Source organism: Zeus faber (genome assembly GCF_960531495.2).
Source record: "Zeus faber genome assembly, chromosome: 22".
Taxonomy (NCBI): Eukaryota; Metazoa; Chordata; class Actinopteri; order Zeiformes; family Zeidae; genus Zeus; species Zeus faber.
The window spans coordinates 17061907-17131887 of record NC_137209.1 but is presented as its reverse complement, the minus strand read 5'-3'; the positions used below and the strand labels follow the sequence as shown (position 1 = coordinate 17131887).

Below are 69981 nucleotides of genomic sequence, written 5' to 3'. Positions count from 1 at the left end.
TAAATCGTTTAAAAAGACAAAATACAAACAAGTGGACATGTGAAGTCAACCTTTCCGTGCTGCAAAACGCAGCTTTTCAGTGTCCGTTACAACAACGCTTCGATCCCCGGAACTAAATGTACATTTTTATTGAACGGTAACAAGTTGTCTTTGTGTCCGTTACACGTTATAGCCCCAGAACTCACTGGATCCGTGTATTTTATCCCCAAAACTCAGCAGAGAAAACACAAAGTGAGGAGACGTTTCTGCCGCAGCGCGAACAACTCCACGGGTTGAGTCTCTGCGGTTCTCATGGTGTGTTTAAGTCCAGCCCCCGCCTCGTTCCAGCCTCAATCTGCTCAGACTCCACAGTGAACTTTGTCAATCCGCCTGAAGAGAAGGAACAATGGCAGAAGTCGCTCCAGCCGCTCCGGTCAAAGCCCCCAAGAAGAAGGCTCCTGCTCCCAAGAAGACAGGACCCAGCGTGGGAGACATGGTCGTCAAAGCGGTGTCCGCCTCCAACGAGCGCAGCGGCGTCTCTCTGGCCGCCGTCAAGAAGGCTCTGGCTGCCGACGGCTACGATGTGGAGAAGAACAACTCCCGTGTCAAGATCGCCGTCAAGAGCCTGGTGCTTAAAGGAACCCTGGTCCAGGTCAAGGGGAGCGGAGCCTCCGGATCCTTCAAGATCAACAAGGCGGACACCAAGAAGCCCGCTAAGAAAGCCGTCGCTCCCAAAGCCAAGAAGCCCGCTGCAGCCAGGAAGCCCGCTGCGGCCAAGAAGCCCATCAAGAGTCCAGCTAAGAAGGCTACAGCCGCCAAGAAGTCGCCCAAGAAAGCCAAGAAGCCACCTGCCAAGAGCCCCAAGAAGGCGGCTAAAAGCCCCAAGAAGCTGCCAAAAAGCCCCAAGAAAGTAGCCAAGAAATCCGCTGCAGCCAAGAAGGCTCCAGCTAAGAAAGCTCCAGCTAAGAAGGCCGCTAAACCCAAAGCAGCCAAGAAGGCAGCTCCCAAGAAGAAGTAAATTCATTTCATCCTGTTCCACACACAAAGGCTCTTTTCAGAGCCACCCACACCCTCATAGAGAGCTCTCCTACAACGATTGTTGATGGACAAATTGACATGTTACAAAAATCACAATAAATCCATATTCAATAGAAAGTTACTCAATGTTTACACGACACTGATGTGCAGCCTGTACAGAGAACCATCGAAATAATTATAGTATGTAATATATATAAAAATACTTTACAATTATTATTCATAATAAACAGATATTAGAATGCTCATAAATAATAATACGAGTTATGCACTATATTTTAAAATAATACAATACACATTAATACACTACGATATATACATATATTATATGTTATAAATTATTTTTAAAAGTTTACATAATTTCTATTCATAAACTATAAAATAATTGTTAATTAATTTAGTTATTCATTTCACAGTTATTTAAGTTGATGCGAGCGTATCACCTTTCACTTCATATTTTTTTTTTATAATTACATTATAATAAATATTATTCTTTACTCCATGGCACATATTTTACATATATAACATCAGTGTTTCTAGAAAATAACTCGATAAACTCAAATAAAAAACTTCAACCATTCAATGTGTTTTGGCGCAACTTTCATGAATCACGGTCACGTTACAACCCATGGACCAATCAGCACACAGCACGAGCGCCGCAGGGACTATAAATATCTCAGCTTCACGACTGCGGCTCATTCTTGTCTCCAAACCATTTGAGAGAAACTTCAACCATGGCCAGGACCAAGCAGACCGCCCGTAAATCCACCGGAGGAAAGGCTCCCAGGAAGCAGCTTGCCACCAAAGCTGCCCGTAAGAGCGCCCCGGCCACCGGCGGCGTCAAGAAGCCTCACCGTTACAGGCCCGGTACCGTGGCTCTCAGAGAGATCCGTCGTTACCAGAAATCCACCGAGCTGCTCATCCGCAAGCTGCCCTTCCAGCGCCTGGTCAGAGAGATCGCTCAGGACTTCAAGACCGACCTGCGCTTCCAGAGCTCCGCCGTCATGGCTCTTCAGGAGGCCAGCGAGGCTTACCTGGTCGGTCTGTTCGAGGACACCAACCTGTGCGCCATCCACGCCAAGAGAGTCACCATCATGCCCAAGGACATCCAGCTGGCCCGCCGCATCCGCGGAGAGCGCGCCTAGACACAACCACCGCGCTCCAACGTAAACGGCTCTTTTAAGAGCCACCACACCGTCGTTCAAGAGCTGAAATCATTCTAAAGTTGACACATCGAACGAATGATAATCGCGTGCAGAAAGGCACATCCATGCGTGGGGCTGGGGATAATGACTTGATATCTGTTTTAATTCTGTCTACTATCTGATCCACAACCAGGCTTTTGGTGCCAATGCGCTCACACGCGCATATATATATACATATAAATAATAGGGTTTTACCAAAAATAATGTTGGGACATGGTTTCCACAATCCCATGGTGTTTAAATGGCATTTCATTGTCAGTAGCGTTAAATTTATTTTAAACTTGGGGAATAATAGCTTACATTGTGTTTAATGTATAAAACAGCAATGTACAATGATTCTCTGATCATATTGAGCATGCTCTGGATCCATGTCTCCTACACTTATGTGATTGTTTTTATTCATGTCTGATAACTTTTTTTTTTTTGTATATTCTGTAGATTTATGTCCGCTCATACTGGAGATATGTAAATAATTTCTCAAAGTATTTATTTTGTGATAGATATAAAACATGATAGTGTTGAGGAAAAAATAGCACAGTTTAGTAGAAGTCATTTAAAATCTAATACAAACAGTTTAATCAACAATAATGTGAAAAAATGTTTGACAAACACACATACTTTAATCATTTTCTGTAGATTTATGTGTCACCGCTATAAGCTCTCTGAGTTTTGGCGGAATTTTTAAATAATAATTTATCCAATCAGCAACGGGAGCGTGTCAACGTCCTCAGTTTAGACCAATCACATAACAGGAAATTTAACGGCGTAAGCGCCGAGGTCTCTGTTGAGATCTGACCAATAACAGCTTCCCTTGCAGGACACGTTATTATGTTTGTTGTCTCATTCAACATCTCATAATTCAGGTCGCTTGGAAGCTCAACAATTAAGTCTCTGACACCAATCACAATCATTATGTTGAAAATTATTTTGATATTGATGCTCCATTCATTCATTCATTCAGTGTTCAATTAATTTAATGTTATTGTCCGCCACTTATGCGGAGTTTTCAAATAACACGCCAGCTGCGAGGCACAGGACCAATCCGGACACAGCGCGAGATGCGTCGTTGACAATTTGAACTCTTAGTATTTTGAATGTTCTGAAATTCACGTCATTCTACCAAAAGCTTCCAAAATATCACATTTAAATGTTAACATTGCAATGCACCTGTTTCCCCGTTTGTTTGTTTGTTTAAAAATACACTGTATTTTGCCGTCCTATGCCCACAATCAGTATCTCCATACGAGTCATTTACAGTCATTACCTTGACTAATTTTAAATAATTTAACTTTATTTTAAAATAAAACACTTATGATAAAACATTTAGATAAGTAATATTAAATGTTAATATAATATGAACTATTATAATGATCCCATCTTTTTTCTCATCCTCATTTTCACCCAAAAACAGGATGTTATTCAAATTTCTCTCATTTGATAACCATGTACTGCATTCATCTTAATATAAGTATTTTTTTTAATAATCAGATAAAAGTAAATTTACAGATATTTGTTTTCAAACCTCAAGTATGTGTTCTAGTCGTCGAAACCAACTGGCGCATGGGCAGTGTGGCTTGCAGACTCTACCCAATCAATTTGAGGGAGTCACAGACTACATTTGCATCAGGATTCTATAAAAGCAGCAGTGCCGCCGCAATCGCGCCATCGGTACCGTGTGTCTCTGCACCGTTATCATGCCTGAACCCGCCAAGGCAGCGCCCAAGAAGGGCTCCAAGAAAGCCGTTTCGAAGACCCCCAGCAAGACCGGCAAGAAGCGCCGCAAGACCAGGAAGGAGAGCTACGCCATCTACGTGTACAAGGTGCTGAAGCAGGTCCACCCCGACACCGGGATCTCCTCCAAGGCCATGGGCATCATGAACTCGTTCGTCAACGACATCTTCGAGCGCATCGCCGGTGAGGCCTCTCGCCTGGCCCACTACAACAAGCGCTCCACCATCACGTCCAGGGAGATCCAGACCGCCGTCCGCCTGCTGCTCCCCGGAGAGCTGGCCAAGCACGCCGTGTCCGAGGGCACCAAGGCCGTCACCAAGTACACCAGCTCCAAGTAATCTGCGCTGTCGACCTCACAAAACAAAGGTCCTTTTCAGGACCACCCACCCTGTCCAACAAAGGCTTTTCCGTTACTCAGTAGTCACGTAATGAAAGTTGATTTTACATTATAAACGCATACATGTTACTTGGACACATATGCATAATGGAATGTTACTTATGTATTTGTTAAAATATAAATTCAAGCTCTAAAGTCACTAGTTTATTATCTAGTTTATTGTATAATTAGAAGTGCTACGTTGTGTATTAACTTTTATTTTTGCCATTTCTTAACTGAAAAACTGGTAAAGATGGAGAAATCTCCTAAATACTCAACCAATTGGTTCCCACAAATCTCTGCATCTTCATTGGCTTTCCAATTCATGGAAAAAAAAATTTCAAGCATTAATCTAAAGCTGCAGGTTCAACAAATAATGAATTGTTTAATCACCTATATCCATGTTTGACATTAAATGATATAATACGAATTAAATTCTGAGAATTACATCATTGATATTATAGATTTCTCATAATGCGGTCAAGTAGACATTATACAATTATAATGTAATTAAAGTGTACATAATTCATACAACACATGCAAACGTACAGCTAAAGAAACTGGATACTTCATTTGTTTTAATTCTGACGAGCATTGTCGTTGTCGTTCCAAGAATTTCATTGTACCGACTTACATTGTGTTGTACTAAATATTTTACAAATGATACTTTAAGCTATTTGTGTTGCCTTGGTGTATCGTTCCACACAACTTGAAAAGAAAAGCGCTTTCTAGTGAGTTTGGGGGCCCTGAAAAGGGCCTTTGTTTGGTGGAGCTGTTGCAGAGTTTAACCGCCGAAGCCGTACAGGGTGCGTCCCTGCCTCTTCAGGGCATAGACCACATCCATGGCGGTGACGGTCTTTCTCTTGGCGTGCTCGGTGTAGGTGACGGCGTCACGGATGACGTTCTCCAGGAACACCTTGAGAACACCGCGGGTCTCCTCGTAGATCAGACCGGAGATACGCTTGACGCCGCCGCGGCGAGCCAGGCGGCGGATAGCGGGCTTGGTGATTCCCTGGATGTTATCGCGGAGAACTTTGCGGTGACGCTTGGCGCCTCCTTTGCCGAGTCCCTTGCCTCCTTTACCGCGACCGCTCATGTTTGCAGAGAGAGTAGAACAAGCTGTAGTGACTCCCTGTTCGTCAGTCCGTGTTGTTAATGCTTCACAGCGGACGTAGAGGAGGCCACACTGGCCCTACGCTGCAAGTCTACAAACATGGTTTCGTCTTTCCGTTGGAAAATGATCAACGGGACAAGACTGTTCTGTTCCAACTGTCATCAGTACTTTATTTGAATATGAAATACAGTTATATCTGAAAAATACATAATATATAATAATGATAATATTACAGACAAAATGCAGTGCTACCTTTTTTCAATAGGTTTCTATTATTTTTCCTTATGTATTTAGCCACTTCACGATAAAATAACTCACAGTACAATTTGCATTTTTAATGTGTTCTTTGTTCCAAATGAATTACTTTCATTTTACACTTCATTAGTAACATTTCTATGTTGCAGAACAGACTCAATAGTTTCCAGTGTGATGTTTTTTGACAAAACAGATACGAGCCGATGGAAAAACGAAGTTTATGATTCTGATCCATCTACAATTCTACGAAAACATAACTTTATTGTATGAACCATACACATGTATAATAAATCCTCATGGTATTGTACAGTCAAAATCCTCCTTTTCCGCATCTACAATAACATGTTTGCCAAGCACTATCTGAACAGCATGCACCCTCGACAAGGACGCGTTATTCCCATAACAAGGAAGACCTGATTCCCGCTAGCAGAACACACGGACACATAGTCGAAGACAAATCCTTACAAGGACTTCAAGGTCATCAACAGACGGGGCAGTGCATCGCCTCAAGCCAACTGTCTCACACAGGACGGGTGAGCTCGACTACAGGCTGCGCCCTGCGATCCGCTCTCTCCCTCTCCTCTCTTTGCAACGACTAACTCTGTTCCTCTGAAATAAACATACACGCAACAAAGAATTTGTTCACGATCCTTTTTTACAGAAATTACCACGACAAACTTGGTGTCAGACGTGGGATCCCCGGAAGATCGTCGGACCGGCGGCAGACAGTGACTGGGTCGAGCACGGCGGGTTTCCCGCAAGAGGTAGTTTAGAAGCAAACATGAGGACAGATGCATGTCATGTATGGGGGACTGGGTCGCGTACGGGGAAGTTTAAGTATGACCCAGTTGGGGGAAGTGGGTGAGAGAATTTCGGAGGAAGAGGAGAGATTGAGAAAGGAAAGTATCAGTGAAAGATTTAGACAGAATGCACGTCCATAGACAATGTCTAGGGGTATGGACAAGAGAGGCGGAAGCACGAGCCAGAAGTCAGGAAACGGGGAAAAATATGGGTTTGAAATGTGTAAAGTCGGAAAAAGCTGAGCTTGCCACTGATACGCCGGTGTCTCCCCCTCCCTCTCTTTGTCCGAGTCTGACCCAGGGTGATCGTCAGAGACGAAGGGACGACTGGGTGCCACCATATCCACCACCTTATGTGCAGCCTCATGCCGCATCAACACTCCCCCCGCGGCCCCCGCAGAAAGCTTCGCGTCCGCGGCCTCTGCGTCCACAACTGACGACTCCACTCTGCGGACTTCCCCATCAACACCACCAACCCTACCGCGCCCCGTGGTGGTTCCAACATCACCAAAGGATGTCCTGTCAGCCCTAAATCCCCTTCCCTCCAGCCCACACACAACTCGGGGAGGCGCTGTATTCCACGCTTTGAGCTTGCCATCACAATTCCAAGGCCCGATGGTGGAGTTCCCCGGACCGGACGGCAATGCGGTCCTTGTCCAGTATTGTAGAAATTTCCACGACTATATAAAATATAAAGCATTATTCCACAGATTAATTTAATTTCACTAAATACATAATTACACCCGACATGCTGTGTGTGTGTGTGTGTGTGTCCCTCTCTACATTTTAAACAGTTTACCATTAAGATGTATTATAAACATGTTCAAACATATTGGAACTTTGTTTTCATGAGTTGAGTTTGATGACAAACGTTGATGTTTTTTCCCCAATAGTTTGAAGCCTCTGGGGCCCGTCCACGATGATTTACAGCCATCTAGTGGCGGAGACGTGAAACTACATTAAACTTACATAAAGAAAATCATTTATTTTAGAAAAGTAATGATTCTTGAAATGGAACTTCAAAATGGTAGGAGGGTGAGGGGGATAAATGAATAAAATAATGAATTTGTTTGTGGGGTATTTAATTTGTAATGGACCAGGACCTATTTGAGCAAAGTTCTGGTTTGTGACGTCCTGAGGAAGGTCCAGATCCACTTGACACGGTCCACTACTGCTTCTAAGAGTTCAACAAACTGTTTATTGTTGTTAGTCAACATCTGCGAATCCAAGGTTAGAATATTATTAAAACTATAAATTACAATTAGATACGGTACATACGCCACACACCCCATTTGATCTGATTTAGTCTTTGGGATCCAGAGGAATCATTTTAACTAGTAATCATTTTGCTGGGGACCCCCTGGAATTTCTTCTTGCAAAATATTTCCTGCAGCTCCTGAATCTCCATGAAGCTTGTGTATTGTGGAGAAACTCAACCTGATTTCACCAAAGTTTCCCGAGAGCAGCACAAGGTTTAGTTGAGAGTGATTTGCTGTCTACACAGTGAGCACTGGATCACGAACTTTGATCCCGACTTGACGCCTCCGACCGAACTTGTTGTTGTTGGAGAATGTTCCAAATCGGAGTCTAAAGGTCGTTGAGTGGTGTGATGTAGATGAGCAGAGCGCCAGCCTGCAGATGGGGATGTCATCTTTAATCGTAGCCTTATGTCAAGAGAAACAGCTTGAACCAGGAGGACACCGTAGTGTGACAGGTTCAGACGCTGCAGTCACAGGTTCCAGTCGCAGTTTTCCATCCGAGTCACCGCAGAGTTTCCCTTTGATTGGAGGAGACACCATCTTGTTTAGACTCAGTGGCTTGAAGAGTTAAGCACTTGATGGGGGTTTTCAGGTTTGTATATTTGAAGGTTTAATTCCCAAGTGAGCATTTGAATGGTGCCAGCACAAGGGTGTGTTTAAACGCACCTGGAGAGCTTCTGACATATATGAACCACCCACACATCCAAGTACAATTGTAAAGAATAAAAACAAATTTGTATCTTCTATACTGAGTTGTCATACAGCTGTTTATTCACAACGGTCTGTGTCACTCACATGAAAGGTAAACTACAATGTTAATAATGTTATATACAGTGTCTAATTCAAAATGTTCTTTAATCGAAACATTAGCAAGTTTGAATATACATTTTGAAAATAAATCATTTCAAGAGGTTTTTTCGTCATATACATATACATACTTTCATACATATATGCAGTGAAATGTCAAAAATCTGGATCATCATTTGAGATCTTGTTTGGCACATTTGTATGACGGAAGAAACATTTCAACCAGTTTTTGGCTGATTTTTAACACACTGCAAGCTTTTTTGCCCCTCGCTCTCCTGTGGGTGATCGACATAGACAGAGACATAGAGAGAGAGAGGAAAAGAGACACTTCTGACAAGAAGACTCCACCAGGGTTGCCAGGTCTGGGTGCAAAAACCAGCATAATTCCTCCAAAAACTTTGTGTCTGCTTCATTGTCACAAGTCTCTTTTCCTCTCTCTCTCTATGTCTCTGTCTATGTCGATCACCCACAGGAAAGCGAGGGGCAAAAAAGCTTGTACTGCGTTAAAAATCAGCCAAAAACTGGTTGAAATGTTTCCTACTTAACCCAAATGTGCCAAACATGATCTCAAATGATTTATTTTCAATATTTATATTGAAAATAGTTGTTTTGCGATGTTCTTTAGAGCAGTGGTTTTAAAACTATATGTGGTAGTGCACCCCTCCTAAGATATTTTTCCAGCTGAGTATATCTTCACTGGCATTAGGAGAAAAATGACAAAAATGTAAATAAATTATGTACTGTATGTGCAATATATGTGTTTTTTTAAACATTAAATATAACCAATATTTTTTATACATTTCTCTTAATTATCGGGGAAACCCCCTGCAGTACCACTGTGGGTACAACCCACTTGAGAACCTGTGTACTAGTGGCTCACCCAGCTCAGCACCTGCCATATAAACACAAGTCCTGTAGTGGTGTAGGTTTGAAACCATCGTGCAGTCATTTACTGCATGTCTCTACCCACATATCATATCAAAACTTTAAGAATATAAATTTACTGACAAATTGCAATTTAGCAGAGACTTTTGTAACGAGCAACTTGCATGGATGCAGCCATCAAGAACAGAGCACCTTGCTCAAGGACACAGTACCAGGAGGAGCCAGGTATCAAACCAGCAACCTTCAGATTAGTAAACAAACCCCTCTACCACCTGAGCTAGTGCCACACAGAGTGTTATTGTACTGAGTGAACTTCTGGAAGCTGAGGGCACATTTAAAAATGCCCAGAAAGCTTCTGACACATATTGTAATGAATAAAAACAAAATGTGTATTTTTTACACTGAGTCGTCATACAGCTGTTTTTTCATAACAGTCTGTCACTCACATGAAAGATAAACTACAATAATTACTAATGTTATTAATATACAGAGTCTAATTCATAATGTTTTTTAATCAAAACATCGGCAACATAAGCAAGTTTGAATATAAATATTGAAATTAAATCATTTGAGACCATAACCAGCACATTTAGCTTCAGGAGGAAACATTTCAACCAGTTTTTGGCTGATTTTTAACACACTGCAAGCTGTTTTGCCCCTCGCTCTCCTGTGGGTGATCGACATAGACAGAGACATAGAGAGAGAGAGGAAAAGAGACACTTCTGACAAGAAGACTCCACCAGGGTTGCCAGGTCTGGGTGCAAAAACCAGCATAATTCCTCCAAAAACTCTGTGTCTGCTTCATTGTCACAAGTTGCTTTTCCTCTCTCTCTCTATGTCTCTGTCTATGTCGATCACCCACAGGAAAGCGAGGGGCAAAAAAGCTTGTACTGCGTTAAAAATCAGCCAAAAACTGGTTGAAATGTTTCCTACTTAACCCAAATGTGCCATATATGATCTCAAATGATTTATTTTCAATATTTATATTGAAAATAGTTGTTTTGCGATGTTCTTTAGAGCAGTGGTTTTAAAACTATATGTGGTAGTGCACCCCTTCTGAGATATTTTTCCAGCTGAGTATATCTTCACTGGCATTAGGAGAAAAATAACAAAAATGTAAATAAATGATGTACTGTATGTGCAATATATGTGTTTTTTTAAACATTAAATATAACCAATATTTTTTTATACATTTCTCTTAATTATCGGAGTAACCCCCTGCAGTACCACTGTGGGTAGAACCCACTTGAGAGCCTGTGTACTAGTGGCTCACCCAGCTCAGCACCTACCATATAAACACAAGTCCTGTAGTGGTGTAGGTTTGAAACCATCGTGCAGTCATTTACTGCATGTCTCTACCCACACATCATATCCCCATTTAAAATTAAACTTTAAAAATATAAACTTACTGACAAATTGCAATTTAGCAGAGACTTTTGTAAGAAGCAACTTGCATGGATGCAGCCATCAAGAACAGAGCACCTTGCTCAAGGACACAGTACCAGGAGGAGCCAGGTATCAAACCAGCAACCTTCAGATTAGTAAACAAACCCCTCTACCACCTGAGCTAGTGCCACACAGAGAGTGTTATTGTACTGAGTGAACTTCTGGAAGCTGAGGGCACATTTAAAAATGCCCAGAAAGCTTCTGACACATATTGTAATGAATAAAAACAAAATGTGTATTTTTTACACTGAGTCATCATACAGCTGTTTTTTCATAACAGTCTGTGTCACTCACATGAAAGATAAACTACAACAATTACTAATGTTATTAATATTCAGTGTCTAATTCAAAATGTTTTTTAATCAAAACATCGGCAACATAAGCAAGTTTGAATATAAATATTGAAATTAAATCATTTGAGATCATAACCAGCACATTTGGCTTCAGGAGGAAACATTTCAACCAGTTTTTGGCTGATTTTTAACACACTGCAAGCTGTTTTGCCCCTCGCTTTCCTGTGGGTGATCGACATAGACAGAGACATAGAGAGAGAGAGGAAAAGAGACACTTCTGACAAGAAGACTCCACCTGGGTTGCCAGGTCTGGGTGCAAAAACCAGCATAATTCCTCCAAAAACTTTGTGTCTGCTTCATTGTCACAAGTTGCTTTTCCTCTCTCTCTCTATGTCTCTGTCTATGTCGATCACCCACAGGAAAGCGAGGGGCAAAAAAGCTTGTACTGCGTTAAAAATCAGCCAAAAACTGGTTGAAATGTTTCCTACTTAACCCAAATGTGCCATACATGATCTCAAATGATTTATTTTCAATATTTATATTGAAAATAGTTGTTTTGGGATGTTCTTTAGAGCAGTGGTTTTAAAACTATATGTGGTAGTGCACCCCTTCTGAGATATTTTTCCAGCTGAGTATATCTTCACTGGCATTAGGAGAAAAATAACACAAATGTAAATAAATGATGTACTGTATGTGCAATATATGTGTTTTTTTAAACATTAAATATAACCAATATTTTTTTATACATTTCTCTTAATTATCGGGGTAACCCCCTGAAGTACCACTGTGGGTACAACCCACTTGAGAACCTGTGTACTAGTGGCTCACCCAGCTCAGCACCTACCATATAAACATGAAGCCTGTAGTGGTGTAGGTTTGAAACCATCGTGCAGTCATTTACTGCATGTCTCTACCCACATATCATATCCCCATTTAAAATCAAAACTTTAAGAATATAAATTTACTGACAAATTGCAATTTAGCGGACATTTTTGTAAGAAGCAACTTGCATGGATGCAGCCATCAAGAACAGAGCACCTTGCTCAAGGACACAGTACCAGGAGGAGCCAGGTATCAAACCAGCAACCTTCAGATTACTAAACAAACCCCTCTACCACCTGAGCTAGTGCCACACAGAGAGTGTTATTGTACTGAGTGAACTTCTGGAAGCTGAGGGCACATTTAAAAATGCCCAGAAAGCTTCTGACACATATTGTAATGAATAAAAACAAAATGTGTATTTTTTACACTGGGTCGTCATACAGCTGTTTTTTCATAACAGTCTGTGTCACTCACATGAAAGATAAACTACAACAATTACTAATGTTATTAATATTCAGTGTCTAATTCAAAATGTTTTTTAATCAAAACATCGGCAACATAAGCAAGTTTGAATATAAACATTGAAATTAAATCATTTGAGATCATGTTTGGCACATTTAGCTTCAGGAGGAAACATTTCAACCAGTTTTTGGCTGATTTTTAACACACTGCAAGCTGTTTTGCCCCTCGCTTTCCTGTGGGTGATCGACATAGACAGAGACATAGAGAGAGAGAGGAAAAGAGACACTTCTGATAACAAGACTCCACCAGGGTTGCCAGGTCTGGGTGCAAAAACCAGCATAATTCCTCCAAAAACTTTGTGTCTGCTTCATTGTCACAAGTCGCTTTTCCTCTCTCTCTCTATGTCTCTGTCTATGTCGATCACCCACTGGAAAGCGAGGGGCAAAAAAGCTTGTACTGCATTAAAAATCAGCCAAAAACTGGTTGAAATGTTTCCTACTTAACCCAAATGTGCCACACATGATCTCCCAATGATTTATTTTCAATATTTATATTGAAAATAGTTGTTTTGGGATGTTCTTTAGAGCAGTGGTTTTAAAACTATATGTGGGAGTGCACCCCTTCTGAGATATTTTTCCAGCTGAGTATATCTTCACTGGCATTAGGAGAAAAATAACACAAATGTAAATAAATTATGTACTGTATGTGCAATATATGTGTTTTTTTAAACATTAAATATAACCAATATTTTTTTATACATTTCTCTTAATTATCGGAGTAACCCCCTGCAGTACCACTGTGGGTACAACCCACTTGAGAACCTGTGTACTAGTGGCTCACCCAGCTCAGCACCTACCATATAAACACAAGTCCCGTAGTGGTGTAGGTTTGAAACCATTGTGCGGTCATTTACTGCATGTCTCTACCCACACATCATATCCCCATTTAAAATCAAAACTTTAAGAATATAAATTTACTGACAAATTACAATTTAGCAAAGACTTTTGTAAGAAGCAACTTGCATGGATGCAGCCGTCAAGAACAGAGCACCTTGCTCAAGGACACAGTACCAGGAGGAGCCAGGTATCAAACCAGCAACCTTCAGATTACTAAACAAACCCCTCTACCACCTGAGCTAGTGCCACACAGAGAGTGTTATTGTACTGAGTGAACTTCTGGAAGCTGAGGGCACATTTAAAAATGCCCAGAAAGCTTCCGACACATATTGTAATGAATAAAAACAAAATGTGTATTTTATACACTGGGTCGTCATACAGCTGTTTTTTCATAACAGCCTGTGTCACTCACATGAAAGATAAACTACAACAATTACTAATGTTATTAATATACAGAGTCTAATTCAAAATGTTTTTTAATCAAAACATCGGCAACATAAGCAAGTTTGAATATAAATATTGAAAATAAATCATTTGAGATCATGTTTGGCACATTTGGCTTCAGGAGGAAACATTTCAACCGGTTTTTGGCTGATTTTTAACACACTGCAAGCTTTTTTGCCCCTCGCTCTCCTGTGGGTGATCGACATAGACAGAGACATAGAGAGAGAGAGGAAAAGAGACACTTCTGACAAGAAGACTCCACCTGGGTTGCCAGGTCTGGGTGCAAAAACCAGCATAATTCCTCCAAAAACTTTGTCTCTTGTTCATTGTCACAAGTCTCTTTTCCTCTCTCTCTCTATGTCTTTGTCTATGTCGATCACCCACTGGAGAGCGGGGGGCAAAAAAGCTTGTACGGTGTTAAAAATCAGCCAAAAACTGGTTGAAATGTTTCCTTCTGAAGCCAAACCTTCTTTATCCAATGACCTCAAATCATTTATTTTCACTGTTGACATTGAAAATATTTGTTTTGGATGTTTTTTCGTGCAGTGGTTTTAAAACTTTATTTAGAAGTGCGGCTCCTTTAAGATATTTTACAGTTGAGTACATCTTCACTGGCATTGGGAGAAAAATCACAAAAATTAAAATAAATGATCTCCTGTATGTGCATCGTTTGTGTTTTTTTTTAAACACTGTACATAACCAATCTTTTTAAACACATTCTTTCAAATTTTCAGAGTACCCCCTGCAGTACTTCTATAGGTACCAGGGCGCAACCGGCTAAACACATACCCCATCAACACAATGCCTGTAGTGACGCAGGGTTGAGTCCATCATGTGGTCATTTACTGCATGTCTCTACCCCCATTTCACATATATCGTAACCTGGTTTTAAATCTAAACGCGAAGGAAATACAGTTCCTGACACATCACCAATTAGCCAACGCTTTTGTGAAAAGCAACTTGCATGGATGCAGCCATACAGAGAAAAGTGTTCTGCTCAAGGACACTTCAGCACAATAACAGGAGGAGACAGGTATCAAACCAGCAACCTTAAGATTACTAGACAAGTCCCTCTACCGCCATAGCTACTGCGACACACATAAACTCATTGTACTGAGTGACCTCCTGGAAGCTGAGGGCACATTTAAAACTTCCCAGAAATCTTTTGACACATATTGTAAAGAATAAAAACAAAATGTGTATTTTTTACACTGACTTGTCATACAGCTGTTTTTTTCATAACAGTCTGTGCCACTCACATGAAAGGTAAACTACACTATTATAAATGTTATTAATATACGGTGTCTAATTCAAAATGTTCTAAGATCAACATTTTAGAAACAGTTTGAATATAAAAATTGAAAATACATTATTTGAGATCATGTTTGGCACATTTGGGTTGAGGAGGAAACATTTCAACCAGTTTTTGGCTGATTTCTAACACACTGCAAGCTTTTTTGCCCCTCGCTCTCCTGTGGGTGATCGACATAGACAGAGACATAGAGAGAGAGAGGAAAAGAGACACTTCTGACAAGAAGACTCCACCAGGGTTGCCATGTCTGTGTGCAAAAAAACTGCATAATTCCTCCAAAAGGTTTATCTCTGGTTCATCGTCAGAAGTGTCTTTTTCTCTCCCTCTCTATGTCTCTGTCTATGTCAATCATCCGCAGAAGCACATTAAAACTTCTTTCAATTGCTGAACTTAATCTGGGCAGCAGTGGTAGAAAGTTCAGTGCAGCAAATATTTGAACATAACCTAAAAGTAAATGTCTTTTGACAGATCTTTTGCCAAGAAGATGACTGCAACACTCTCTGTGACATAAATATTCATGCGTCTCTGGATGTCAGACCATAGTAGAAATGTATGGCATCTGTCTGGGGACACACTGGGTGCCATTGAAGTAAAGCATTAGATTGTGATTATAAACTTCAAAAATAAAAGCATAAATGCACCACAATGGACCCATAACTTCACAGTCTCAAAGAAATCATTAATTTGTGAACATTAAAGCGGACATGTTCCTTACCGTACAATGATTCTACATGGATTACAAACTTGTGTAAAGCAGGATCAGCCTTTTCCAAGCATTGCCGAGGAATGTTGGACATAAGGAGCATATACATGACATAAACCAGACGTACCCAGTAATATACTGTGAAGCCAATACACCTTTATGAACGATCATAGAATAGTACAGAAGCCAACTTTTGAATTTGGAAGATTTCCAAAATTGCATTGTGGGGGGTCTCTGCCCACAGGTAGGGGTTGAAGGAGGGAGACAGAGTCCTTTTTTCTGTGGTTTGCCAACATGGCGAGGGTTTCATTATCTTGTGAACAAAAGGCTTGCTTGCCACAAGTATAAATTATAACAGTAATGATGATGGTTTCAGGTGCAGGAGGAATGGCGTTCCGCTCTCTAGCTGACGAGCCTGTGCACCGATCCCATCTGTAAGACAGACACACCTTAAGAAAGCTCCCTGCCCCGAGTCCCTGCGGCTGAGTCGGCCGGTTGGAGGCACCTTGGCGGTCAGGGAAAAGGGAGCCGTGCTGTCGTCTGCAGCCGCTGCTTGACCACGACCTTTGTTCCGCCACATGCATCTTATCACGTGAAGAGGGTGTACGGGTTAGTTCTTTAGTGGGTTTCAGTGCAAGTATTCGCCTGTTAAAGATTTTTGTTTTGTACCAGCGTTGAGTATGATCTGAGCTGTCTATCCACAAGGTAAGAAATTGACACAACACCCCAGAGAACAGCATGCATGTCATCTGGTACAAAGGTAGTGATGATGTTAGAGAAGGGCAGGAAAAGAAGGGGTGACAGGCCGTTCACTCTCGAACGGCTCCACCCTCCTGTGAGGCCTTCATTGCATCGTCCTCCTACTGCTGGAGCTGTGTGCAACCTGCAGGTGGATGTAGGCAAGCGTCGGCATTAACACGCCCGTGACCTTCTGCCACACGCTCACCAGGATGAAGACACCGGTCACAGCCATGCTTACCATTAAATTGTGTATTGTGTTTCAACAATGGTCTGGTGACAGAATCACAAGCACTTACAATTGCCAAGACCCTACAGCTAAGAATCACATTACCATCTACAGGCCCTTATCCTTCCTACTTTCCATTTGATCTATGAACAGCTTCGGAAATGTTTTCATTCCTGGCTTCGACTTGCCAAACCAAAGTGAGGACAATAGGACATGTTCTTTCCTCAAACTAAAGGGTAATTCACTGATAGTGACTTGTATTGGCCACAAGGAACACTGTAATCACTCGAACACAGAAAATCCATCACAATTCCAAAGTAAGGAAAGATCCCATTTTCCAATGGTGCCATTTTGAATACAGCCCCTCATGATGTCCCCATCAAAAATGTCTTGAATGTCTCATCCCACACCCAGGAATCTTTGTTTATAATTGTTTGAAAATGTTTCCTGTGGTTCTCAAGTACATCTTTCAGTTGAGCAGCTAGTAATAAATGAATAAAATAGGACCTATTCCTAAGATTTAAGGTGTTTTTGAAAGGCTGTTCGCATTCTGGACACATATCAACCAAAGCAGTCCTTACAAATGTACTCATGGCAAGATTTACAGTAGAAGTGGATCTCAAAACCATTAACTAACTTCTTATCGTCTGAATTTTTGTATGGTTCTATTTTGAAATAAGCAGAAGTAACAAGGTTATTTCCTCATCACAATTTTTTGTAAAATAAAATGATTTTGATGTGATTCCTCTTGGAGCTTGTGGAGCCTGATCTCAGATAGCGGTCATTTGGTCTCCTCTACTGACCTAAATATGTTTTCTTAGAAATGGGAATGGTCTTAAATATATTTAGCCTTTATTTTACAAGAATGAAAATGTTATTTGATTTTATCAGAGATCAATAAAATCAAACACCTATTCCTCACAGACACAAGCAACAGATAACCAGACTGATTCATAACTTTAGTTGAGTTTGATGTGATTCCACAATAGCTTGATGGCGACGAAGCCAATTCTCAGTCATTTGCTTTCATCTCGTGGCTGAAAGATGTAACTCCACCCGATGGTGCCACGCACCAACCTTTACAAGACAAATTCCTTGTTTTGTCTCAACAAATGTGTTAAGACAATTCAACTTTTCAATACAAAGCCTTGTTATGTAGTTACATATTTCAGCCACGAGAGGAAAGGAGATGATCACTAATGGTTTAATGAGATAGCGCATGTATTTTCAAGTTCAAGTTCAAGAGATTATTTGTCACATACATATCCATACTGTCATACATATATGTAGTGAAATGTCATGACACCCGGTGATTACGCACTATAAGCTCTATAAGCTCTAAAAATACAAAAAAATACCAAAATGTGCGTAATCGACACAAGGTGCTCGCGCAGGCAGCTGCAAGGGGAGGCGCCACAATCGCGATTCTGGGTTCTATAATTATATAATAGAATGAAATGTCTGTGTTGTGTTAAATATACATTTAAGTCCATTTAAGTCCTCCAGCCCTTACCTCACAGAGTAGCAGTCCTATTGCCAACCTTGCATCAGTAATAACATGAAAAATTACAATAAAAGTAAAAAGTAAATAAATAAAAAGTAACAGTATGTACAGGGCAGGTTACAGCAGATTGAGATTGTCCCTCATATTATGACACTGTAAGAGGAAGCGTGCAGCGAGGGGGGCTGTGTGTCCCTCCCTGAGGAGCACACCCATCTTTTCTTCATCAGACAGTGTGAATGACACTAAAATAGAGTTGAATTTATCAAAAAAAATTGCCTCATGTGTTGGTATGGTCGACAGTGTAGTAGAAAGTGCATCTCTGTCTCTACCTCACCTGTCTTAGACTGGCCACATAATCTTCGCTCTTTAGGCAGCCAGGATTTTTTGTGTCTGCCTTTTTCAATGGCTAGACTGTGGTCACTGAGCCTGTACTTAGTCAGGGTCTGTCTCTGCTTCATATCTCTGACAGTAAAGAGATATTCTGCCAAAGTATATTCTCTTTTTAGGGTCAGATAGCAATGGAGTTTGTTTAGTGTTCTGGTTTGACTGTTCCAATGTTCCAGATAGGCCTTATTGGTTTCTTTAACAATTTGGTTAACTCTGATGTGTGATGGTAAGGCAGTGCTGGTCTGAGATGGAGCCATGTTGGGTGTTGGTTGCTCAGTATGTCTCATGACCAGCTGACTGAGGGGATTGTTTTTAGGTTTCATTTCTTGGGTTTGCAGTGCATCTTGGGGACTTAATTTAAGATGCATCCAAAATTTGATTGGCCTTTTCTGAATGTTTGGTGGGTGTTTTTCTTTGTATGTTCAATATACTTCTGCAGAATTGGGCATGCACGGTCTCTATAGGATGCTTGTCCGATCTAGTGTAGTCATGGTGACTGAGTGGACCCCACACTTCCCTTCCATATAGTGCTATTGGTACAATTATACTATCAACTATTTTGGTCCAGATGGACTATTGGTCCAGATGGAATAATTTGGTCCATTTGGTTCTGATTGGTATGTCTATTTGGTGAAATTTTCTTCTAATTTCGTAAAAGGCTCTACAGGCCTTCTCTTTCAGTCCATTCACTGCCAGACCAAAGTTTTCAGAGGCACTGATTTTGAGCCCCCCAGGTAATCCTAGGACAGGGTGTGTTCTAGTTTGGGGTCAAATTAAACAATTCACTGCATTATTTTATCTAATTTATCAAGACACTGTGAAACCAGCTCAAAAGAAAATGTCTATGTTTATATTGATATATTCAAGATTCAAGATTCAAGATTTTTTATTTGTCACATACATATACATACTCCCATACATATATGCAGTGAAATGTAATGCAACGCACCCGGTGATAGCACACAATATGTCCTAGGAAAAAAAGAAATAAGAGTAAAGAATTCCTTTCTAATAGACCGACTAACTGACTCCTAAAACGTAATACAGTAAGTTGAATACTTATAGAATAAGATAAAAATATATAGAATAAAATACAATAAAAATAAAATGAAATAAAAATGAAATAGATAGAGGGAATATGCCTATGTATATACAGATATGTGCATTTAAAGTGGCATGTGAATTAAAGTGGCATGTGAATGTGAATAGTGTGAGGTAGTGTTTGGGATAATACAGCACAGTATACAACAGTACGGCACAGCAATACGGCATCACGAACAACCCTGAACAGTGACACAGTATGCGGTACAGTATGCTACATACAGTACAGTAGGTAGTGGAGCCTAGTGCATGGCTCAGTTAGGACCCCTGGTGAGGTCAGCGTTGACAGTTCTCATGGCTTGCGGGAAAAAACTCTGTCTCAGTCTCTCTGTTCTCGCTGCGTGACTGCGGAGGCTCTTGCCTGACCGCAGCAGCTGAACCAGTCCGTTGTTGGGGTGATGAGGATGATGAGGATCCTTCATGATATGTTATATATATATGTTATATATGTTATATATCAAAATATCTGTATATGTTTATAAAAATAATCTTGTTCTATCCTTAAGGCAGTAGTTACAAATGTATTTTAATAGTCAATCCCTGTTTGTTTGTTTAAATATACACTGTATTTTGTCTTCCTATGTTCACAATCAGTATCTCAATATGAGTCATTAACAGTCATTAACTTGACTCATCTTAAATAATTTAACTTTATTTTAAAATAAAACACTTATGATTAATCATTTAGTTAAGTAGTATTAAATGTTAAAAAATTAAATATTATAAAGATCCCATCTTGTACAAGTATATTTTAATAATCAGATAAAAGTTAATTTACAGATATTTGTTTTCAAACCTCAAGTATGTGTTCTCGTCGTCGAAACCAACTGGCGCATGCCCAGTGTGGCTTGCAGACTCTACCCAATCACTTTGAGGGAGTCATAGAGACTAATTTGCATCTAGATCCTATAAATTAAGCAGCACCGCCATAATGCAGCTCATTGATACACTGTGTCTCTGTACCGTTATCATGCCTGAACCCGCCAAGTCAGCGCCCAAGAAGGGCTCCAAGAAAGCCGTGTCGAAGACCCCCAGCAAGACCGGCAAGAAGCGCCGCAAGACCAGGAAGGAGAGCTACGCCATCTACGTGTACAAGGTGCTGAAGCAGGTCCACCCCGACACCGGGATCTCCTCCAAGGCCATGGGCATCATGAACTCGTTCGTCAACGACATCTTCGAGCGCATCGCCGGTGAGGCCTCTCGCCTGGCCCACTACAACAAGCGCTCCACCATCACGTCCAGGGAGATCCAGACCGCCGTCCGCCTGCTGCTCCCCGGAGAGCTGGCCAAGCACGCCGTGTCCGAGGGCACCAAGGCCGTCACCAAGTACACCAGCTCCAAGTAATCTGAGCTGTCAACCTCACAAAACAAAGGTCCTTTTCAGGACCACCCACCCTGTCCAACAAAGGCTTTTCCATTACTCAATAGTCACGTGATGACAGTTGATTTTATATTCTAAACGCAGATTACGTTAGTTTTGTATTTGTTCAAATATAAATTCAAGCTCTGGTCACTCGTTTGTTATCAACAATTTATTGCACAAATAGAAGTGTTACGTTGTGTATTAATAATTTTATATTTAACTACATTTAATATTGTCAAACGCGAGCACTGGGAGGAAAAACTGGATAAAGATTGAGAAAACGTCCAAAATACTCTAAACCACAAATCTCTGCATCTTCATTGGCTTTCCAATTCATGGAAAACGAAACATTAAAGCATTAAACTAAAGCTGTAGGTTCAACAAATAGTGAATTCTTCAGTCATCTACATCCATATTTGACATTAAATTATACGATACAAAATTAATTGTGATAATTATCATTAATAGACTTATAATACGGTGAAGTGGACATTAAACAATAATGTAATTAGAGTGTACATAAATCATAACATGCAAACAGAAAACTCAAGAAACTGGATACTTCATTTGTTTGAATAAATATATAACGTAATATCACAACAGTATGTTCATGCAAATTGTTTAATTGCCACAGAGCGGGTGGCTTGTCAGTTTTGCATGTATGTTGTGTATTATAACTTCTGCATCGCATTATATAAATATTTTATTTAAATAACTTTATGCTCACTTCAGTTGTCATGCCACAAAGTGTGCTGAAGGAGTTTGTGTTTACTTCAAATAACAGTTTGAACTCTTTTGTGTTGCCTATGTGTCTCGTTCCACACAAAACTTTAGATGGAAGCTCTTTGCAGTGAGTTGGGGGGCCCTGAAAAGGACCTTTGTTTTTGTTGAGTGGGGCTGTTGTAGAGTTTAACCGCCGAAGCCGTACAGGGTGCGTCCCTGCCTCTTCAGCGCATAGACCACATCCATGGCGGTGACGGTCTTTCTCTTGGCGTGCTCGGTGTAGGTGACGGCGTCACGGATGACGTTCTCCAGGAACACCTTGAGAACACCGCGGGTCTCCTCGTAGATCAGACCGGAGATACGCTTGACGCCGCCGCGGCGAGCCAGGCGGCGGATAGCGGGCTTGGTGATTCCCTGGATGTTGTCGCGGAGAACTTTGCGGTGACGCTTGGCGCCTCCTTTGCCGAGTCCCTTGCCTCCTTTACCGCGACCGCTCATGTTCGCAGAGAGAGTAGAACAAGCTGTAGTGACTCCCTGTCCGTCAGTCCGTGTTGTTAAAGCTTCACAGCGGACGTAGAGGAGGCCACACTGGCCCTACGCTGCAAGTCTACAAACATGGTTTCGTCTTTCTGCTATTTATATTGTACACACACTGTACAGTTGACTTGGTCACATATTATATAAATGCCATACAACTAAGAATTATGTTATGACATGAACTTCTAGTGGGCCAGATATAACTGCAACATAAAACTGGCAAAATGGAGTTGTCCTTACGTATTTGTTCTGACTTTATTTCTCTGAAATTGAAAAAGCTATAGTCTTTATAAAACACTTATAATATAATTGAATATAATATTTAAACCAATTACTGTATGCTATAGCAAATTAATATAATACCATGAGAATAGATGAAGCAGTACAGGATTCATGGATCTTAATTCATTTATATGTTCTACTACAGAAATTAAATGAGTAGCAGAATAGAATTGCATCCATAAAATAAATAGAAATCAGTCTCAGATTTTACGGGGAGGATTTTGTGATGAAAGTTCATTTTATATTATAAACGCATACTGATTACTTGTGCGTATATACAGTGGAAATGTTATGTTTATAGTTTTGTAATTGTTCTTAGATTAAAATTATAGTTTCACACTACCTTAACATTTATTGCATAATTATGTATAATTAGAAGTGTTACGTTGTGTATTAACTAATAACATTTAATTATGATTTTTTTTTTAATTTATTCATAATACATTTAATGTGTCAAACAAGAGCACTGGGAGGAAAACCAGGTAAAGATCGTGAAAACGTTCCAAATACCTGAAACCAAACATGTACTCCTACAAATCTCTGCATCTTCATTGGCTTTTCAATTTATGGAGAACAAAACATTATAGCATTAATATAAAGCTGCAGGTTCAACAAATACTGAATTCTTCAGTCATCTACATCCATGTTTGACATTAAATTGTATAAAACAAAATTTAATTCTGATAAATACATCATTAACATAATACATTTACCATAATGCAATCAAGTGGACATCATACAATCATAGTGTAATTAAAGTACATAAACCATACATGCAAACAATCTCAAGAGACTGGGTACTTCAGTCATGTTTGAATTGTGACAATAAGTTGTATAATATACAAAATAAAGATGTAATAGTATTGTGATCTGAAGACAATTATTACAATAGTATGTTCATAGTAATGTGTTAAGTGCCACAGAGCGGATGGTGGTTCTTTGTTCTGTCCGTTTCCATCTATATGTTTGTTGTATTTGTGTTCGATACGTCTCGTTCCACACAAAGCCTGAAAGCGGCTGCAGGCTCAACAAATACTGAACTCTTCAGTCATCTACATCCATGTTTGACATGAAATGATATAATACAAAATCAATTCTGATTAATATAATACATTTATCATAATGCGGTTAAGTAGACATTATACAATTATAATGTAATTAAAGTGTACATAAATCATACATGAAAACCTCAAGAAACTGGATAGTTCATTTGTTTGAATTCTGACAGGTGTATAATTTACAGAATAAATATATAACAGTATTGTGATCCTGAGATGTATTATCACGATAGTATGTTCATACGAATGATTCATGCCCCAATAATTTCCCTGTACCAAATGAACTTGTGTACTGAACAATTTACAAATAAAACAGTTTGAACAATGGGTATCGCCTGTGTCTCGTTCCACACAAAACCTAAGAAGGAAGCTCTTTGCAGTGTAGTTAATGGCCCTGAAAAGGGCCTTTGATTTTGTTTGGTGGAGCTGTTGCAGAGTTTAACCGCCGAAGCCGTACAGGGTGCGTCCCTGCCTCTTCAGGGCATAGACCACATCCATGGCGGTGACGGTCTTTCTCTTGGCGTGCTCGGTGTAGGTGACGGCGTCACGGATGACGTTCTCCAGGAACACCTTGAGAACACCGCGGGTCTCCTCGTAGATCAGACCGGAGATACGCTTGACGCCGCCGCGGCGAGCCAGGCGGCGGATGGCGGGCTTGGTGATTCCCTGGATGTTATCGCGGAGAACTTTGCGGTGACGCTTGGCGCCTCCTTTGCCGAGTCCCTTGCCTCCTTTACCGCGACCGCTCATGTTTACTGGTCGAGTGGAAAAGCGCTGTGACGTCTCGCTGCGCCTCAGTCCGTGGTGTTAAAGCTTCAGAGCGGACGTAGAGGAGGCCACACTGGCCCTACGCTGCAAAGTCATACAAACATTGTTTCGTCTTTCCGCTGGAAAATTATCAATTGCGCGGGGTAACGGGACGAGGCTGTTCTGTTCCAACTGTCATCAGTACTTTGAATATGAAACACAATAATATCTGAAAAATAAACAATATGTAATAATGATAATATTACAGACAAAATGCAGTTATACCTCTTTTCAATCAGTGACGACTATTTTCCTTAGGAATTTAGCCACTTCATTTTGAAATAACTCACAATACAATTTGCATTTTCACAGTGTTCTTTGCTCCATTTGAATTTGATTCATTTCACATTTCATTCGTAACATTTCTATGTTGCAGAACTGACTCATTAGTTTCCAGTGTGATGTCCTTTGACAAATCAGATAAGGGCAGATGGAAAACCAAAGTATATGATTCTGATCCATCTACAATTCTACTAAAACATAACTCTATTGTTTGAACCATACAAATGTCTAATAAATCGATGTATTTGTATTACACAGATGTATTTAATTTAATTTAATTTAATTTCACCTAATACATAATTACACCCTACATGCTGAGTGTGTGTGTGTGTCCCTCACTACATTTTAAACAGTTTACGATTATGATGTATAATAAACATATTGGAACTTCGTTTTTTTGATGATGAGAGAGAGAAAAAGAGACACTTCTGTCAAGAAGGCTCCATCTGGGTTGCCAGGTCTGTGTGCAAAACCAGCATAATTCCTCCAAAAACTTTGTCTCTCGTTCATTGTCACAAGTCTCTTTTCCTCTCTCTCTATATATATATCTGTCTATGTCGATCACCCACAGGAGAGCGAGGGCAAAAAGCTTGGACTGTGTTGAAAATCAGCCAAAAACTGGTTGAAATGTTTCCTTCTGAAGCCAAACCTTCTTTATCAAATGACCTCAAATCATTTATTTTCACTGTTGATATTGAAAATTGTTGTTTTGGATGTTTTTTTCGTGCAGTGGTTTTAAAACTTTATTTAGTAGTCCACCTCCTTTAAGATATTTTACAGTTGAGCACATCTTCACTGGCATTGGGAGAAAAATCGCAAAGATTTAAATAAGTGATGTCCTGTTTGTGCATCGTATGTGTTTTTTTAAAATACTCTACATAAGCAATATTTTTTAACACATTCTTTCAAATTTTCAGAGTACCCCCCTGCAGTACCCCCTGCAGTACTGCTATAGGTACCAGGGCCCCCATGTGAGTACTACTGGACTAGTGGTGCAACCAGCTAAAAACATACCCTATCAACACAGACGCAGGGTTGAGTCCATCCTGTAGTCATTTACCGCATGTCTCTACCCCCATTTCACATGTATTATATTGTGATTTTAAATCAAAACACTAAGAATATACGTTAAATGACACATTACAACCATTAGCAGATGCTTTTGTAAAAAGCAACTTGCATGGATGCAGCCATCAAGAGAAACTGTCTTGCTCAAAGACACTTCAGCACAATACCAGGATCTCTGTACAGAGTCGTCAAACAGCTATTTTTTCACAACAGACACAGTCTCAAAGAAATTATTAATTTGATGAACATTAAAGCTGACAGGTTCCTTACCGTACAATGATTCTACCTGGATTACAAACTTGTGAAAAGCAGGATCAGCCTTTTCCAAGCATTGCCGAGGAATGTTGGACATAAGGAGCATATACATGACATAAACCAGACCCATCCAACCCAGTGATTAATATACTGTGAAACCAATACACCTTTATGAACGATCACAGAATAGTACAGAAGCCAACTTTTGAATTTGGAAGATTTCCAAAATTGCATTGTGGGGGTCTCTGCCCACAGGTAGGGGTTGATGGAGGGAGACAGAGTATCAATAAATAACAATAATGATGATGATGATGGTTTCAGGCGCAGGAGGAATGGCGTTCGGATCTCTGGTTGACGGGCCTGTGCACCGATCCCATCTGTAAGATGGGACCTTAAGAAAGCTCTCTGCCCCGAGTCACTTCCCAGAGTCCCTGCGGCTGAGTAGGCCGGTTGGAGGCAGCTTGGTGGCCACAGAAAAGCTCCGGAGCCGTGCTGTCATTTGCAGCCGGTGCTTGACCACGACCTTTGTTCCGCCACATGCATCTTATCAAGTGAAGAGGGTGTACGGGTTAGTTCTTTAGTGGGTTTCAGTGCAAGTATTCACTTGTTAAAGATATTTTGTTCTGTACCAGCATTGAGTATGATATGAGCTGTCTATCCACAAGGTAAGAAATCGTCACAACACCCCAGAGAAAAGCATGCATGTCATCGGGTACAAAGATAGCGATGATGTTAGAGAATGGGAGGAAAAGAAGGGGTGACAGGCCATTCACTCTTTCAACGGCTCCACCCTCTGTGAGGCCTTCATTGCATCGTCCTCCCACTGCTGGAGCTGTGTACAACCTGCAGGTGGTGATCGTGGCGCGATAGTGGCGCCGCCCGGTCGACTTTTACACTTTTTACAAGTATTTCTTTCCGTTTTTTATCATAATGTCCGCCAAAAAAGCATCGGCAGTTATCGCTTACGGCCGTGATGCAGTCGTGGATATAAAAACTTCCCTCAAAGAACAACTCTGGGACTTTTTATCCGTGGAACTAGAGTGGCCGACTGAAATTTTACGCGCGAACACTAACAACAACAAAAACGGAGCCGCTGTTCCACGAGCGGACCCACGGAGGAAGCTGTAACGGGTGTGCTTAGGACCCAATTGCAGCACAAAGACAGGCAGGGATATTTGGTAATGTCTTTTATTTGTAGAGCAGACAGAAGACAGGCAGGGAGCAGGCAGGATACATTGTCGGGGACAGGCAGGTTCGATAACGAGGAGTGCAGACAGAAGACAGGCGGAGTGGCAGGCTGGATACGTGATGGTCATATTGGTGGTGACGAGGGAACTGAAGCGGTGGACGGACCAATCACAGGCTCTGACTGACGAAGACTGGGACATGTTCCAATCAATTTTAAGTGACGTCAGTGAGTTTACGGACGTAGCGGGGAGCTTTGTGGCTACGTTAACAGACAGCATCGTACCCACGGTGAAAGTTCGGATATTGTAGAAATTGTGGGTCGATAAAGCCATCCGCTGCGCTCTGAATGCTTGCACGGCCGCTTACAACGACGGTCTTGTATCCGGAAATATGGACAATTACAAAGCGGAGTCATACAATCTGCAGAGGGCTGTGAAGGACGCTAAATGGACTGTGGAACAAAGGGACACAAGACGCTTGTGGGAGGGGCTGCGGACTATAACAAACGACAGGAGCAGCTCCTCCTACACACCTGACTGTGTGGCCAGGTCCAGCTCCAACACCATTATGAAGTTTGCTGACGACACCATTGTCGTGGGCCTGATCACCGACTGCGAGAGAAGGCCTACCGCGAGGAGGTGACTGACCAGTCACTCTGGTGCCAGGACAACAGCCTCCACCTGAATGTCAGCAAAAGGAGGTGATTGTGGACTGTAGGCGATGATTACAACAGAGGACGCACGTGCCCTTGGTGATAAATGGGACTTCTGTCGACAGGGTGAGCAGCTTCAAATACCTGGGAGTCCACATCACAGAGGACTTAACATGGACTTTACAAACAGACGCTCTGGTGAGGAAGGCGAGGCAGTGTCTTTACCACCTCAGGCAGCTGAGGAAATTCCGAGTCTCGTGAGGATCCTCAAGTCCTTCTACTCTGGAGCGGTGGAGAGAATCCTGACAGGCAACATCACTGCTTGGTTTGGGAACTGTACTGCTCACGACAGGCGGGCCCTGCAGAGGGTGGTGCGTTCAGCTGAACGTACCACTGGAACTACACTCCCCTCCCTGCAGGACTTATACACCAGAAGGTGTAGTAGCAGAGCCCACAGGATCATGACGGATCCTCACCACCCCAACAACGGGCTGTTCCAGCTGCTACGGTCAGGCAAGCGCCTCCACAGTCACACAGCAAGAACAGAGAGACTGAGATGGAGTTTTTTCCCGCACGCCATATGAACTGGCTTAATGCTGACCTCACCAGGGGTCCTCACTGAGCCACACACACAGGCTCCACTACCTTATTGTACTGTATGTAGCATACTGTACTGCATACTGTGTCTCTGTTCTGGGTTGTTCGGTGTTACCGTATTGCTGCGCCGTACTGTTGTATACTGTGCTGTATATCTCACAAACGCTACCTAACTTTATTCACATGCCACTTTAATGCACATATCTGTATATACATAATTAGCCTATGCCATATACATAAGCCTATTCCCTTTATCTATTCTATTTTATTTTATTCTATATATTTTTATTTTATTCTATAGTATTCGACTTACTGCATTACATTTTAGGAATCAGTTAGTTGGTCCAGTAGAAATTCTTAGGTAGCTACTTCAGTCTAGGATATATTGTGTGTAATCACCGGGTGCGGTGCATTGACATTTCACTGCATATATGTATGAAAGTACGTATATGTATGTGACGAATAAACCTCTTGAATCTTGAATCTTGATGTAGGTAAGGGTCGGCATTAACACGCCGTGACCTTCTGCCACACGCTCACCAGGATGAAGACACCGGTCACAGCCATTATCATTAAATTGTGTACTGTGTTTCAACAATGGTCTGGCGACAGAATCACAAGCACTTACAATCGCCAAGACCCTACAGCTACGAATCACAGCACCATCTACAGGCCCTTATCCTTCATACTTTCCATTTCATGTATGAACGGCTTCAGGAATGTTTTCATACCTGGCTTAGACTTGTCAAACAAAAGTGAGGACAAAAGGACATGTTCCTTCCTCAAACTAGGAGGTAATTCATTGATAGTGACTTGTATTGGCCACAAGGAACACTGTAATGACTCGAACACAGAAAATCCATCACAATGCCAAAGTAAGGAAAGAGCCCATCTTCCAATGGTGCCATTTTGAATACAGCCCCTCATGATGTCCCCATCAAAAATGTCTTGAATGTCTCATCCCACACCCAGGAATCTTTGTTTATATTTGTTTGCTGTGGTTCTCAAGTACATCTTTCAGTTGAGCAGCTCGTAAAAAATGAATAAAAAAGGACCTTTTCCTAAGATTTAAGGTGTTGTTGAAAGGCTGTTCGCATTCTGGACACATATCAACCAAAGCAGTCCTTACAAATGTACTCATGGCAAGATTTACAGTAGAAGTGGATCTCAAAACCATTAACTAACTTCTTATCGTCTGAATATTTGTATGGTTCTATTTTGAAATAAGCAGAAGCAAAAAAGTTATTTCTTCATAAGTATTTTATTGTAGGATAAAGATTTTGATGTGATTCCTCTTGTAGCTTGTGGAGCCTGATCTCAGATCAGGTCATTTGGTCTCCTCTACTGACCTAAATATGTTATTTTCTTGGAAATGGGAATGGTCTTAAATTGATTTAGCCTTTATTTGACAAGAATGAAAATGTTAATTGATTTTATTGGAGATCAATACAATCAAACACCTATTCCTCACAGACACAAGCAACAGATAACCAGACTGGGTCATAACTGTAGTTGAGTTTGATGTGATTCCACAATAGCTCGATGACGACGAAACCAGTTCTCAGTCATTTGCTTCCGTCTCGTGGCTGAGAGATGTAACGCACAAACCTTTCCACGACAAATTCCTTGTTTTGGGAAAATATATTTGTTGAGTCTGATTATGATTGTCTAGCACATTTGTGTAGTGCAGTTCAAACAAAAGTATAATTCAAAAGGCAAGAAAGCAGTGTCACAAAGTGTCGCTTCTTCTGGATTTATCTTTTTTCCAATTTCAGTTAGCAGGCCAGGTCCAGGTGACATAAAAGGCCAATATGGATCATAATGTAAGAGTAAATCTGACATGTGTTTTGGCACTAAGCCATTGAGAGATTTCGAATCAAGCATCAATTCAGTGACACGCTGGAGGAAGGTGCAGAGACCGGAGGACTGGTGTAATGTGTTTGGTTTCCTAAATATATATGAAATTTAATGTACATTAAAGATAGAAGAGTCCGAGGCCCTTTTCTTCTCCTTGAGGAGAGCCTTCATATCCGGAGTTATCCAGGGTTTGCTGTTGGGAAAACAATGTACAGTCCTGGTGGGTACAGTGTTTTGATGTATGAAGTTGATGTAATCCGTGATACAGTCAGTGAGATCGTCGATGTCACTGAGACATCGACGATCTCACTGACGGAGGGTGGTCTCGACGGAGGGTGGCAGATGAACACTCATGGTTTAATGAGATAGCGCATGTATTTTGAGGTCAAATTAAACAATTCACTGCATTATTTTATCTTATTTATCAAGACACTGTGAAACCAGCTCAAAAGAAAATGTCTATGTTTATATTGATATATATGTTATATAACAAAATAATTATATGTTAAGTATATATGTTATAAAAGTATATGTTTATGAAATTCATCTTGTTCTATCCTTAAGGCAGTCGTTACGTATTTATTTTAATAGTCCATCCCCTGTACATTTTGGTTGGATTTTATTTAACTCTGCCAACAATGTGTAAATATGTTGCATACACTGAATATTTTGTTTGAGCTTTGTCACTTCAATCCCACGTCCACCGTCAAGCTTAGAATTCAGAGATTAATGTAAGAAATCTGACTTCATTCTCAGCATATAAATAATAATAAATATAATAATAAGTATTACTATTGTTTCTAAAATCAAAAATCATGATCTACACTATTGTTAATTGGTTTTTATATTTTATATACATACATATTAATTAATATAGAATAATACCCATTTGCTTTTTATATTTAATTTCAAAACATCCTGTGACCACAGCACCAGTTGACCAAAGTTCTAATTCTTTGATTTGAAAATTTTGTCTTAATTCTCAATATGTGATGACTTTTTGAAATTATAAACCTTGCATAAACCTATAAGTACTTCCGATCAATGAGTTCATTGTCGATAAGACTGTATGAATTAAATTGAGCAGCAGTAGGATATATAAATATGGATAGAATCGCTCATATCTGAAGGATTAACAGAGAAAGACACTTGACGTGGTTCAATGTCTCAACATCTTTGCAAACGATCAGTGTCCTAAATGGTGGGATGAATATTACCTGATAAAGTAAGATTAGACAACAAACACCTCCATGTTCCTCATCCTCTTCATCACTCATTTGTTTTGAATTAAAGTTGTTTCATCATCACTATTTTATTTGTAATGTAACAAATTAAGGAAATGAAGGTTGAGGTGAAGGTTCTCCCATCACCGCCGCTGCATGTGTGTTTAAAGGCGAGGAGAAAGTGTATGTTTAATCGATCACACATCGGACTGGAGGACTCATTTCACCTCCTGTCCCTTGTCCAACATCTTTACTAAATGGGCAACATTTGTTTTTGTTCTAGTTTTCAGTTTAAATCGTTTAAAAAGACAAAATACAAACCAGCGGACATGTGATGTCAACCTTTCCATGCTGCAAAACGCAGCTTTTCAGTGTCCGTTACAACAACGCTTCGATTCCCGGAACTAAATGCACATTTTTATTGAACGGTAACAAGTTGTCTTTGTGTCCGTTACACGTTATAGCCCCAGAACTCACTGGATCCGTGTATTTTATCCCCAAAAGTCTGCGGAGAAAACACAAAGTGAGGAGACGTTTCTGCCGCAGCGCGAACAACTCCACGGGTTGAGTCTCTGCGGTTCTCATGGTGTATTTAAGTCCAGCCCCCGCCTCGTTCCAGCCTCAATCTGCTCAGACTCCACAGAGAACTTTGTCAATCCGCCTGAAGAGAAGGAACAATGGCAGAAGTCGCTCCAGCCGCTCCGGTCAAAGCCCCCAAGAAGAAGGCTCCTGCTCCCAAGAAGACAGGACCCAGCGTGAGAGACATGATCGTCAAAGCGGTGTCCGCTTCCAAGGAGCGTAGCGGCGTCTCTCTGGCCGCCGTCAAGAAGGCTCTGGCCGCCGACGGCTACGACGTGGAGAAGAACAACTCCCGTGTCAAAATCGCCGTCAAGAGCCTGGTGCGTAAAGAAACCCTGGTCCAGGTCAAGGGGAGCGGAGCCTCCGGATCCTTCAAGATCAACAAGGCGGACACCAAGAAGCCCGCTAAGAAAGCCGTCGCTCCCAAAGCCAAGAAGCCCGCTGCAGCCAGGAAGCCCGCTGCGGCCAAGAAGCCCATCAAGAGTCCAGCTAAGAAGGCTACAGCCGCCAAGAAGTCGCCCAAGAAAGCCAAGAAGCCACCTGCCAAGAGCCCCAAGAAGGCGGCTAAAAGCCCCAAGAAGCTGCCAAAAAGCCCCAAGAAAGTAGCCAAGAAATCCGCTGCAGCCAAGAAGGCTCCAGCTAAGAAAGCTCCAGCGAAGAAGGCTGCTAAGCCCAAAGCAGCCAAGAAGGCAGCTCCCAAGAAGAAGTAAATTCATTTCATCCTGCAAAACACACACAAAGGCTCTTTTCAGAGCCACCCACACCCTCATAGAGAGCTCTTCTACAACGACTGTTGATGGACAAATTGACATGTTACAAAAAAATCACAATAAATCCATATTCAATAGAGAATTCATTGTAAGCTCAACTAATGTGGAGCCTGTACAGAGAACCATCGAAATAATTATAGTATGTAATATATATAAAAATACTTTACAATTATTATTCCTATTCAACGGATATTACAATTCTAATAAATAATACTATTTATATACATATGAATAAATTATTTAAAAAAACGTTTATCATTTATAAACTATAAAATGAATGTTCATTGATCATTATTCATTTCGCAGTTACTTAAGTTGATGTGATAGTAAAACCTTTCACTTCATATATTTTCTTTATAATTACATTAGGATATAATAAATATTGTTCTTAACTCCATGACACATATTTTACATATATAACATCAGTGTTTCTAGAAAATATCTTGATAAACCAAATAAAAAACTTCAACCATTCAATGTGTTTTGGCGCAACTTTCATGAATCACGGTCACGTTACAACCCATGGACCAATCAGCACACAGCACGAGCGCCGCAGGGACTATAAATATCTCAGCTCCACGACTGCGCCTCATTCTTGTCTCCAAACCGCTCGAGAGAAACTTCAACCATGGCCAGGACCAAGCAGACCGCCCGTAAATCCACCGGAGGAAAGGCTCCCAGGAAGCAGCTTGCCACCAAAGCTGCCCGTAAGAGCGCCCCGGCCACCGGCGGCGTCAAGAAGCCTCACCGTTACAGGCCCGGTACCGTGGCTCTCAGAGAGATCCGTCGTTACCAGAAATCCACCGAGCTGCTCATCCGCAAGCTGCCCTTCCAGCGCCTGGTCAGAGAGATCGCTCAGGACTTCAAGACCGACCTGCGCTTCCAGAGCTCCGCCGTCATGGCTCTTCAGGAGGCCAGCGAGGCTTACCTGGTCGGTCTGTTCGAGGACACCAACCTGTGCGCCATCCACGCCAAGCGAGTCACCATCATGCCCAAGGACATCCAGCTGGCCCGCCGCATCCGCGGAGAGCGCGCCTAGATTCAACCACAACACTCCACCGCAAACGGCTCTTTTAAGAGCCACCACACCGTCTTCAAAGAGCTTTAATCAGTGCAAAGTCGACACGTCAAACTAATTAGTCGAATGTAAAAAGGCTCCTTCACGAATCCATGTGTTCGGGTGAACAAAACATTTTTTGGGCTGGGATAATGACTTAATATCTGTTTTTTCATTCTGGAAATTGTCTACTGTCTGACCCACATCAATACATTGGTCTAATCCGCGCGCACCTGCGTCACACCATGTCTATTATTGGATTTTGCAGGAATAATGTTGGGACCTGGTTTTCTCAATCCAATGGTGTTTCCTTCTCAATAGCGTTAAATTGATGTGTATTTCATGAATAATAGCTTCCATTGTTTGTTTCAAACTGCTCCAATTCGGGAAACAGTATACAATTGATTGAAACACATTTAAACTTACTTTAACATAAAACTCGTGAAAGAAGTCTTTCAATTTCATTTTTGTTGTTCAATGATTCTCTCATAATCCGAAGCCTGCTCTGTCTCATATCGTGTGATTGGTTTTATTTATGTTTGAAAAACCAATTTTTTTGTACATTTATTCTGTAGATTTCTGTCCGTTTATACTGGAGATAATATGTAAATCATTTCTCGAAGTATTTACTTTGTGATAGATATCAAACATGCGAGTGTTGAGGGGAAAAATGGCACGGTTTAGTAAAAGTCATTTCAAATCAAACACAAACAACGGTTTAATGAACAATAATGTGAAGAAAATGTTTGAAAACCCACGTATTTGAATATTTTGTTTTCTGTACATTTGTGTGTCATTGTCTAACAGCGCTGGGTTCGGGCGGGATTTTTAAATAATAATTTATCCAATCAGCAACGGGAGCGTGTCAGCGTCCTCAGTTTGGACCAATCACATGACGCAGCGAGCGCCGGGGTCTCTGTTATATTGTCATATACCACATCAACGTCACATAATCCAGGTCGTTTGGAAGCTCTGCAAGTATTTCTCTGACACCAATCACAACCATTATGTTTAATATTAGTGTAATATTTATGCTCCATTCAAACATTCTGTATATGTTTAATCAGTGTTCAAATTATGTAATGTTTTTGTCTGCTACTTTTGGCAAAGTTTTCAGATGACACACCAGCTGCCCAGCACTGGACCAATCCGGACACAGCGCGAGTTGCGTCGTGGACAATTTGAACTCTTAGTATTTTGAATGTTCTCAAATCCATGTAATTCTACCAAAAGCTTCCAAAATATCACATTTAAATGTTAACATTGCAATGCACCTGTTTCCCCGTTTGTTTGTTTAAATATACACTGTATCTTGTCTTCCTCGGCCCACAATCATTCACTTGACTAATCTTAAATACTTTAACTTTTTTTGAAATAAAACACTTATGATGAAACATTTAGTTAAGTCATTAAATGTTTAAAAAATGAATTATAAAGATCCCATCTTGTTCCTCATTCTCATTTTCAATGAAAAAGAGCATGTTATTGAAATTGCTCTCACATGATAACCATGTACTGCATTCATCTTATTAGAAGTATTTTTTAATTTGGGTTGTCTCCCAAATTGGAGCCTTTCTGAGTTTGCATGTTCTCCCCGTGCTCACATGGGGTTTCCTCCACCTCACGTCAGTAAGGACCCCCACCAAAAACATGCACCCATCATCGTCTGACCAGCGATGGACAATTATCACCTGGTCCCCGGGCGTGTCCACGTATGCTGCCCACTGCTCCTGGCTGTGCCCCCGGAGGAAGGACAAGCCAGGATGGGTCAAATGCAGAGGATCCATTTCCCCGGCCACCATCCAAAGCGTGTGCGCGTGTGTGTGTGCAAGCATGTGTTGTAGTGTGGTGTGTTGCGTGACTAATAAAGACTGTTTCTTCTTCAAAAGGCAATTTACAGATATATGTTTTCAAACCTCAAGTATGTGTTCTCGTCGTCGAAACCAACTGGCGCATGCCCAGTGTGGCTTGCAGACTCTACCCAATCACTTTGAGGGAGTCATAGAGACTAATTTGCATCTAGATCCTATAAATTAAGCAGCACCGCCATAATGCAGCTCATTGATACACTGTGTCTCTGTACCGTTATCATGCCTGAACCCGCCAAGTCAGCGCCCAAGAAGGGCTCCAAGAAAGCCGTGTCGAAGACCCCCAGCAAGACCGGCAAGAAGCGCCGCAAGACCAGGAAGGAGAGCTACGCCATCTACGTGTACAAGGTGCTGAAGCAGGTCCACCCCGACACCGGGATCTCCTCCAAGGCCATGGGCATCATGAACTCGTTCGTCAACGACATCTTCGAGCGCATCGCCGGTGAGGCCTCTCGCCTGGCCCACTACAACAAGCGCTCCACCATCACGTCCAGGGAGATCCAGACCGCCGTCCGCCTGCTGCTCCCCGGAGAGCTGGCCAAGCACGCCGTGTCCGAGGGCACCAAGGCCGTCACCAAGTACACCAGCTCCAAGTAATCTGCGCTGTCAACCTCACAAAACAAAGGTCCTTTTCAGGACCACCCACCCTGTCCAACAAAGGCTTTTCCGTTACTCAATAGTCACATGATTTGTGGCTATACATTAACTTTTATATTGTACACACATCAAACAGTTGACTGTCATCTAAAATCAATGTCATTCAACTAAGAATTATGTTTTGACATTAACCTCTGGTGGGCAGAGTTATACCTCTGGTATAACTTTGGCATGAAACTATTGCAAAATGGAGTTGTCCTTACGTATTTGTTTCTGACTTTATTTCTCTGAAATTGAAAAAGCTATAGTCTTTATGAAACAGTTATAATATAATTGAATATAATATTTAAACCAATTACTGTATGCTATAGCAAATTAATATAATACCATGAGAATAAACGAAGCAGTACAGGATTCATGGATCTTAATTCATTTATATGTTCTACTACAGAAATTAAATGAGTAGCAGAATAGAGTTGCATCCATAAAATAAATAGAAATCAGTCTCAGATTTTACGGGGAGGATTTTGTGATGAGAGTTCATTTTATATTATAAATGCAAGCTGATTACTTGCGTAAATATACAGTGGAAAAGTTATACTTATAGTTTTGTCATTGTTCTTATATATATATATATATATATATAGTGACAGAGTACTTAATTAACATCATTAATTGCCTAATTATGTATAATTAGAAATGTATTCACTCATAACATTTAATTATCTTTTTCTTTTTACAATTTATTTATAACAATACATTTGTTATCAAACAAAAGCACTGGGTGGAAAGTGTCCCAAATAGTCAAAACCAAACATATACTCCCACAAATCTCAATCTTCATCATCTTTACAATTCATCGAAAACAAAACATATGTAACGCTGCAGGTTCAACAAATACTGAATTCTTCTGTCTTCCACATTCATGTTTGACATTAAAACGCACAACACAAAATCAATTCTGAGAAATACATCATTAACATAAATTGATCATAATGCAGTCAAGTGGACTTTAACCATGTATAGTGTAATAAAATCCATGTATCATACCATTCTTAGTTTTAAAACACTGGGAACTTCAGTCATGTTTGGATTGTGAGAAATTTATAATCAAGTGAAATATATAATAGGATTGTGATGGGAGACTATTACAATAGTATGTCCAAAGTATTGTCTCTTTATTGCATAGAGCAGATGGTGATTTATTCTGCCTTCCGTTTAGCATGCATTTGTGTTCAATATGTACCTCGTTCCACACAAAACCTAAAAAGGAAGTTCTTTACAGTGTACGTGGGGGGCCCTGAAAAGGGCCTTTGTTTGGTGGAGCTGTTGCAGAGTTTAACCGCCGAAGCCGTACAGGGTGCGTCCCTGCCTCTTCAGGGCATAGACCACATCCATGGCGGTGACGGTCTTTCTCTTGGCGTGCTCGGTGTAGGTGACGGCGTCACGGATGACGTTCTCCAGGAACACCTTGAGAACACCGCGGGTCTCCTCATAGATCAGACCGGAGATACGCTTCACGCCGCCGCGGCGAGCCAGGCGGCGGATAGCGGGCTTGGTGATTCCCTGGATGTTATCGCGGAGAACTTTGCGGTGACGCTTGGCGCCTCCTTTGCCGAGTCCCTTGCCTCCTTTACCGCGACCGCTCATGTTTGCAGAGAGTAGAACAAGCTGTAGTGACTCCCTGTCCGTCAGTCCGTGTTGTTAAAGCTTCACAGCGGACGTAGAGGAGGCCACACTGGCCCTACGCTGCAGGTCTACAAACATGGTTTCGTCTTTCCGCTGAGAAATGATCAATAGGACAAGACTGTTCTGTTCCAACTGCCATCAGTACTTTATTTGAACATGAAATACAGTTATATCTGAAAAATAAACAATATCTGATAATGATAATATTACAGACAAAATGTTGTTCTTCCTCTTTTCAATCAGTTACTACTATTTTTCCTTAGGAATTTAGCCACTTCATTTAAAAAAAACCTCCCAATACAATTAGCATTTTCACATTGTTCTTTGTTCCATTTGAATTTGATACATTTCACATTTCATTAGTAACATTTCTATGTTGCAGAACTGACTTATTAGTTTCCAGTGTGATGTCTTTTGACAAATCAGATAAGGGCAGAAGGAAAACCAAAGTATATGATTCTGATCCATCTACAATTCTACTAAAACATAACTTTATTGTATGAACCATACAAATGTATAATAAAATGTCATGATGTAAACTATAAAGCATTATTCCACGGATGTATTTAATTTCACTAAATACATAATTACACCCTGTGTGTGTGTGTGTGTGTGTGTGTGTGTGTGTGTGTGTGTGTGTGTGTGTGTGTGTGTGTGTGTCCCTCACTACATTTTAAACAGTTTACCATGAAGATGTATTATAAACATGTTCAAACACATTGGAACTTTGTCTTAATGAGTTGAATTTGATGACAAACGCTGATGGTTTTTCCCCAATATCTTGAAGCCTCTGAGGCCCGTCCACGATGATTTACAGCCATCTAGTGGCGGAGACGTGTAACTACATGGAACTTACATAGAGAAAATAAATTAATTTTGAAAAGTAACAGTTCTTGAAATGGAACTTCAAAATGAAAGGAGGGTGAGGGGGATTAATGAATAACGAATGAATAACGAATGAATTTGTTTGTGGGGTATTTAATTTGAAATGGACAAGGGCCTATTTGAGTGAAGTTCTGGTTTGTGACGTTCTGCAGAATGCCCAGATCTACTTGGCACGGCCCACTACTGAAGAAGAAGAAGAATCTTTAATTGTCACGCAACACACTACACTACAACTTATACAGACACACATGTACATGCTTTGGATGGTGGCCAGTGGAATGAGGCCCCTGCATTTGACCCATCTTGGCCTGCAATCTTTTTTGCCCCTCGCTCTCCTGTGGGTGATCGACATAGACAGAGACATAGAGAGAGAGAGGAAGAGAGACACTTCTGACAAGAAGACTCCTCCAGGGTTGCCAGGTCTCGTGTGCAAAAACCAGTATAGTTCCTCCAAAAACTTTGTCTCTGGTTCATTGTCAGAAGGGTCTTTTTCTCTTTATCTGGAGGGATGGTGGCTCAGGCGGTAGAGCTGGTGGTCTAGTGATCCAAAGGTTGCTGGTTCAATCCCAGACTCCTCCTGCTAGCATGCTGTAGTGACTTAACCCCTAATTGCTCCTGATGGCTGCGTCCGTCGGTGTTTGAACAATTGTAAGTCGCTTTGGATAAAAGCGTCTGCAAAATGTAATGTAATCTGGGCAGCAATGGTAGAAAGTTCAGTGCAACAATTATTTGAACATCACCAAAAAGTAAATGTCTTTTGACAGATTTTTTGCCAAGAAGATGACTGCAACACTCTCTGCGACATAAATATTCATGCGTCTCTGGATGTCAGCGCATAGTAGAAATGTATGGCATCTGTCTGGGGACACACTGGGTGCCATTAAAGTAAAGCATTAGATTGTGATTATAAACTCCAAAAATAAAAGCATATATGCACCACAATGGACCCATAACTTCACAGTCTTAAAGAAATTATTAATTTGATGAACATTAAAGCTGACATGTTCCTTACCGTACAATGATTCTACCTGGATTACAAACTTGTGTAAAGCAAGATCAGCCTTTTCAAAGCATATCCAAGGAATGTTGGACATAAGGAGCATATACATGACATAAACCAGACGTACCCATCGATTAATATACTGTGAAGCCAATACACCTTTATGAACAATCACAGAATAGTACAGAAGCCAACTTTTGAATTAGGAAGTTTTCCAAAATATGCCACAATTACTGTATATGTTTATGAAAAAAATCATCTTGTTCTAACCTTAATGCAGTAGCTATGTATTTATTTAAATAGTCCATCCCCTGTACATTGCTGTTCTTCCAACAATTGGAATATGTCGAATACATTGAATATTTAGTTTGAGCTTTGTCACTTCAATTTAAGATCTCCGCCGTCAATCTTAGAATTCAGAGATTAATGTAAGAAATCTGAGTTCATTCTCAGTGCATAAATAATAATAATAATAATAATAATAATACATATGATAAGTATAATCATTAGAATAATGAATCTAATTATTATTTGTAAAATTAATAAGCATGATATACACTATTGTTAATTGGTTTGTATATTTTATATACAAAACATTATCAGTTAATATAGAATAATACCCCTTTGCTTTTTATTTTTAATTTCAACACAGCCTCAGTCTGTGACCACAGCAGCAGTAGACCAAGCTTCAAATTATTAGATTTGAATTGAACATTGTCTTAATTCTCAAAATCCTGAGATGAATTTTCCAAATCTTTAATCAGGGATTTACAGATAAAGACGCTTGACATGGTTCAAGGTCTCAACATCTTCGCAAACGATCAGTGTCCTAAATGGTGTGATGAATATTACCTGATAAAGTAAGATTAGACAACAAACACCTCCATGTTCCTCATCCTCTTCATCGCTCATTTGTTTTGAATTAATGTTGTTTCGTCATCACTATTTGATTTGGAAATCCAATGTAATAAATTGAGGAAATGAAGGTTGATCTCCTATCACTGTCGCAGCATGTGTGTTTAAAGGCGAGGAAAAAGTGTGTGTTTAATAGATTACACATCGGACTGGTGGACTCATTTCACCTAATGCCCCATGTCCAATATCTTTTCAAAATGGGCGTCATTTACTTTTGTTCTAGTTTTCAGTTTAAATAGTTTAAAAAGACAAAATACGAACAAGTGGACTGATGAAGTCAACCTTTCCGTGCTGCAAAACGCAGCTTTTCTGTGTCCGTTACAACAACGCTTCGGTCTCCCACACTAAATGTACAATTTTATTGAACGGTAACAAGTTGTATTTGTGTCCGTTACACGTTATAGCCCCAGAACTCACTGGATCCGTGTATTTTATCCCCAAAAGTCAGCGGAGAAAACACAAAGTGAGGAGACGTTTCTGCCGCAGCGGGAACGACTACACGTGTTGAGTCTCTGCGGTTCTCATGGTGTGTTTAAGTCCAGCCCCCGCCTCGTTTCAGCCTCAATCTGCTCAGACTCCACAGTGAACTTTGTCAATCCGCCTGAAGAGAAGGAACAATGGCAGAAGTCGCTCCAGCCGCTCCGGCTACGCCCTCCTCTCCGGCCCCTCAGGCCAAGGTCAACAAGAAGAAGGCTCCCGGTCCAAAGAAGACAGGACCCAGTGTTGGTGCGATGGTCGTCAAAGCGGTGTCCGCTTCCAAGGAGCGTAGCGGCGTCTCTCTGGCCGCCGTCAAGAAGGCTCTGGCTTCCGGGGGCTACGACGTGGAGAAGAACAACTCCCGTGTCAAGATCGCCGTCAAGAGCCTGGTGCTTAAAGGAACCCTGGTCCAGGTCAAGGGGAGCGGAGCCTCCGGGTCCTTCAAGATTAACAAAGCCGACACCAAGAAGCCCGCTCAGAAAGCTGTCGCACCCACCAAGAAGCCCGCTGCAGCCAGGAAGCCCGCTGCGGCCAAGAAGCCCATCAAGAGTCCAGTTAGGAAGGCTACAGCCGCCAAGAAGTCACCCAAGAAAGCCAACAAACCACCCGCCAAGAGCCCCAAGAAGGCGGCTAAAGGTTCCAAGAAGCCCCTTAAAAGCCCCAAGAAAGTAGCCAAGAAATCCCCTGCACCTAAGAAGGCTCCAGCTAAGAAAGCTCCAGCTAAGAAGGCTGCTAAGCCCAAAGCAGCCAAGAAGGCAGCTCCCAAGAAGAAGTAAATTCATTTCAGCCTGCTCCACACACAAAGGCTCTTTTCAGAGCCAACCACACCCTCATAGAGAGCTCTTGTCCAACGACTGTTGATGGACAAATTGACATTTTACAAACGTATCACAATAAATCCATATTCAATAGAAAATTCATTGAAAGCTCAACTAATGTGGAGCCTGTACAGAGAACCATCGAAATTATTTCAGTATATGATAATTCTTGACAGTTATTATCCATAATAAACATATTCCAATGCTCATACATAATAATATGGAATATATATATATGTATGAGTGTTCACATACATGAACACACACATACATACATCTATACATATGTATATAATGAAAATAAAATGTTCATTCATTAAATTATTCATTCGGTTCATAACACATATACACTTTTTTATAATTACATTATAATATAATATAATAAATATTTTTCTTAACTCCATGACACATATTTTACATATATAACATCAGTGTTTCTAGAAAATAACTCGATAAACTCAAATAAAAAACTTCAACCATTCAATGTGTTTTGGCGCAACTTTCATGAATCACGGTCACGTTACAACCCATGGACCAATCAGCACACAGCACGAGCGCCGCAGGGACTATAAATATCTCAGCTCCACGTCTGCGCCTCATTCTTGTCTCCAAACCGCTCGAGAGAAACTTCAACCATGGCCAGGACCAAGCAGACCGCCCGTAAATCCACCGGAGGAAAGGCTCCCAGGAAGCAGCTTGCCACCAAAGCTGCCCGTAAGAGCGCCCCGGCCACCGGCGGCGTCAAGAAGCCTCACCGTTACAGGCCCGGTACCGTGGCTCTCAGAGAGATCCGTCGTTACCAGAAATCCACCGAGCTGCTCATCCGCAAGCTGCCCTTCCAGCGCTTGGTCAGAGAGATCGCTCAGGACTTCAAGACCGACCTGCGCTTCCAGAGCTCCGCCGTCATGGCTCTTCAGGAGGCCAGCGAGGCTTACCTGGTCGGTCTGTTCGAGGACACCAACCTGTGCGCCATCCACGCCAAGAGAGTCACCATCATGCCCAAGGACATCCAGCTGGCCCGCCGCATCCGCGGAGAGCGCGCCTAGACACGACCACCGCGCTCCCACGCAAACGGCTCTTTTAAGAGCCACCACACGTTCCATCAAAAGCTTTACTCCACTAATGTGCGCGCTTCACTATAGATTTAATCACACATAACGTACAACCATGTAAAGCTCCGATTGAAGACCATTGATCGAACACTGTTAAAATGTATCTCTATGGAACATCTAAGGCATTAATCTATTGTAATTACACATACAAGATTTGTTATTTTATTACCAAGACAGCCTCCATGTATATGAAAATGTACATTAAATATGCTTTGAGTTACATTCTGGAATTATCATCAGGGTCTATCGATATAGTGACAGGCACAAAGTCATCTCTATGGTGGGATTATAGAAGAATAATCTTGGGACCTAGTTTACACAATCCGACCTTGTGCGTTTAATGGTATTTCATCATCAATAGCGTTAAATCGATGTGTTTCTGGTCAATTAAATAATCAACACAAAAAATAGTATTAATTTGCAATTTGGGCAACCTCATACAATTAATTGAAAACACATGTATATACTTTTATAATATTAAAGATTTAATGTAAAATCTGAATAATGATCTGTTGCTGAGCACGCTCTGGGTGCATGTCTCATACATTTATATGAGTCATTGGTTTTATTCATGTTTGAAAATCAAATTTTGTTGTATCTTTATTCTGTAGATTTATGCCCCTTTTTACTAAAGATAACAGGTCAATAATTTCATAAATTATGTATTTTGTGATAGATATACAACATAATCGTGCTGAGGAAATAACACAATTTAGTCATTTTAAATTAAATACAAACAACAGCTTAATGAACAATAATGTGAAGAACATTTTTGAAAACGCAGATATTTAAACCTTTTTTTCATGTCGATTATCGTGTCATTGTCTCAAAGCTGAGTTTTGCCGGGATTTTGAAATAATAATTTATCCTATCAGCGACGGGAACGTCTCAGCGGCCTCAGCGGGGACCAATCACATAACAGGAAATTCAACGGCGCGCAAGCCGCGACGTCTGTGTTGAGATCTGATCAGTAGCAGCTTCACTTGCAGGATATGACAGGTCGCTTTGAGCCCTGCGCTCCATGTACTGAAGCAGCATCTTGAACCAAGTTGAGTTTCATGTCGGCCCTGATTTGAATTAGATTGAACTTATCATTATTTACTTATAAAATAGTAGGCCCTACCTCATATGACATCAGCACAAGACTTTGCGACGAAACAATCTTTGTTCAAAATGTGAAGATAATTTGAAAACTGTGGTGAATATAATAATTATGTAATAATATATATTATTAATAGTCATAATTGTCATGTTTAAAGCGTATTGGATACATAGGAAACAAGATGTGTGTGAACATATACACACAAAACACACACACACAGCCTGACGATGAATAAACAAACCATGAATAAAAAAATACACAAAATATATATAAATAATCTAATTTCAGGGAGAAAATACTAAAAAAAAGTCATTTCTGACACCAACTACTGCAGTGTTCCCGTATACTAGGTTCTGATTGGACGACCAAACTTGGGTCAGCGCTGACAAATCAGATCGTTCCTGCGAGGCTTTATCATCGCACTGTAAGGCCATTCCCTCATTTTCTAGTTGTTGGAAACCGCTTGAACCATGTCTGGAAGAGGCAAACAAGGCGGCAAAGCCAGGGCGAAGGCCAAGACTCGCTCCTCCCGCGCCGGACTCCAGTTCCCCGTCGGCCGCGTTCACCGGCTGCTGCGCAAAGGCAACTACGCCCAGCGCGTCGGCGCCGGCGCCCCCGTCTACCTGGCGGCCGTGCTGGAGTATCTGACCGCTGAGATCCTGGAGTTGGCTGGAAACGCCGCCCGTGACAACAAGAAGACCCGCATCATCCCCCGTCACCTGCAGCTGGCCGTCCGCAACGACGAGGAGCTCAACAAGCTGCTGGGCGGCGTCACCATCGCCCAGGGCGGCGTCCTGCCCAACATCCAGGCTGTGCTGCTCCCCAAGAAGACCGAGAAGGCCGCCAAGGGGAAGTAAATCGACCGGACCACTTCCAGAAACAACCCAAAGGCTCTTTTAAGAGCCGCACACATCTCTATACAGAGCAAACCCTCCTTCACCATTTCCATCTCAATTTATGTTCCACATGTTTACATTTTTATAGAGCGACAATCTTCTAAATCTCATTGAAAAATGTAGAGTCGTCAAAAGTTATTATCGTTACATTTAACATGTTGACAATAGGAAACATAAAATGTGTATACACGACAAATGTAACTACATAATTTGTCAACTGTACATATATTATATATAGTCATCATATTTCAATGTGTACCAACTACACGCACGCTACTATATTTCTTCATCCCATAATATAAATTCATAAGTTCTGGTAAGTACAGCCCCTCTCTCCACTACTGCCATCTGGTGGATAAACAGACAAGCTGACACTAAAGAAGTTAATTCATGTGACAGCGGAACCATGTAGTCAGTGTAATTTCCAGGGAACATTTTCAGCGACACACCGGAGGTCCTGTTCGTCAGCGTAGCACCAATTATCGTCAAACTTTAGCCCGTGTTTTTATTCATGTATTTGATGGATCTGTCGTCGTTTCTTACCCCGCGGAGCAGAGACGACGCAGAGAGTGGAGACGCTGATTACTACAAACTTAATGGGTAATACATATCAAATCGACAGATAGGATATTGTAATTGTTTTTAAATGAGACACATTCAATCCAGTTTCCTCGAAACTAGAAGAGGTTGAAACTTGAACCATGTAGTCCCTGTTTCCGGGGAACATTTTCAGCGACACGCCGGACGTCCGGGAAGCTCCTTTCTTGATGTTGTTTATGTCCCCGGAGCAGCTTCCATCCCCCTGCTAAAACGCGGAGGTTAGAAACCCCGGGAGCATGTATCAGCCTGCAGCTGTGGAGGATATTTTAGGATTATTTGAAAAATAATACGCGGAGAAAGTTTCTCGTTTACAAGAAGAAAACAATGGCCAACGCGAGTTAGTGGACGCAGGTGTGCAAGCAGGCGCACCGTGATTGAGATTAATAGAACATGGTTTACTTAGTAATCACTTAATGGTAATAAATATCAAACCGTCAATCATTCTGAGTGAGGGCGAGCTGCCGTCATCCTTTGTTGCTCGGGCTCCCATAGATGTTGTGGTAAGACCACATTTATTGTCTTCTGTTTAAACTGGGAAAACATGATATTTGATGGTGATAACAGATTGTATGACGAAATCCACCTAATTAATATCATTCATTTTAAATGTATGATTTAGACTAAGTAATATACAATACACACATACAGTTGCAGAACATATGTGGGCGCTGTGCTATGCCTGTGTAGTCCTATGTGTGCAAAAAAGGAATAGAGCAAAATGTAAAGTGACAGTTTCACCATATACAGGTTATATCATATGGTGAATACATAATATATGAAATAATATAAGCTATAATATAATCTAAGATACAATATTACATACGTATACTATTGAATATTGTATCAGTATAGGATGATAAGTTATATAATAGGATACACTAAGTATAAACTTGTAGTATGCAAAATACAAATCATACAAGTACAGTGGTACCTTGCACTAACATACGAGTTTTCCGAGTTACGAGCCGTTGTTCCGTAGATTTTTTTGCTATTGATTTGCGAGCAAAAATGTGAGTTACGAGGAGCGAGCTTCAGATACGCCGCCGCTAGTTGGCGTGGCGAGCGAATCTGGCCAGCATCCCGCGTCTCACTCGTTCACTTCACATGGTTACCTGACCGTGGAAGTATCTCTTTTGTGTTTTGTGCTTGCGTTTTGTGTTTTTTGTGCAGTTATTTTGCCCAAAAAGATAAATTCTAACCATGGGTCCTCAGAAAGTAGGTGCTGAGAAGAAGAAGCGGATGATGTCGATTGAATTAAAGCATGAAATCATAATAAAAAATGAGCGAGGTGTGTGTGTGATGGAATTGGCGAGGCAGTACGAGCGTCGTACTTCTACAATATGTACCATACCGAAGCAGAAGGAGGCGATAAAGAGTATTACGCCGGTCAAGGGCGTTGAAATAATGTCTAAGCTGCGGGCCGCTGTCCATGACAAGATGGAAAATTTGCTGTTGATGTGGTTGACGGAGAAGCAGCTCGCACGAGAAAGCGTGACGGAGGGTATCATCTGCGAGAAGGCAAAAATGATCGACACTGATTTGCTGCAGCCGACCCCAGGCACTTCAACGGATGAGGCATCGGAAGAGTCGTTTAAAGCCAGACGGGCTGGTTCAAGAAATTTAAAAAGAGGACCAGCATTCACTCCGTCATCAGGCATGGTGAGGCAGCGAGCTCGGATGTGAAGGCAGCTGAGGATTACCTCAAAACTTTGGCCGAGATGATAGAAGCTGAAGGATACATCCCCCAGCAAGTCTTCAACTGTAACGCAGACAGGGCTCTTCTGGAAGAAGATGCCAAGAAGGACTTACATAAGTGCAGCGGAGAAGAAGATGCCAGACCACAAACCAATGAAGGATAGGTTAACCCTCGCACTGTGCGCCAATGCGAGTGGCGACTGCAAGATCAAGCCGCTGCTCGTATATCATTCGGAAAACCCCAGAGCCTTTAAGTCGCATAAGAGTTCATGTTTATAAATGTTCTTTACCTTCCACCCAACACCACCCCGATCTTGCAACCCATGGACCAGCAGGTGATTTCAAATTTCAAGAAGCTCTTCACCACGCGCTTGTTCTGCCGCTGCTTTGAGGAGACGGAGAACACAAACCTCACCCTTTGAGAGTTCTGGAAGAACCACTACAACATCTTGATATGCCTCAGAATTATCGATATGGCCTGGCAGGGTGTTACAAGGAGGACCTTGAACTCTGGAAGAAGCTGTGGGCTGAAGTTGTGTCCGGAAGGGACTTTGAAGGATTCGAACCCGAAGCGGTAGTGGTGAAGGAGATTGTGTCCCTCAGAAAGTCCAATGGCTTGGAGGTGGACGAAGAAGATGTAAACAAGCTCATCGAGGAGCACTCCGAGGAACTGACGACGGAGGAGTTAAAGTGGCTACAGACGCAGCAGCATACAGAGGTTTTGCAGGAAATTGGTACCGCGGAGGAGCAAGATGCGGAGGAGGTTATCTCGACAAATGAGATAAAGGGAATGTTGGGAATGTGGGAGAGACTATTAGAGTTCATTGAAAGGAAACAGCCAGAAATAGTTGCAACTGGTCGTGCGTTGTCGCTATATCATGACACTTGCCTAACTAATTTCCGAAACAATCTGAACGGCAGGAAGAAACAAACCTCCTTCGACAGGTTTTTATTGAAACGTCCTGCAGATGAAAGTGAGGAAGGCGTGGCGAATAAGGTAAACATCAGTGAAGAAGATTATTATTTTTTTTTAGTTCAACTAAAGTGAAGTGAAAAAAACATTTGTAGAAATTATTAAGTTCAGCAATAAAGTGTAGCAACAAACAAAAGCGACCGAGAAAGCACAAAATGAAACAAACTCCTCCAACCTCCTCCACCTATCTCCTCCACCCTCCACCTCCGCTAGCATCTTCCGTTAGTCCAAGTCGTCTGATCTCCAAGGTAAATACACTTTATAAAACCAGTTTATTTATTTATTTGCATACTCTTTTATTATGTTTTTATGTTTTTATACAATATTTGTGATTTATAAATAAAATGTTCTCATTTAAAAACACGTAACAAAAAATAATTGGGGTGTTTTTTTGGGGACTGGAACGGATTAATGGTATTTCAATTAATTTCAATGGGGAAAATTGCTTTGCTATACGAGCAGATTGAATTAGTAGCTCTGTCACGGAACAAATTCAACTAGTAAGTCAAAGTACCACTGTATAACATATGCAATGCAAACAGGTTTATAGTCGTACACATAATTACATGATATCTTATAATACTAAAGCATGTATGAGTTGGGCGGCACATTGTAAGCCAAGCGGAGGTAGTAGAAAGAGAAAAAGGGAGAACCAATACACCAGGTAGAGTAGTTTAGCAGGGGCGTGTTTTTGACCTTTTATAAAGCGCTTTTTCTGGACAAGCAATGTAAACAGCGCAGAATTCCAGGATCTACGGCACTACGTGATGATGTCACGCACCTGCGACAGCAGTAACAGTATTGGTGGTGGAGCTTTTAGTCAGTATAGCACCAACGTTTGGCGAACTTGAAATCTGTATTTTTATTTATTTGTTTGACGGGTGTTTTGTGTGATTTGTTTTTTTTCCCCGGCGGAGCAGAGAAGATGCAGAGAGTGGAGGCACTGAGAGCGATGCTCCAGCGGCCAGAGAGGGCAGATGTGGAGCACATCTGGGGCTTGATGGAAGAAACGCTTTCAGAATACGAGAAGGAAGTTTGTCTCTTAAAAAGAGAAAACATTGAGCAACGCAAGTTACTGAGCGCTGCTTGGAGTCCTCAGGTTGTGCTGCACACTGCAGGTCTGGAGCCTCCATACCTTAACATCCACCTGTATAACAGCACGTTATTCTGTTACTAACATCATCTTCAATCTCCCTTCAGGGATTTATAAAGGGTTATCTCATCTTCAACACATAACTTAACACATGACTGAGATTTGTTGCACGTTTCATCAGTCTTAATGTGTATTAAATTCAGAATTATAAATAGGCATGAAGGTAATAAAAAGTTACAAATATATATTTTTAAGTTATCCATCTGTGTTTGGTTGTCAGCGATTACGTGTGATATTCAGGATTATTTAATTTGGATATGGCAGCGTTCCCTCCAGCGCCCCAGCAGCTCTCTGTCTGTAAAGAGGAGCTTCCCCCTGAGCAGCAGGAGTGGCTCCCCAGTCTGGGCCAGGAGGAGCCAGAGCCCCCACCCATTAAAGAGGAAGAGGAGGAGTTCCCTGTGAATAGGGAACATGAAGAGTACCCTCAGTGGTCCCAGCTTCATCAGTTCCAAACTGAGGAGAACAGAGAGGCAGAACCTGTAGCCAGCACCTCAGCTGAACTGATGGAAGCAGAAGTAGTAGAAATAGAAGTAGAAGTAGATCCAGAAGATCCAGCTGCTGCTTTAGAACCGAGTGGTGCTGACCAGCTCCTCTCTTCACACTGTTCTGAACCTGAGACTGAAGTCAGCGATGGAGGTTGGAAGGAGACCACAGAACCTCCGTCAGGTAACTGCTTGTTTTTCTTCTCCCATCAAGCTCTTCTACCGAGTCAGTTCCAACTTATCTGTTTGTTCCTTTCCGACTTCAATGGAATGCTGCATTAATCATTTAACACTCCTGTTATGTTCAAATTTCAAATTGATGACTTTTATCTTTCAAATTGATCCCAGCATATTTAAAACCACTGAATTTAATTCTAATTTAAACTGTTACCCAGGTTTATGACCTGGCAACCTTGTGTCTCTGAACAGTTTGCTTTGGTATGTATTGTCTGAATGGACACTGCCCACGAAATGCAACCAGTCATTGATCCATAGTCACATGGGGGCCTGGGTTGTTAAAGGGGCAATGGCTGCACCCATTCATCTCGTACATCCCTTATATCCCTTATGTTTGTCCCCTGAAAAAAAACAACACTGTGACTTCTGCTTCTGCTGGACTGTCCTGTTCTATTCTGGCATTATCATTGCATGTGTGACAAGGCGCAAGACATGAATGTTCCTGCATGTTGCTACATGGATGAATAGTGAAACTCACTAGCTGTGCCGGAAAGGTTATCCCAGTAATTTACAGAGAACTATGTGTGAAAGTGACTTAACAGTGGCGTATAATAGAAAAAATACATGTTTTAAATCAAAAATTTAATTGTGACCTGAAAATCCAAAGTCAAATTAAATCGTGTATCTGGAGAATTGTGACACTCCGATTAATAAAAATGTATATAGTAGAATGAGACTAATTTCTGTGTATCTGTACTTTTACCTCCAGATCTGCACCAGCGCTCTGATGATGAAGAGGGAGCTCACCAAAGCCAAACTGAGGGGAACAGAGAGGACGGTGGCGTTTCAGAAGCAGCCAGTAGCTCAGATCCAGATTCTGATTTGGAATCAACTAGTGCTGAGCAGACTGACGACAGTGATGAAGTTTGGAAGGAGACGAGAGAACCTCAGTCAGGTAACTTTTTTTTTTTTTTTTTATCCTACAAACCTGTATTTCTGATTCTGATTCTGTCTGTCCCAAAAATGTCCTTTGAAGTCTTTAACTTCAAATGCCTTACCTCAAATGCAAGAGAGATACAATCAGTGGTGAACAAAGCACTGATACAACAAAAAGGGAAACATATAAAATAGAATTTGGTGGCTGGTGCAATAATCACGCTCAAAATCACAAAAAAAATAGCGATTCATGCATCGATAAATTAGTGTCATCTGACTAGGGGCTTTCATTTACTAATATATAATTTGGCTCCAACAGGTGCTCTCCACCTTAATTTAATACATGAAGAGAGTCCCTTCAAAGGAATACTATATTTACTACAATCAGCCATTTCAATACTTTGAAGCATTCAAGCCTTGGTGCAATAACATAAAAACTTTTTTGTCAAAATGTTTAGCAGTCCAATTATGGTGCAAAGTGCATCGTTTTCATCAACTTACCTTAACCTGTATGTGTGGAAGCTTAATCTTCAAAATAAATACTCAGATGTATTGTTGGATACAATGTGATGTCATGTTGTAATAATGAAAAGTACTTGGGTACTGTCCAACCTCTGAATGACATAAATTAAGAGACTGCCTTCAAAGGAATGTTGGCCGATAATTACATTAAGGAGAAAAAACAAAGAACGAAAGAAAAAAACATGGTCCCTGTGTGAACACTTACCAAGAAAAAAGGATCAGATTCAGAATGATTTTCTGATTTCATTGATGTTAACGGTTGAGTAATTTTGTATTGAGATAATGAATGAAAGTGATAGCCTCCACTGCTTTGCTGTCTCTTCCACAGTGAAGTAAGAATTACACATCAAATTATAAGTAGGAAGCAAAGGAAAATGATTTTAGCTATTTATGACAACTTTGTGATTATTTGTTGAATAATTTTAGCAAATGAAAAAAATGCTCACAGTCCTAGTACCTTTTCCACTCTGAAGATAATTGTATAATCATCAAGAACCACTTACATTAACTTGGTCCTTTGGATGACATGTGGAATGACAATAGCACAACATTTCTGTTATACATGTATGGCCGCCATCAATCACCTCTCTTTGGAGGACTATCATACCATGTTTTGTTCAATTAAACAACTAATCATTATTGCTTCTCCAAGAGGGGGTATTTGACAATACAATTAACTCTGTGAAAATTCAAGCAATAAATATGGCACGTGGCCTCTTCCTGTAACAACGAGAAAAGAGACTGTGTGTGGCACCCCACGGCCGCAAGAACATCCTGAGCCCAAAGCACCGCTGCCATGGAAGAGCCCCAAACCCACAGAGAAGCCCTGACCAAGGCTCACAACGCCTTGCTGTCAAGCAGGGGCCCTGGATGGCACCTGACAGCACTCTTCACAGGCCCGCTGGACTGCAGCAGGCCGGTCATCACACAGCACCTGGGGCAAGCCGCCAGGAGCCGAGCACAGCTGGCAAGGGGCCCATAAGGCTGGCCCTCAGCCCACCACACACCCACGCCCCACTCATCCCACAATCACTAGTGCATAATGGTCACTCATTTGGTCTGTGGGGTCAAAGTTGCAGGCCGTGGGGCATGAATCGACCAGGCATGTCCAATCCAAACCATGCACACCATTGCTATTGTGGGGGAGCACATTGTTAACTCAAATGTATGGGTTACTACTCGTATTGTCTTTTAAATATACAAACTTCTATCAATTTGGAATTGCTGTTTATTCATTTCTTCATTGTTGATTGAAGATCTTGAAGGAATATTGCCAAAGTTGATACTAATGTTTTTGTGCATTCACTCTTTTCACTGAACATTTTAAGTTACTGGGGCCCTTTCCAACTTGTTGTGATCCATTGTTTTTTCCTCCCTCTCTTCTTTAAGGAGTGAAATCCCAGTCTGTCCGGACTCTGGGATTTTCCTGTCCTGGGTGTCTGTCCTCCTTCTCGTCTCAGCTCTTCCTCCATCAACACATTGAGGAGAGTCACAGTGAGCTTGACGTCAAACAGCTGAGAAGTGGAGGGATCAGAGCAGAGAGTCTCCTCCCCTCTGCAGCCTCTCTGCCAATAGGAACCTCTGCAACCACCAGGAAACAGAAAGACACACCAAGAAGTCACAGTTGTGACCAGTGTGGGAAAACCTTCAGGTGGCCAAGTAGTCTGAAAGCACATCAGACTGTCCACACTGGAGAGAGGTCATTCCACTGTCAACATTGTGAAAAGACTTGTAATACGAAAACTCAACTTAAAGTACATCAGCGTATTCATTCAGGAGAGAAACCCTACCAGTGCCTGCAGTGCGCTCAGAGTTTCAGGACAAAAGGTGTTCTGGACAGGCACCAGCGCATTCACACGGGAGAGAGATCATATCAATGTGAACAGTGTGGGAAGTGCTTTTATGTCAAAAATAAACTGACAGAGCATCAGCGTTGTCACACAGGAGAGAAACTGTACCACTGCCAGCAGTGCGGAAAGAGGTTCAACGCAAAGGTTTATCTGAACCGACACAAACGTGTCCACACAGGAGAGAAACCGTATCAGTGCCAGCAGTGTGGAAAGAGGTTCAACGCAAAAGCCGATCTGAACCGACATCAACGTGTCCACACAGGAGAGAAACCGTATCAGTGTGTCCAGTGTGGAAAGAGCTTCAGTGCGAAAAACAAACTCAAACTACATCAGCGTATTCACACAGGAGCTAAACCGTACCGCTGTCCACTGTGTTTGAAGAGTTTCACTTGGTCCTCGCAGCTGAAGACACATCACTGCGTCCAAACTGCCGAGTAAAGCTCCTTGTGTTGATTCTGGAGTGTTTCCAACCAGCAAGCGTTTGGCTCCCATCCCAGAGCTGTTACTGTAGAGCTTTGTGGAACCTCTCCTTGAGCTCAGAGCATTTGTTCTATATATTTACCGCAATCATTGTGTACAATCAAATAAACAAATAACCATTCATTGGAACACAGCAGGTGTATGCCCCACACAGTAACATTAAAGTACACCTGCTGTCAGCCCCCGGTTACTTTCTCAGTCACCAGGAAGTACTGCAGATGGCAAGAGCTGAGACACATGCAACAGTAACAGGTTAAATGAACAGTAATATATTGCTTATTCTGTATGATGGATGAATAGACGTGTTTTGAAATTGGAAATGGCAAAACCAATCTTTAATTGTCAATAACTGCTTAAAATAACTCCTCTGGATGACCTGTGGGGTGACAAGAGCACAACATTTCCACCAAAACCATCTTACCATGTTACAACTGATTGTCTCTCTGAGAAGGGGGGACCACGGTGAAACATAGAAATAAACATGTATTTGACAAAAAAAAACAACATAAAATCGAAAGATAAGATTATTGTAACAAGTGCAGCAATAAAGGAGAAGAAAAGAGAGATCTACTTAAGTGGGTGTTCAGGGGTGTGTGTGTGTGTGTGACATTCATGACAAGTAAGATAGCGACCGCTTCCGAGATCTTTGTAACTGTTGTAGAATTTGGCAATCTTGCTCACTGCTAATTTTATTATTTTATTTTATTACACTCTATCACTTCACCCTGCGTCTGGACAAACCCCATCACATCTCTCAAGCCCATCTGCAGAAGATGATAAAGTTGTGGCCTTACCTGTGTCTGGGCATTATCACTGGGCAGCCAAAGATCCCCAGATGTATTGGTTGGGAACAACTCTATTTTAAGAAATTCCTAATATGTTAAAATCAAAAAAACCTCAGATTTTAAAATGAAGGATTCCATAAATCCAACATTTATTTTGTAATTGTTTGTATATTATGGTCTTCTGGAATGATTTTGAAGCGTTTACCGTAAAAATAAAAAAGCATATAATTGTAGAGATGAACGACTTTGCAGGACTTTTATGAATTGTTTTTTGGAAAAACAACACATCATTGTTTGCTTACTTATATATGAGAAACATTTAACTTACACATCTAAGTTTTCAAAGACAAATACTTATTGTTTTTTTCTATCAGACCTTAAACGAAACATTGAAAACAAAATGTCCTGAAAATGCATCCAATGTCAACATATAATTTTTTTAACTTGTGCTGTTGAATGTTATGTGTTTTATTTATCCTCTGTAAACTCCTAAATTATTTGTTTCGTAACCAGTGGATGTTTGATTTGTTCTATAATGTTATCTTGTGTTTTCTTGTTCATTTGAATTGAACAATAACAAATAAAGAGTGGAGGCCGCGCCTGAATGTGACGTCACAGAGCAAACCCAGTCAAAATGGATCCGATCTGGTTGTCATATTTGGACCAAAATCAGCAACAGATTATTAAACTCACTCTCATATGAAAATCATACACCAGATTGGTAGTAAAACAAGTGTTACAAATAATCAGTTAAAGTTTAAATTTACATAGATTTGCTTTAAAAAGCCAATGTGTTTGTTTTGTTTCTTGTCCAAAATCAACAAGCACATGTGCTGTGGCGCTCGTAACCACCAACCAATCACGTTGAGGCAGTCACAGAGCCTCATTTGCATCAACCTTTCAATATAGAAATGAAATTATTTGGTATAAATTTTTCGCTGCGTAGCACGGAAAAGTCAGACAAACTTACTAGATTCAGTCGATACATTTTCGTGACTGTGAGCACAAAAAAGTGTGATACTGGGTTGGCCTTGTTGCAGCTCATTGTTATAGCCCCCTAATGCCATACATTTCTACTATGGCCTGACATCCCTAGACGCATAATATTTATGTCACAGAGGCTAATTCTGTTGTATTTGAGTATTGCAGTCATCTTCTTGGCAAAAGATCTGTCAAAAGACATTTACTTTTAGGTGATGTTCAAATATTTGGTGCACTGAACTTTCTACCACTGTTGGCCAGATAACGTTCAGCTATTAAAATAAGTTTTAATGTACATCCTAATTAAAAGCCTGTATAATTCTTTAAAAGGTTTTTGTACAAAGGCACATTCTCCAAAACTGTCACATACACACGTATACAGAAACGTGTCAATTCAGTGGCAATGCTTTGTGATGGAAGCTTTATGCAACTTGAACATTTTGGTAATCTGCTGATGAACTAACTGCTCCCCAGGTCCCACAATATGGCAGCACACTGCTCTTTACTCACCTGCTAAAATGAATTGACAGTTAATTTAACATTTATTTTTTTACATATAAATGTATAGTTAACCATTACATATAACATTGTTTTACATTAATATTTGTCTGAAATGTGAGAAAGTGATCTGAATATTGAAAATATAGCACCTAGAAAATTGTCAATCAAGCATTAATATAAATAATTGATTTTAAGGTCATTTGGATTGAGTAGAAAACGTTTTATTTATTTTTAATACACTCTAATACACAACCGTTTTTGCCCCTCGCTTTCCTATGGGCAATTGATGTGCAGAATAAAAACAAATGTGTATTTTTTTACATTGAGTACAGCTGTATATTTATACAGCTGTTTTTACACAACAGTCTGTGTCACTCACATGAAAGATAAACTATAATATTATTAATGTTATTAATAAACAGTGTCTAATTCAAAATGTTCTTCGATCAAAACATCACAAGCATAAAAAAGTTTAAATATAAATATTGAAGATAAATCATTTGAGATCTTGTATGGCACATTTGGGTTAAGTAGGAAACATTTCAACCAGTTTTTGTTTTTATTCTTTACAATATGTGTCAGAAGCTTTCTGGGCAGTTTTAAATGTGCCCTCAGCTTCCAGAAGGTCACTCAGTACAGTAAGTCTATGTGTATGACAGTAGCTCAGGCAGTAGCGTGGCTCATCTAGTAATCTGAACGTTGCGGGTTTGATGCCGACTTGTAGTTTGTGCAGGTGTCCTTGAGTGACACACTTTGCTCTTGATGGCTGTGTCCATGCAAGTTGCTTTTTACAAAAGTGTCAGCTTGGTGGTGTGACATGTGTCAGTAAGTGTACTTTCTTAACGTTTTACAGCAGGAAATGGGGGTGGAGACGTACAGAAAATTAAAACAGGCTGGATTCAAACCTGCATCACTACAGGGATTGTGTTTAACAGATATGTGCTCAGCTGGTTGAGCCACGAGTACAGGAGTCCTTGAAAGGTCGTACTCGTACCCATAGGGGTACTGCAGGGGTTCTCTAGAAAAATAATGTGTTAAAAAATATTAGTTATGTATAATGTTTTAAAAAACACATAGCATGCACATACAGTACATCATTTATATTATTTTCTGTGATTTTTCTCCCAATGGCAGTGAAGATGTACTCAGCTGGAAAAATATCTTTGAGGGGTGCACTACTAAATAAAGTTTGCAACCACTGCACTAAAGAACATCCAAAACAACTATTTTCAGTATAAACAGGGACAATTAATCGTTGAGATCATGTATGGAACATTTGGGTTAAGTAGGAAACATTTCAACCAGTTTTTGGCTGATTTTTAACACACTGCAAGCTTTTTTGCCCCTCGCTTTCCTGTGGGTGATCGACATAGACAGAGACATAGAGAGAGAGAGGAAAAGAGACACTTCTGACAAGAAGACTCCACCTGGGTTGCCAGGTCTGGGTGCAAAAACCAGCATAATTCATCCAAAAACTTTGTGTCTGGTTCATTGTCACAAGTCTCTTTTCCTCTCTCTCTCTGTGTCTCTGTCTATGTCGATCACCCACAGGAAAGCGAGGGGCAAAAAAGCTTGTACTGTGTTAAAAATCAGCCAAAAACTGGTTGAAATGTTTCCTCCTTCACCCAAATGTGCCATATGTGATCTCAATGATTGATTTTCAATATTTATATTTTAACTTGCTTATGTTTCTGATGTTTTGATCCAAGAACATTTTGAATTAGAAACTATATATGAATAATATTTATAATATTTATAATATTGTAGTTTACTTTTCATGTGAGTGACACAGACTGTTATGAAAAAACAGCTGTATGACAACTCAGTGTAAAAAACACACATTTGTTTTTATTCTTTACAATATGTGTCAGAAGCTTTCTGGGCAGTTTTAAATGTGCCCTCAGCTTCCAGAAGGTCACTCAGTACAGTAAGTCTATGTGTATGACAGTAGCTCAGGAGGTAGCGTGGCTCATCTAGTAATCTGAACGTTGCGGGTTTGATGCCGACTTGTAGTTTGTGCAGGTGTTCTTGAGCGAGACACTTTGTCTTGATGGCTGTGTCCATGCAAGTTGCTTTTTACAAAAGTGTCAGCTTGATGGCGCGACATGTGTCAGTAAGTTTACTTTCTTAACGTTTTACAGCAGGAAATGGGGGTGGAGACGTACAGAAAATTAAAACAGGCTGGATTCAAACCTAAACTACAGGGATTGTGTTTAATAGATATGTGCTCAGCTGGCACAGCGGAGCATTCAGTCCGAGCTCCATCAGCTTGACAGCCAGTATGGTGGGGACTATGATGTTGAAGGCTGAACTGTAATCGATGAACAGCAATCTCACATAGGCCCCCTTCTGGCCATCCAGATGCGTGAGCATGGTGGGCTGTACCTGGGAAACCGAGTCATCCGTGGATCTGTTCTGCCGGTACGCAAACTGCAACGGGTCCAAGGTGCGGGGGAGGGAGGCGCAGATGTAATCCTTAATCAACCTCTCGAAACACTTCATGACCACCGACGTGAGGGCCACCGGAAGGTAGTCATTCAGGCAGGCTGGAGATGCGATCTTCGGGACAGGAACAACGGTGGACCTCTTGAAACAGGACGGGACCGCTGATTCAGCCAGAGAGATGTTGAATATTGTGGTGAACACCGGGGCTAGCTGGTTAGCACAGGTCTTCAGTACTCGCCCAGATATGCCGTCTGGGCCCGCAGGTTTCCTGGTGCTCACCCGCATCAAAGCCCCCCTGACCTCGTGCACGGACACTGAGAGTGCGCGCTCATCCCCAGTGGTGTAACTCCAATTAGCCGGCGAGCTAGGGGAGATGTTGCCAGACTCGAACCGCGCAAAAAAAGGAGTTCAGTTCGTTGGCAAGGGAGGCGTCCACACTCGTGGCTGGGGAGGAGCTGCTCTTGTGCTGCTCAGTCTACGTCAGTCAGAGCGTCCTGAAGCGCAGCCTCTGATTGGTCCATCCATCGCTTCACTTCCCTCGTCACCACCAGCTCTCGCGCGATCAGAGGCCGGTAAACAGGAACCAGCGAGATCGTGGCGTGGTCAGATTTCCCAAAAGCAGGGAGCGAGACGGTCTTGTATCCGTTCTTGTATGGTGTGTAGCAATGGTCCAGAGTTCTATCTCCCCTGGTGGCACACGTGATGTGTTGGAGGAAATTAGGCAGAACTTTTTTTAAGGTTGGCCCTGTTAAAGTCCCCAGTCACCACCAAAGCCACGTCGGTATGTTTGTTCTGAAATCCGCGCAACACATTGTACAGGACCGACAGAGCTGCGTCGGTGTCCGCTTGCAGTGGGATATAAACGGCTGTGATGATCTCCGTGCTAAATTCCCGGGGGAGATAAAATGGACGGCATAGGATGGTCAGCTGTTCCAGGTTCGGCGAGCAGGAGTGGGAGAGAAACTTGGTGTTGTCGGGGTTACACCAGCAGTTGTTTACCATTAGGCAGACGCCTCCACCTTTGGATTTCCCCGACTCCCCTGTCCTGTCGCCACGGAACACGGAGAAGGACTCGGCTGGACGAATGGCTTCATCCGGCACCAGTGGGTTCAACCATGTTTCCGTCAGACAGAGGACGCAACAGTTCCTCGTGTCTCGCTGGAATTTAATCCTCGCTCGAAGTTCATCCATCTTGTTCTCCAGGGACTGGACGTTGGCAAGAAGGATGCTTGGCAGAGGTAGACGGTAAGGTTGCGTCCTCATTCGACCCGAATGCCACCTCGTTTACCTCGGTGCTTCCTCCGTGGGCCCGCTCGTGGAACAGTGGCTCCATTGTTGTTGTTGTTGATAGTGTTCCTGCGTAGGATTTCCGCCGGCCACTCTGCTTCCACGGATAAAAAGTCCCAAAATTGTGAGTTCAGGGAAATTTTTATATCCATGTGCATCGCGGTCGTATGAGGTAACTGCCGATGCTTTTTTGCCGTACATTATGACAAAAACAGAAAAAATACTAAAATGTGCGTTAGTCAACCGGAGCGCAGGCGACCGCGCCAAAATCGCCAATCGCCAAAATTAATTACCCCACAAACAAATTCATTATTTTATTTATTCACCCCCCTCACCCTCCTACCATTTTGCAGTTCCATTTCAAGAATCATGACTTTTCTAAAATAAATGATTGTCTTTATGTAAATTACATGTAGTTACACGTCTCCGCCGCTAGATGGCTGTAAATCATCGTGGACTGGCCTCAGAGGCTTCAAGTTATTGGGGAAAAATCATCAACGTTTGTCATCAAACTCAACTCACTAAGACAAAGTTCCAATATGTTTGAACATGTTTATAATACATCTTAATGGTAAACTGTTTAAAATGTAGTGAGGGACACACACACACACACACAGCATGTAGGGTGCAATTATGTATTTAGTGAAATCAAATGCATCCGTCGAATAATGATTTATATTTTATATCATGAAGTTTTATTAGACATTTGTATGGCTCATATAATTAAGTTTTGTTTTAGTAAAATTGTAGATGGATCAGAATCATATACTTTGTTTTTCCATCTGCCCTTATCTGATTTGTATAAAAACATCACACTGCAAACGAATAAGTCAGTTCTGCAACATAGAAATGTTACTAATGAAGTGTAAAATGAATGTAATTCATTTGGAACAAAGAACACATTAAAAATGCAAATTGTATTGTGAGTTATTTTATCGTGAAGCGGCTAAATACATAAGGAAAAATAATAGAAACCTATTGAAAAGAGGTAGCACTGCATTTTGTCTATAATATTATCATTATTATATATTACGTATTTTTCAGATATAATTGTATTTCATATTCAAATAAAGTACTGATGACGGTTGGAAAAGAACAGTCTCGTCCCGTTGATCATTTTCCAACGGAAAGACGAAACCATGTTTGTAGACCTGCAGCGTAGCCAGTGTGGCCTCCTCTACGTCCGCTGTGAAGCTTTAACACCACGGACTGACGGACAGGGCGTCACTACAGCTTGTTCTACTCTCTCTGCAAACATGAGCGGTCGCGGTAAAGGAGGCAAGGGACTCGGCAAAGGAGGCGCCAAGCGTCACCGCAAAGTTCTCCGCGATAACATCCAGGGAATCACCAAGCCCGCTATCCGCCGCCTGGCTCGCCGCGGCGGCGTCAAGCGTATCTCCGGTCTGATCTACGAGGAGACCCGCGGTGTTCTCAAGGTGTTCCTGGAGAACGTCATCCGTGACGCCGTCACCTACACCGAGCACGCCAAGCGAAAGACCGTCACCGCCATGGATGTGGTCTATGCCCTGAAGAGGCAGGGACGCACCCTGTACGGCTTCGGCGGCTAAACTCTGCAACAGCTCCACCAAACAAAGGCCCTTTTCAGGGCCCCCAAACTCACAGCGAAGAGCTTCCATCTATAGTTTTGTGTGGAACGAGACACATAGGCAACACAAGAGTTCAAACTGTTATTTGAAGTAAACACAAACTCCTTCAGCACACTTTGTGGCATGACAACGGAAGTGAGCATAAAGTTTTTTAAATAAAATATTTATTTAATGCGATGCAAAAGTTATAATACACAACATACATGCAAAACTGACAAGCCACCCGCTCTGTGGCAATTAAACAATTTGCATGAACATACTGTTGTGATATACGTTATATATTTATTAAAACAAATGGAGTTTTCCGTTTGCATGTTATCATTTATGTACACTCTAATGACATTATTGTTTAATGTCCACTACATTTATTTGAACAAATACAACACAAACGTAAACTGCGTTTAGAATATAAAATCAACTGTCATTACGTGACTATTGAGTAACGGAAAAGCCTTTGTTGGACAGGGTGGGTGGTCCTGAAAAGGACCTTTGCTTTGTGAGGTTGACAGCTCAGCTTACTTGGAGCTGGTGTACTTGGTGACGGCCTTGGTGCCCTCGGACACGGCGTGCTTGGCCAACTCTCCGGGGAGCAGCAGGCGGACGGCGGTCTGGATCTCCCTGGACGTGATGGTGGAGCGCTTGTTGTAGTGGGCCAGGCGAGAGGCCTCACCGGCGATGCGCTCGAAGATGTCGTTGACGAACGAGTTCATGATGCCCATGGCCTTGGAGGAGATCCCGGTGTCGGGGTGGACCTGCTTCAGCACCTTGTACACGTAGATGGCGTAGCTCTCCTTCCTGGTCTTGCGGCGCTTCTTGCCGGTCTTGCTGGGGGTCTTCGACACGGCTTTCTTGGAGCCCTTCTTGGGCGCTGACTTGGCGGGTTCAGGCATGATAACGGTACAGAGACACAGTATATCACTGGGGAGCTTTTGACGGTGCTGCTTAATTTATAGAATCTAGACGCAAATGAGGCTCTGTGACTCCAGAAATGTGATTGGGTAGAGTCTTCAAGCCACACTGGGCATGCGCCAGTTGGTTTCGAAGCATTGAACAGACTTGAGACAAATATCTGTAAATCTGATTTATCTGATTATTGAAAAATACTTAATAAAATTAACGCACAGCATGGTTTACCATGACAAATTTGAGTAACATGCTCTTTTTTGGTCGAAATTAAGCAATAATTGTTCATATTAATGTTGACATTTAACACAATTATCTTGTTTTAAAATAAAGTGAAACACTTCCATCTTAGTCAGGTTAATATTGTGGGAATATTAAGACAAAATAGTGTATATTTAAGGGAAGAAGCAGGGAAACATGTATTGTAAATAGACAATGTTGTGACGTTTTTATAGCTTTATGCAAAATGAAGTAAGCTACACAACATCTGTCAATGATGGCACCACTCGCGCTGTGTCCTTATTGAGCTTCAAGTGAGCTGGATTATGGGATGTTATCGACAACAACTTTAACTTGTGAGATTTGCTCTGTACAAAGATGTGCGCGGCTCTTAAAAGAGCCTTTGGGTTGTTTCTGGAAGTGGTCCGGTCGATTTACTTCCCCTTGGCGGGCTTCTCGGTCTTCTTGGGGAGCAGCACAGCCTGGATGTTGGGCAGGACGCCGCCCTGGGCGATGGTGACGCCGCCCAGCAGCTTGTTGAGCTCCTCGTCGTTGCGGACGGCCAGCTGCAGGTGACGGGGGATGATGCGGGTCTTCTTGTTGTCACGGGCGGCGTTTCCAGCCAACTCCAGGATCTCAGCGGTCAGATACTCCAGCACGGCCGCCAGGTAGACGGGGGCGCCGGCGCCGACGCGCTGGGCGTAGTTGCCTTTGCGCAGCAGCCGGTGGACGCGGCCGACGGGGAACTGGAGTCCGGCGCGGGAGGAGCGAGTCTTGGCCTTCGCCCTGGCTTTGCCGCCCTGTTTGCCTCTTCCAGACATGGTTCAAGACGCTGCTAAGATAGAATGAGCGCTCGGCGCGACGCGACCTGTTATATCCTGCAAGGGAAGCTGCTATTGGTCAGATCTGAAGAGCGACCTCGCGGCTCGCGCGCCGTTAATCACCGCCGTATGTGATTGGCCCAAACTGAGGCCGCTGATTGGATAAATGATTCTTTAAAAATTCCGCCAAAACTCAAAGCTTAGACAGTAACACATAAATCTACAGAAAATAAATATTCAAATATGTGGGTTTTTAAACATCTTCTTCATATTATGAAATCAAACAGTTGTTTGTATTTGATTTTATATAACTTTTACAAAATTGTGCCATTTTTTTCCTCAACACTATCGTGTTTTATATCTTTCACAAAATAAATATTTTAAGAAATGATTTGCATATTATCTTTAGTATAAACCGACACAAATCTACCGAATAAATATACAAAAACATGGGTTTTCAAACATGAATAAAAACAATCATTTAAATGTAGGAGACGTGGATCCAGAACATGCTCAATGTATCATTGTAAAATAAAATAAAAAAAAAAAATATATATATATTTCACATTATAAAAGTATGTTTAAATGTGTTTCAATGAATTGTATACTGTTTCCCAAATTGCAGCAGCTTTATACATAAGCACAATGTAAGCTATTACTCAAAAAATATACATAGATTTAACACTGTTGACAATGAAATACCATTAAACACACAAGGTGGGATTGTGGAAACCAGGTCCTAACATTAGTCCTGTAACATCCCATAATAGTGTGGTGAACGGGAGATCATTTCTGCAACAACAAATCGATATAGACCCCCCCACGCAGATATCAGACCCCGATGTTATTTACAGAACGTAACTCATATCTTCATGTGCATTAGATATTTTAATACATTACTAAACGTGAATAATGAGGTTCGGGAGAGTATCTGTAAGGACGGACTGGGAAGAGGAGACAATGCAGCAGTTACTGTGTAATTGCGATAAATTAAAAGTGCCTAAAATGTCTACAGAGCAATACATTTTGACAGTGTTTGGTCAACGACGATGTGGCGTACGACCTGAGCATTACATGGCTCGACGAAATACGTGTAATTAATCTACAGAGTACACTAGTGGAATACAGCTTTTGATGGAACGTGTGGTGGCTCTTAAAAGAGCCGTTTGGGGTTGGAGTAGTGGTTGTATCTAGGCGCGCTCTCCGCGGATGCGGCGGGCCAGCTGGATGTCCTTGGGCATGATGGTGACTCTCTTGGCGTGGATGGCGCACAGGTTGGTGTCCTCGAACAGACCGACCAGGTAAGCCTCGCTGGCCTCCTGAAGAGCCATGACGGCGGAGCTCTGGAAGCGCAGGTCGGTCTTGAAGTCCTGAGCGATCTCTCTGACCAGGCGCTGGAAGGGCAGCTTGCGGATGAGCAGCTCGGTGGATTTCTGGTAACGACGGATCTCTCTGAGAGCCACGGTACCGGGCCTGTAACGGTGAGGCTTCTTGACGCCGCCGGTGGCCGGGGCGCTCTTACGGGCAGCTTTGGTGGCAAGCTGCTTCCTGGGAGCCTTTCCTCCGGTGGATTTACGGGCGGTCTGCTTGGTCCTGGCCATGGTTGAAGTTTCTCTCAAATGGTTTGGAGACAAGAATGAGGCGCAGTCGTGGAGCTGAGATATTTATAGTCCCTGCGGCGCTCGTGCTGTGTGCTGATTGGTCCATGGGTTGTAACGTGACCGTGATTCATGAAAGTTGCGCCAAAACACATTGAATGGTTGAGGTTTTTTATTTGGTTTATCAAGATATTTTCTAGAAACACTGATGTTATATATGTAAAATATGTGTCATGGAGTTAAGAACAATATTTATTATGATGTAATTATAAAAAAATATATATGAAGTGAAATGTTATACTATCACATCGACTAAAATAACTGTGAAATTAATAATAATTAATGAACATTTTATTTTTTTATTTTGTACTTTACAACTATATATAAAACATTTATTTATATAAATATATATATATATATATATATATACATACACATTTTTTTATAATTATTATTATGTATTAGCATTGTAATATGTTTATTATGAATAGTAACTGTGAAGTATCATTATATGTTATAATTATTTCGATTCGACAGGTTTATTCGTCACACACATCCATTTATCCAAATAAATATTAAATCGGCCTCCTTTACCGCGGTGCCGTGGGACAGCGGCTCCATTATTGATGTTGCTGTTGAGAGCGTTGGTGCGTAAAATTACCGGGGGCCACGTTACATCCGCAGATAAAATGTCCAGTGAAATTTTTATATCGGATAAAAATCGGATAAAAAACGGATCCTAATCCTAAAATGTGCATAATTAACGAGGAACGCATGTGCAGGCGGCTGCGAACGGGCGGCGCCAAGTCACAATGAGATGATCAGATGGTTCTCTGTACAGGCTGCACATCAGTGTCGTGTAAACATTGAGTTACTTTCTATTAAATATGGATTTATTGTGATTAGTTTGTAACATGTCAATTTGTCCATCAACAGTCGTTGTAGGAGAGCTCTCTATGAGGGTGTGGGTGGCTCTGAAAAGAGCCTTTGTGTGTGGAACAGGATGAAATGAGTTTACTTCTTCTTGGGAGCTGCCTTCTTGGCTGCTTTGGGCTTAGCGGCCTTCTTCGCTGGAGCTTTCTTAGCTGGAGCCTTCTTGGCTGCAGCGGATTTCTTGGCTAATTTCTTGGGGCTTTTAAGCGGCTTCTTGGGGCTTTTAGCCGCCTTCTTGGGGCTCTTGGCGGGTGGTTTGTTGGCTTTCTTGGGTGACTTCTTGGCGGCTGTAGCCTTCTTAGCTGGACTCTTGATGGGCTTCTTGGCCGCAGCGGGCTTCCTGGCTGCAGCGGGCTTCTTGGCCTTGGGAGCGACGGCTTTCTTAGCGGGCTTCTTGGTGTCCGCCTTGTTGATCTTGAAGGATCCGGAGGCTCCGCTCCCCTTGACCTGGACCAGGGTTCCTTTAAGCACCAGGCTCTTGACGGCGATCTTGACACGGGAGTTGTTCTTCTCCACGTCGTAGCCGTCGGCGGCCAGAGCCTTCTTGACGGCGGCCAGAGAGACGCCGCTGCGCTCGTTGGATGCGGACACCGCTTTGACGACCATGTCTCCCACGCTGGGTCCTGTCTTCTTGGGAGCAGGAGCCTTCTTCTTGGGGGCTTTGACCGGAGCGGCTGGAGCGACTTCTGCCATTGTTCCTTCTCTTCAGGCGGATTGACAAAGTTCACTGTGGAGTCTGAGCAGATTGAGGCTGGAACGAGGCGGGGGCTGGAGTTAAACACACCATGAGAACCGCAGAGACTCAAGCCGTGGAGTTGTTCGCGCTGCGGCAGAAACGTCTCCTCACTTTGTGTTTTCTCCGCTGACTTTTGGGGATAAAATACACGGATCCAGTGAGTTCTGGGGCTATAACGTGTAACGGACACAAAGACAACTTGTTACCGTTCAATAAAAATGTACATTTAGTTCCGGGAATCGAAGCGTTGTTGTAACGGACACTGAAAAGCTGCGTTTTGCAGCAAGGAAAGGATGAGTTCACATGTCCACTTGTTCGTATTTTGTCTTTTTAAACTATTTAATCTGAAAACTTGAACAAAAACAAATGTCGCCCATTTAGTAGAGATGTTGGACAAGGGACAGGAGGTGAAATGAGTCCTCCAGTCCGATGTGTGATCCATTAAACACACACTTTCTCCTCGCCTTTAAACACACATGCTGCGTCGTTGATGGGAGATCAACCTTCGTTTCCATCGTCTATTACATTGGATTTTCAAATCAAATAGTGATGACGAAACAACTTTAATTCAAAACAAATGAGTGATGAAGAGGATGAGGAACATGGAGGTGTTTGTTGTCTAATGTTACTTTACCAGGTAATATTCATCACACCTTTTAGGACACGGATCGTTTGCTGAGATGTTGAGACATTGAACCACGTCAAGTGTCTTTATTTGTTAATCCTTCAGATATGAGCGATTCTATCCATATTTATATATCCTACAACTGCTCAATTTAATTCATAGTCTTATCGACAATGAACCCATAGGTAGGAAATACTTATAGATTTATGGATGATTTGTGCGAGATGATAGAAGTGTCATGTGAAAAAAAAAAGATATAAAAAATTCAACTAAGAATATTGAATATTAAGACAAAATGTTCAATTCAAAACTAATAATTTGAAGTTTGGTCGATTGGTGCTGTGGTCATAGGCTTTGTTGAAATTAAAAATAAAAAGCCAAGGGGGAGTTTTCAATATGAATTTATTATAATTTGTATTTAAAACATACAAACCAGTTAACAATAGTGTGTATCATCATTATCGATTTTACAAATAATAATTATAATAATAATTACACTTATTATTATACGTATTATTATTTATACGGCGAGAATGAAGTCAGATTTCTTATATTATCTCTGGATTCTAAAAATGACGGTGGAGATCTGAGATTGAAGTGACGAAGCTCGAACAAAATATTGAATGTATTCAACATATTTACACATTCTCGGCAGAATCAAATAGAATTCAGCAGAAATGTACAGGGGATGGACTATTAAAATAAATACATAACTACTACCTTAAGGATAGAACAAGATGATTTTTATATACATATATAGTTGTTGTGGTATATAAAATATATATTAAAATAAACAGACATTTCTTTTACATCTGGTGTTACAGTGTCTTGATAAAATGAGACCAAATAATTCAGTTAATTGTTTAATTTGACCCCAAAATACCTGTAATAATCTCATTAAAGAATTCGTGATCATTTGCAGCTTTCTAGTGGCTGAAAAATGTAGCTGCATCACAAAGCTTTGTACTGTATTGGAAAATGGAATTGTCCGAACACACATTTGTTTTGACGTAATTTCTCTGAAATTTAAAAAGCTATGATCTTTATGGTTACGGTGGCTCACAGAACATCTGGTGTTGTGCACCATCTTCTGTAAACCAACGTCCAGATTCTCCATGATCCTTACTCCTCAAAAACATCTCCCAGTGCTGGTTGCACGGTCTGTATCCTTTTCCTTCCGCATGCAGCTGTTTTACTTTTCTTTAGAATCGTTTTCCCTATTTCATTCTGCAAGCATGTGTTGTAGTGTGGTGTGTTGCGTGACAAATAAAGACTGTTTCTTCTTTCTTCAGCCAAGAAGAAAAGCATTGGATGAACCCAATCAGATGTGCATCAGCTTGCAGACTTGCTGTGATTTCCCATTTACATTTTTTTAATTAGTGAGTGTTAATCCATCATTGAAAAACATGATTAAAATGAACCAAGTGTCAGTTTTGTTTTGAATTAAAAATATTTATCAGTTTAACAATATAACTTCTAAATCTGGTAAGACAGAGTTGAACAGCTGTGACTCATAGCTGGTCAGGTATTTTGGTGAATCGGACTCTTCTAACTTAAAAGTACATTAAACACTATATTAAGGAAACTGAATACATTACACCAGTCCTCAGGTCTCTGCACCTTCCTCCAGCGTGTCACTGAATTGATTTTGAAATGCTGCTTGATTAGAAATCTCTCAATGGCTTAGTGCCAAAACATATGTCAGATTTACTCTTTTATTATGAACCATGTTGACCTTTGTATCACCTGGGCCTGGTCAATCCAGGAGAAGCGACACATTGTGACACTGCTTTCTTGCATTTTGAATTGTCCCTTAGTATAAACTGCACTACACAAATGTGCTCGACAATCAGAATCAGACTCAACAAATATATTTTCCCAAAACGAAGAATTTGTCGTGGTAAAGGTCGGTGCGTGGCACTGTCGGGTGCAGTTACATCTTTCAGCCACGAGATGGTAGCAAATGACTAAGAATGGACTTCATAGTCGTCAAGCTATTGTGGAATCACATCAAACTCAACAAAAGTTATGAATCTTCTTAGTTATCCGTTGCTTTAGTCTGTGAGGAATAGGCGATTGATTGTATTCATCTGCAATGTATTGTTATTAATGTTCTTATCAAATAAAGACTTAATACATTTAAGACCATTCCCATTTCCAAAAATAATACATATTTAGTTCAGTAGAGGAGACCAAATGACCGCTATCTGGATTCAGGCTCCACAAGCTCCA

General features: G+C 41.4%; 20 protein-coding genes across 22 annotated transcripts; 12 read left to right on the top strand and 8 right to left on the bottom strand.

Annotated features, from left to right (window-relative positions):
- Positions 1–385: 385 nt before the first annotated feature.
- Positions 386–997, top strand: LOC307247329 (histone H1-like; the record flags this gene model as incomplete). Its single annotated transcript, XM_080023477.1, has 1 exon — positions 386–997. One exon carries the CDS (start codon positions 386–388, stop codon positions 995–997), a length of 612 nt encoding a protein of 203 aa, XP_079879603.1.
- Positions 998–1748: 751 nt separating this feature from the next.
- LOC307247334 (histone H3.2) lies at positions 1749–2159 on the top strand (the record flags this gene model as incomplete). Its single annotated transcript, XM_080023482.1, has 1 exon — positions 1749–2159. One exon carries the CDS (start codon positions 1749–1751, stop codon positions 2157–2159), a length of 411 nt encoding a protein of 136 aa, XP_079879608.1.
- Positions 2160–3913: 1754 nt separating this feature from the next.
- On the top strand, positions 3914–4288 carry LOC307247342 (histone H2B 1/2-like; the record flags this gene model as incomplete). Its single annotated transcript, XM_080023490.1, has 1 exon — positions 3914–4288. One exon carries the CDS (start codon positions 3914–3916, stop codon positions 4286–4288), a length of 375 nt encoding a protein of 124 aa, XP_079879616.1.
- Positions 4289–5110: 822 nt separating this feature from the next.
- On the bottom strand, positions 5111–5422 carry LOC307247351 (histone H4; the record flags this gene model as incomplete). Its single annotated transcript, XM_080023499.1, has 1 exon — positions 5111–5422. One exon carries the CDS (start codon positions 5420–5422, stop codon positions 5111–5113), a length of 312 nt encoding a protein of 103 aa, XP_079879625.1.
- A 15331-nt stretch (positions 5423–20753) lies between these two features.
- LOC307247343 (histone H2B 1/2-like) lies at positions 20754–21128 on the top strand (the record flags this gene model as incomplete). The annotated part of the gene is made up of 1 exon (XM_080023491.1): positions 20754–21128. One exon carries the CDS (start codon positions 20754–20756, stop codon positions 21126–21128), a length of 375 nt encoding a protein of 124 aa, XP_079879617.1.
- Positions 21129–22055: 927 nt separating this feature from the next.
- Positions 22056–22367, bottom strand: LOC307247347 (histone H4; the record flags this gene model as incomplete). Its single annotated transcript, XM_080023495.1, has 1 exon — positions 22056–22367. One exon carries the CDS (start codon positions 22365–22367, stop codon positions 22056–22058), a length of 312 nt encoding a protein of 103 aa, XP_079879621.1.
- Positions 22368–24184: 1817 nt separating this feature from the next.
- On the bottom strand, positions 24185–24496 carry LOC307247346 (histone H4; the record flags this gene model as incomplete). The annotated part of the gene is made up of 1 exon (XM_080023494.1): positions 24185–24496. One exon carries the CDS (start codon positions 24494–24496, stop codon positions 24185–24187), a length of 312 nt encoding a protein of 103 aa, XP_079879620.1.
- A 7832-nt stretch (positions 24497–32328) lies between these two features.
- On the top strand, positions 32329–32964 carry LOC307247327 (histone H1-like; the record flags this gene model as incomplete). The annotated part of the gene is made up of 1 exon (XM_080023475.1): positions 32329–32964. The coding sequence occupies exon 1, from the start codon at positions 32353–32355 to the stop codon at positions 32962–32964; it is 612 nt and encodes a 203-aa protein (XP_079879601.1). The 5' UTR covers positions 32329–32352.
- A 688-nt stretch (positions 32965–33652) lies between these two features.
- LOC307247336 (histone H3.2) lies at positions 33653–34063 on the top strand (the record flags this gene model as incomplete). Its single annotated transcript, XM_080023484.1, has 1 exon — positions 33653–34063. One exon carries the CDS (start codon positions 33653–33655, stop codon positions 34061–34063), a length of 411 nt encoding a protein of 136 aa, XP_079879610.1.
- A 2108-nt stretch (positions 34064–36171) lies between these two features.
- Positions 36172–36546, top strand: LOC307247340 (histone H2B 1/2-like; the record flags this gene model as incomplete). Its single annotated transcript, XM_080023488.1, has 1 exon — positions 36172–36546. The coding sequence occupies one exon, from the start codon at positions 36172–36174 to the stop codon at positions 36544–36546; it is 375 nt and encodes a 124-aa protein (XP_079879614.1).
- Positions 36547–37884: 1338 nt separating this feature from the next.
- Positions 37885–38196, bottom strand: LOC307247350 (histone H4; the record flags this gene model as incomplete). Its single annotated transcript, XM_080023498.1, has 1 exon — positions 37885–38196. One exon carries the CDS (start codon positions 38194–38196, stop codon positions 37885–37887), a length of 312 nt encoding a protein of 103 aa, XP_079879624.1.
- Positions 38197–41652: 3456 nt separating this feature from the next.
- On the top strand, positions 41653–42288 carry LOC307247326 (histone H1-like; the record flags this gene model as incomplete). The annotated part of the gene is made up of 1 exon (XM_080023474.1): positions 41653–42288. The coding sequence occupies one exon, from the start codon at positions 41653–41655 to the stop codon at positions 42286–42288; it is 636 nt and encodes a 211-aa protein (XP_079879600.1).
- A 677-nt stretch (positions 42289–42965) lies between these two features.
- Positions 42966–43376, top strand: LOC307247335 (histone H3.2; the record flags this gene model as incomplete). Its single annotated transcript, XM_080023483.1, has 1 exon — positions 42966–43376. One exon carries the CDS (start codon positions 42966–42968, stop codon positions 43374–43376), a length of 411 nt encoding a protein of 136 aa, XP_079879609.1.
- Positions 43377–45014: 1638 nt separating this feature from the next.
- Positions 45015–45401, top strand: LOC307247338 (histone H2A-like; the record flags this gene model as incomplete). Its single annotated transcript, XM_080023486.1, has 1 exon — positions 45015–45401. The coding sequence occupies one exon, from the start codon at positions 45015–45017 to the stop codon at positions 45399–45401; it is 387 nt and encodes a 128-aa protein (XP_079879612.1).
- A 789-nt stretch (positions 45402–46190) lies between these two features.
- Positions 46191–55600, top strand: LOC307247325 (uncharacterized protein). Of its 3 annotated transcripts, none has more exons than XM_080023473.1 (7): positions 46191–46258; positions 48657–48732; positions 48922–48956; positions 49629–49826; positions 50126–50527; positions 51290–51475; positions 53368–55600. In XM_080023473.1, exons 4-7 carry the CDS (start codon positions 49634–49636, stop codon positions 54264–54266), a joined length of 1680 nt encoding a protein of 559 aa, XP_079879599.1. In that variant the 5' UTR covers positions 46191–46258; positions 48657–48732; positions 48922–48956; positions 49629–49633; the 3' UTR covers positions 54267–55600. The 3 variants fall into 3 exon arrangements, with proteins under 3 accessions (XP_079879599.1, XP_079879597.1, XP_079879598.1); XM_080023471.1 differs by having other exon boundaries at positions 50102–50527; XM_080023472.1 differs by lacking the exons at positions 46191–46258; positions 48657–48732; positions 48922–48956 and adding an exon at positions 46450–46540 and having other exon boundaries at positions 50102–50527.
- Positions 55601–61563: 5963 nt separating this feature from the next.
- On the top strand, positions 61564–61875 carry LOC307247349 (histone H4; the record flags this gene model as incomplete). Its single annotated transcript, XM_080023497.1, has 1 exon — positions 61564–61875. One exon carries the CDS (start codon positions 61564–61566, stop codon positions 61873–61875), a length of 312 nt encoding a protein of 103 aa, XP_079879623.1.
- Positions 61876–62429: 554 nt separating this feature from the next.
- Positions 62430–62804, bottom strand: LOC307247341 (histone H2B 1/2-like; the record flags this gene model as incomplete). Its single annotated transcript, XM_080023489.1, has 1 exon — positions 62430–62804. The coding sequence occupies one exon, from the start codon at positions 62802–62804 to the stop codon at positions 62430–62432; it is 375 nt and encodes a 124-aa protein (XP_079879615.1).
- Positions 62805–63470: 666 nt separating this feature from the next.
- Positions 63471–63857, bottom strand: LOC307247337 (histone H2A-like; the record flags this gene model as incomplete). Its single annotated transcript, XM_080023485.1, has 1 exon — positions 63471–63857. One exon carries the CDS (start codon positions 63855–63857, stop codon positions 63471–63473), a length of 387 nt encoding a protein of 128 aa, XP_079879611.1.
- Positions 63858–65047: 1190 nt separating this feature from the next.
- Positions 65048–65458, bottom strand: LOC307247332 (histone H3.2; the record flags this gene model as incomplete). The annotated part of the gene is made up of 1 exon (XM_080023480.1): positions 65048–65458. One exon carries the CDS (start codon positions 65456–65458, stop codon positions 65048–65050), a length of 411 nt encoding a protein of 136 aa, XP_079879606.1.
- Positions 65459–66469: 1011 nt separating this feature from the next.
- On the bottom strand, positions 66470–67081 carry LOC307247330 (histone H1-like; the record flags this gene model as incomplete). The annotated part of the gene is made up of 1 exon (XM_080023478.1): positions 66470–67081. The coding sequence occupies one exon, from the start codon at positions 67079–67081 to the stop codon at positions 66470–66472; it is 612 nt and encodes a 203-aa protein (XP_079879604.1).
- Between the last annotated feature and the right edge of the window lie 2900 nt (positions 67082–69981).

Coding starts and splice junctions, on each gene's coding strand:
- LOC307247325 (XM_080023471.1), top strand. CDS start 49,634: ATGCAGAGAGTGGAGGCACTGAGAGCGATGCTCCAGCGGCCAGAGAGG. Junction 49,827..50,101: donor GGTTGTGCTGCACACTGCAG/GTCTGGAGCCTC, acceptor TGTGATATTCAG/GATTATTTAATTTGGATATG. Junction 50,528..51,289: donor GACCACAGAACCTCCGTCAG/GTAACTGCTTGT, acceptor TTTTACCTCCAG/ATCTGCACCAGCGCTCTGAT.